This window comes from Mesoplodon mirus (assembly GCF_964341445.2).
Source record: "Mesoplodon mirus genome assembly, contig: HAP1_SCAFFOLD_80, whole genome shotgun sequence".
In the NCBI taxonomy this organism is placed as follows: domain Eukaryota; kingdom Metazoa; phylum Chordata; class Mammalia; order Artiodactyla; family Ziphiidae; genus Mesoplodon; species Mesoplodon mirus.
Window position 1 is genome coordinate 651,474 of NW_028295781.1, and position 72,089 is coordinate 723,562.

Sequence of the window (72,089 nt, forward strand, 5' to 3'; positions counted from 1 at the left end):
AGGTATATTCCCTAGACTGGAAGTGCCCTTGGCTCTGTAGCTCTGTTGTTTACTTGTTTTAGGGAACACAATGCACTCCTCCAGTGAGGCAGTTGGCAACTTACATCCCGCCCATCAGCATAACAAGGCTCCCTGTTCTCCAGGGCCTGTCTTGCCTTTCTGGTTTTTACACATTTTGTGGATGTCCCTTTTTACAGTTGGGAAGTGATACTTCTTTGTAGTGCAGATTTGCATTGCCCGCTTGCTTGCTTGGCCAAAAAGGGCGTATGCGTGTTCTCCTGAATATATTCAGGAGAACACGCATACGCCCTTTTTGGCCAAGTGCATCATTGTCGAAGTTGTGCCCCTCTTCCTGTGCTTTACAGGCGATTCTAACGTACCTCTTGAAATCTGTTTCCTGCTATTCTGCCTCGATTTCAAGTCCGCCTCGTTGCCTTCCCTCAACAGATTTTTGGACGATTGTTGGCCTTGATTACTCTGCCTGTTTGTGAATTGCTGTGCCCCTGAGCTCCATTTTCAAACTCGTTTTTTGTGAGCTGAACGCAAGTCCAAACTTTTGGTTCAGGACCTATACTGGTTCCCGGTGGGTGGCTGAGACTTTGGTTAATTCCTCTTCCTTCCGGGAAATTAGAGTGACATGTGCCCATCCAAAAGCCTAACAGCGACTCTCTCATTGGTTCTCCCTCTTCCCTTTCATCCTCTGCCAAATTGGCAACCTGTGTGAACCAGGAGCTTAAAGGGGCTGTCTCTCCAAGTTGGGAGATTGATAGTAAAACAGTTGGAAAGTCAAACCAGAGCACCAGGAGAGGGACTCTTCATTGAGTTTTAGAAACCTTTCGTATTCACAGTGTGTCCATTCTCTAGGTTTCCCGTACATGTTAAAGCTGTAGTAATATTCCCTTCAACCTGGAGAGTTGGGAATCATGGAATGGGTGCCATGCATTATTGCTATAAAGGGTCTGCCTTTGCTCACCCAATCTCTCCAATCCTCTCAGTCCCAAGTGTCCAGCCTCATGCCGCATCCAGCTGTCATTGTAGATAGGGTCATTCCAGGTTGCATCAGAGACCCTGAAGGAATTTTTAAGAATTTCCTTGTTTCTTTGTTCTGTTTTTGAAATTCCTTTTTAGAGTGGGTTTGAGCTGATTCTCGCTGCCATATTTATGCCAGTCTAGACACACCTGATTCCCTTACGGAGACATATCAATACATAGGTTTTAAGATTCTTACTAGTCAGATCTAATCCTCTGCGGGAAATATGGGGTTTTGAGTCCCTTTCACTGAGGAAGGTGTAGGTCTTGTCTATTCCATAGTTGGTTTTTGGAACAGTACCTGTGCTTATATCAAACTCTGGTTTGATGCATCACCCCACCTCTCCTTCCCCCTTAAGCAGGCATAAGAGTGTTTTCTAAATGTGAGACTCTGTTCTCTTTCCTAACTCAGTTCATGTGTAGCCATGTTTACAGGATCTTCCTAAGTGATATCTTATGATAAGTTTCTTTTTCTGTGTGACTTCTTTCACTTAGAATCATCGTACCTGAATCCACTCATTTTGCTGCTACTGGTCTTATGACATTGATTTCATGGCTGAGGGATATTCCATCGTACGTAAATTCCACAATGTTTTGAACCATTTTTATATTTCTTGGGATATTTCAGGTGTACCCAGGTTGAGGTTCTTGTAAGCAGTGCAGCCCTCAATTTGGGGGTGGCTCTGTCTTATGGATTTTCAGTTTTCCCAAGGTATATTCCCTAGACTGGAAGTGCCCTTGGCTCTGTAGCTCTGTTGTTTACTTGTTTTAGGGAACACAATGCACTCCTCCAGTGAGGCAGTTGGCAACTTACATCCCGCCCATCAGCATAACAAGGCTCCCTGTTCTCCAGGGCCTGTCTTGCCTTTCTGGTTTTTACACATTTTGTGGATGTCCCTTTTGACCGGTGGGAAGTGATACTTCTTTGTAGTGCAGATTTGCATTGCCCGCTTGCTTGCTTGGCCAAAAAGGGCGTATGCGTTTTCTCCTGAATATATTCAGGAGAAAACGCATACGCACTTTTTGGCCAAGTGCATCATTGTCGAAGTTGTGCCCCTCTTCCTGTGCTTTACAGGCGATTCTAACGTACCTCTTGAAATCTGTTTCCTGCTATTCTGCCTCGCATTCAAGTCCGCCTCGTTGCCTTCCCTCAACAGATTTTTGGACGATAGTTGGCCTTGATTACTCTGCCAGTTTGTGAATTGCTGTGCCCCTGAGCTCCATTTTTCAACTCGTTTTTTGTGAGCTGAACGCAAGTCCAAACTTTTGGTTCAGGATCTATACTGATTCCCGGTGGGTGGCTGAGACTTTGGTTAATTCTTCTTCCTGCCGGGAAATTAGAGTGACATGTGCCCATCCAAATGCCTAACAGCTACTCTCTCATTGGTTCTCCCTCTTCCCTTTCATCCTCGGCCAAATTGGCAACCTGTGTGAACCAGGAGCTTAAAGGGGCTGTCTCTCCAAGTTGGGAGATTGATAGGAAAGCAGTTTGAAAATCAAACCGGAGCACCAGGAGAGGGACTCTTCGTTGAGTTTTAGAAACCTTTTTTATTCACAGTGTGTCCATTCTCTAGGTTTCCCGTACATGTTATAGCTTTAGAAATATTCCCTACAACCTGGAGAGTTGGGACCCATGGAATGTGTGCCATGCATTATTGCTTTAAAGGGTCTGCATTTGCTCACCCAATCTCACCAATCCTCTCAGTCCCAAGTGTCCAGCCTCATGCCGAATCCAGCTGTCATCGTAGATAGGGTCATTCCAGGTTGCATCAGAGACCCTGAAGGAATTGTAAAGAATTTCCCTATTTCTTTGTTTTGTTTTTGAAATTCCTTTTTATCGCGGGTTTGAGCTGATTCTCGCTGCCCTGTTTATGCCAGTCTAGACACCATTGATCCCCTTACGGAGACATATCAATACATAGGTTTTAAGATTCTTACTAGTCAGATCTATTCCTCTGTGGGAAATATGGGGTTTTGAGTCCCTTTCACTGAGGAAGGTGTAGGTCTTGTCTATTCCATAGTTGGTTTTTGGAATGGTATCTGTGCTTATATCAAACTCTGGTTTGAGGCATCACCCCACCTCTCCTTCCCCCTTAAGCAGGCATAAGAGTGTTTTCTAAATGTGAGACTCTGTTCTCTTGCCTAACTCAGTTCATGTGTAGCCATGTGTACAGGATCTTCCTAAGTGATATCTTATGATAAGTTTCTTTTTCTGTGTGACTTCTTTCACTTAGAATCATCGTACCTGAATCCACTCATTTTGCTGCTACTGGTCTTATGACATTGATTTCATGGCTGAGGGATATTCCATCGTTCGTAAGTTCCACAATGTTTTGAACCATTTTTATATTTCCTGGGATATTTCAGGTGTACCCAGGTTGAGGTTCTTGTAAGCAGTGCAGCCCTCAATTTGGTGGTGGCTCTGTCTTATAGATTTTCAGTTTTCCCAAGGTATATTCCCTAGACTGGAAGTGCCCTTGGCTCTGTAGCTCTGTTGTTTACTTGTTTTAGGGAGCACAATGCACTCCTCCAGTGAGGCAGTTGGCAACTTACATCCCGCCCATCAGCATAACAAGGCTCCCTGTTCTCCAGGGCCTGTCTTGTTTTTCTGGTTTTTACACATTTTGTGGATATCCCTTTTGACCCGTGGGAAGTGATACTTCTTTGTAGTGCAGATTTGCATTGCCCGCTTGCTTGCTTGGCCAAAAAGGGCGTATGCGTTTTCTCCAAAATATATTTAGGAGAAAACGCATACGCCCTTTTTGGCCAAGTGCATCATTGTCGAAGTTGTGCCCCTCTTACTGTGCTTTACATGCGACGACCACCCTGGCTGGCCTGCAGGCACCAAGTTGGCCTGCGTGCTGTCACTGGTGTGGCTCCACGGTCCTTCCTCTAGGCTTTCAAGCCCTTGTACATATTCAGGTGTTTTACCTGGAAAGGGTGGGAACAGTTCAGCAGCAGCTGGCCTGGGGCTCAGCTCACGTTTACTCACAGATGCCTCGGCACGGTCCCCCAGCTTTGCAATGAGGACGATCCTTGCGTGGGGGGTGGGTTGATGGCTGTATGGGAGATGGTTCTCCACCTCTGACCAATTTCAGAATTGTTTACCACTGTAGCAAGTGCCCTGATAGGGTTTTCCTCTGTATAACTCGTGGGTTCAGGGTTTTTTTTCTTTTATGGTTCAAGTTAGATTTTATTCCTCTTTTATGTATTTATAGATATAAGCATGGAAATAATTCATTCCTATAAATACATCTGTGTGACGGGAAGGATTTTTTCTGTTTTATTTTTAAATTTTATTTTTTAAAATTTTGAAATTTAATTTTATTTATTTTTTTATACAGCACATTATTATTAGTTGTGTATTTTATGCGTATACATGTATACAGGTCAATCCCAAACTCCCAACTCATCCCACCACCACCACCCCATGGCTTCCCACACTTGGTATCCATACGTTTTTTCTCTACCTCTGTGTCTCTATTTCTTCCCTGCAAACCAGTTCATCTGTACCATCTTTAGGCTCCACATATATGCATTAATATACAATATTTGTTTTCCTCTTTCTGACTTACTTCATTCTGTATGACAGTCTCTCGATCCATCGATGTCTCTACAAATGACCCAGTTTCATTCCATTTTATGGCCGAGTAATATTCCATTTCATATATGTACCACATCTTTATCCATTCATCTGTCTGTGGGCATTTAGGTTGCTTCCATTACCTGGCTATTGTAAATAGTGCTGCAATGAACATTGTGGTGAATGTGTCTTTTTGAAATACGGTTTTCTCTGGGTATATGTCCAGAAGTGGGATTGCTGGATCAGATGGTAATTCTATTTCTAGTTTTTTTAAGGAAACTCCATACTGTTCTCCATAGTGACTGTATCAATTTACATTCCCACCAATAGTGGAAGAGGGCTCCTTTTGTCCACACCCTCCCCAGAATTGGTTGTTTGTAGATTTTCTGATGATGCCGATTCTAACAGGTGTGAGGTGATACCTCATTGTAGTTTTGATTTGCATTTCTCTAATAATTAGTGCTGTTGAGCAGCATTTCATGTGCGTCTTGGCCATCTCTGTGGTTTCTTTGAAGAAACGTCTCTTTAGATCCTCTACCCATTTTTGTATTGGGATGTTTGTTTTTTTAATATTAAGCTGCATGTGTTGTTTATATATATTGGAGATTAAACCTGTGTCCATTGATTCGTGTGCAACGATTTTGGCCCATTCTGAGGGATGCCTTTTTCCATTCCCGTGTTTTTTAACAAAAAAGGAAAGAAAGGAAAAGAAGCAGAACACTAATGTGCGTAAAATATGCCTTTTGAAATGGTCGTTTTGAAATATGGACGTGCTTTGCATTTTTTGGTCGATATGTGACCCCAGGAATTGTTTTCAGGGCAGGTGTCATTTACAGGCCTGCAATGATTTTGAATATCAACTGACCATTAGCGTTGGGATTAAACTGCTGTTGTGTGAAACGGCCACAAGGTGGCAGCAGTTCACCCTTACCAAATCTGTTTACTAGGGCAAGAGAGCCTCAGTGGAAGTGCTGTTCTAGTTTGGAGTTTAGAATGGAATGTGCCAGGAGAAAGCCCCTCACGTTTGTCTCACTACTTCTTGTTCGTGTTTTTAATTTAATTTTTTATTTTTTATTACAGCAAGTTTGATTACAATGTTTGGCTTGTTGTAGGTGTGGAAGATGTGGTTCTTTTACACATATACAGATTACTGTTCTTCCTGGGATCCTTTTCCCATGTACGTTATGACAGAATGTTGAGTAGTCCTCTCTTGGTATTCTGTAGGTCTTTGGTGATTATATATGTCACCTGTGTTTGTATATGTCTGTTAACCCCGATATCGTAATGAAACCAATCCTCACACCTTTCCATTGGTGAACGATAAGTTTGTTTAATGAATCTGTGATTGCCCTTCTTCGTGGAAATATCTGCCCTGGTATCCATTTTTAGGTAACACCTATAAGTGATATGATTTGATATGTGTCTTTCACTTTCTGACTTACTACAAGGCACGTGATTACTTCTAGACTCATCTACGGTGCTGCAAATGGCATTGTGTCCTTTTTTCCCTTGACTTCTCTTCTGCCTTAGCGGGGTCCATTTTCAACAATGTGATTCCCTGAGGGTTGAAGATTAGCTGACCTGGGCAGCCTTACCCTGCCGGCCCGCCCTCCCCAGGTGTGCCTCGTTGAGGTCAATATAAACAGAGCTCCAGGCAGCAATAGCCCCTGAAGCTGTGCCTGACTCCATATTCTCTGCCCCGTCAGCAGTCTCGGGGCTGTGCTGGTGGGAGGGAGTGAGGGGCCACAGCTTTGTGGGTGGACCGGTGTGAGTGGGGTTCTGCTGGCCTTTCTGCAGTAGTTGCCAGGCTGCCCCCTGTAAAGAAGAGGTTGTGTCACCCATACCTTCCGCTGGAATTTCTCTCCGGACAGAGGTGAGGAAGGAAAAAAGCAGTGGGGGCCGGGACAGGAGGAGTATCTCAGGCAGGGCAATGGAAAGCTTCTGGAAGAGCGCCCGGGGCCAGGACCACCCTGGCTGGCCTGCAGGCACCAAGTTGGCCTGCGTGCTGTCGCTGGTGTGGCTCCACGGTCCTTCCTCTAGGCTATCAAGCCCTTGTACATATTCAGGTGTTTTACCTGGAAAAGGTGGGAAAAGTTCAGCAGCAGCTGGCCTGGGGCTCAGCTCACGTTTACTCACAGATGCCTCGGCACGGTCCCCCAGCTTTGCAATGAGGACGCTCCTTGCGTGGGGGGTGGGTTGATGGCTGTATGGGAGATGGTTCCCCACCTCTGACCAATTTCAGAATTGTTTACCACTGGAGAAAGTGCCCTGATAGGCTTTTCCTCTGTATAACTCGTGGGTTCAGTTTTTTTTTCTTTTATTGTTCAAGTTAGATTTTATTCCTCTTTTATGTATTTATAGATATAAGCATGGAAATAATTCATTCCTATAAATACATCTGTGTGATGGGAAGAACTTTTTTCTGTTTTATTTTTCAATTTTATTTTTTAAAATTTTGAAATTTAATTTTATTTATTTTTTTTATACAGCACATTATTATTAGTTATGTATTTTATGCATATACATGTACACAGGACAATCCCAAACTCCCAACTCATCCCACCACCACCACCCCATGGCTTCCCACACTTGGTGTCCATACGTTTGTTCTCTACCTCTGTTTCTCTATTTCTTCCCTGCAAACCAGTTCATCTGTACCATCTTTAGGCTCCACATATATGCATTAATATACAATATTTGTTTTCCTCTTTCTGACTTACTTCATTCTGTATGACAGTCTCTCGATCCATCGATGTCTCTACAAATGACCCAGTTTCATTCCTTTTTATGGCCGAGTCATATTCCATTTCATACATGTACCACATCTTTATCCATTCATCTGTCTGTGGGCATTTAGGTTGCTTCCATTACCTGGCTATTGTAAATAGTGCTGCAATGAACATTGTGGTGAATGTGCCCTTTTGAAATTCGGTTTTCTCTGGGTATATGCCCAGAAGTGGGATTGCTGGATCAGATGGTAATTCTATTTCTAGTTTTTATAAGGAAACTCCATAATGTACTCCATAGTCACTGTATCAATTTACATTCCCACCAATAGTGGAAGAGGGCTCCTTTTGTCCACACCCTCCCCAGAATTGGTTGTTTGTAGATTTTCTGATGATGCCGATTCTTACAGGTGTGAGGTGAAACCTCATTGTAGTTTTGATTTGTATTTCTCTAATAATTAGTGCTGTTGAGCAGCTTTTAATGTGCGTCTTAGCCATCTCTGTGTCTCCTTTGAAGAAACGTCTCTTTAGATCTTCTGCCCATTTTTTTGGGTTGTTTTTTTTTTTAATATTAAGCTGCATGAGCTGTTTATATATATTGGAGATTAAACCTCTGTCCATTGATTCGTCTGCAATGATTTTCGCCCATTCTGAGGGATGCTTTTTTCCATTCCAGCTTTTTTTAACAAAAAAAGGAAAGAAAGGATAAAAAGCAGAAAACTAATGTGCGTAAAATATGCCTTTTGAAACGGTCGTTTTGAAATATGGACGTCCTTTGAATATTTTGGTCGATATGTGACCCCAGGATTTGTTTTCAGGGCAGGTGTCATTTACAGGCCTGCAATGATTTTGAATATCAACTGACCATTAGCGTTGGGATTAAAGATGCTGTTGTGTGAAACGGCCACAAGGTTGCAGCAGTTCACCCTTACCAAATCTGGTTACTAGGGCAAGAGAGCTTCAGTGGAAGTGGTGTTCTAGATTGGAGTTTAGAATGGAATGTGCCAGGAGAAAGCCCCTCACTTTTGTCTCACTACTTCTCGTTCGTGTTTTTAATTTAAGTTTTTATTTTTTATTACAGCAAGTTTGATTACAATGTTTGGCTTGTTGTAGGTGTGGAAGATGTGGTTCTTTTACACATATACAGATGTCTGTTCTTCCTGGGATCCTTTTCCCATGTACGTTATGACAGAATGTTGAGTAGTCCTCTCTTGGTATTCTGTAGGTCTTTGGTGATTATATATGTCACCTGTGTTTGTATATGTCTGTTAACCCCGATATCGTAATGAAACCAATCCTCACACCTTTCCATTGGTGAACCATAAGTTTGTTTAATGAATCTGTGATTGCCCTTCTCCATGGAAATATCTGCCCTGGTATCCATTTTTAGATAACACCTATAACTGATATGATATGATATGTGTCTTTCACTTTCTGACTTACTACAAGTCACGTGATTACTTCTAGACTCATCTACGGTGCTGCAAATGGCATTGTGTCCTTTTTTCCCTTGGCTTCTCTTCTGCCTTAGCGAGGTCCATTTTCAACATTGTGATTCCTTGAGGATTGTGGATTAGCTGACCTGGGCAGCCTTACCCTGCCGGCCCGCCCTCCCCAGGTGTGCCTCGTTGAGGTCAATATAAACAGAGCTCCAGGCAGCAATAGCCCCTGAAGCTGTGCCTGACTCCATATTCTCTGCCCCGTCAGCAGTCTCGGGGCTGTGCTGGTTGGAGGGAGTGAGGGGCCACAGCTTTGTGGGTGGCCCGGTGTGAGTGGTGTTCTGCTGGCCTTTCTGCAGGAGTTGCCAGGCTGCCGCCTGTAAAGAAGAGGTTGTGTCACCCATACCTTCCGCTGGAATTTGTCTCCGGACAGAGGTGAGGAAGGAAAAAAGCAGTGGGGTCCGGGACAGGAGGGGTTTCTCAGGCAGGGCAATGGAAATCTTCTGGAAGAGCGCCCGGGGTCAGGACCTCCCTGGCTGGCCTGCAGGCACCAAGTTGGCCTGCGTGCTGTCGATGGTGTGGCTCCACGGTCCTTCCTCTAGGCTTTCAAGCCCTTGTACATATTCAGGTGTTTTACCTGGAAAGGGTGGGAACAGTTGAGCAGCAGCTGGCCTGGGGCTCAGCTCACGTTTACTCACAGATGCCTCGGCACGGTCCCCAGCTTTGCAATGAGGATGCTCCTTGCGTGGGGGTGAGTTGCTGGCTGTATGGGAGATCGTTCCCAACCTCTGACCAATTTCAGAATTGTTTACAGCTTGAGCAAGTGCCGTGATACGGTTTTCCTCTGTGTAACTCGTGGGTTCACTTTTTTTTTTCTTGTATGGTTCAAGTTAGATTTTATTCCTCTTTTATGTATTTATAGATATAAGCATGGAAATAATTCATTCCTATAAATACATCTGTGTGACGGGAAGAACTTTTTTCTGTTTTATTTTTAAATTTTATTTTTTAAAATTTTGAAATTTAATTTTATTTATTTTTTTTATACAGCACGTTATTATTAGTTATATATTTTATGTATATACATGTATACAGGTCAATCCCAAACTCCCAACTCATCCCACCACCACCACCCCATGGCTTCCCACACTTGGTGTCCATACGTTTGTTCTCTACCTCTGTGTCTCTATTTCTTCCCTGCAAACCAGTTCATCTTTATCATTTTTAGGCTTCATATATATGCATTAATATACAATATTTGTTTTCCTCTTTCTGACTTACTTCATTCTGTATGACAGTCTCTCGATCCATCGATGTCTCTACAAATGACCCAGTTTCATTCCTTTTTATGGCCGAGTAATATTCCATTTTATATATGTACCACATCTTTATCCATTCATCTGTCTGTGGGCATTTAGGTTGCTTCCATTACCTGGCTATTGTAAATAGTGCTGCAACGAACATTGTGGTGAATGTGCCTTTGTGAAATACGGTTTTCTCTGGGTATATGCCCAGAAGTGGGATTGCTGGATCAGATGGTAATTCTATTTCTAGTTTTTTTAAGAAAACTCCATACTGTTCTCCATAGTGACTGTATCAATTTACATTCCCACCAATAGTGGAAGAGGGCTCCTTTTGTCCACACCCTCCCCAGAATTGGTTGTTTGTAGATTTTCTGATGATGCCGATTCTAACAGGTGTGAGGTGAAATCTCATTGTAGTTTTGATTTGCATTTCTCTGATAATTAGTGCTGTTGAGCAGCTTTTCATGTGCGTCTTGGCCATCTCTGTGTCTCCTTTGAAGAAACGTCACTTTAGATCTTCTGCCCATTTTTTTGGGTTGTTTGTTTTTTTAATATTAAGCTGCATGAGCTGTTTATATATATTGGAGATTAAACCTCTGTCCATTGATTCGTCTGCAACGATTTTCGCCCATTCTGAGGGATGCCTTTTTCCATTCCCGTGTTTTTTCACAAAAAAGGAAAGAAAGGAAAAGAAGCAGAACACTAATGTGCCTAAAATATGCCTTTTGAAACGGTCGTTTTGACATATGGACGTCCTTTGAATTTTTTGGTCGATATGTGACCCCAGGATTTGTTTTCAGGGCAGGTGTCATTTACAGGCCTGCAATGATTTTGAATATCAACTGACCATTAGCATTGGGATTAAAGCTGCTGTTGTGTGAAAAGGCCACAAGGTGGCAGCAGTTCACCCTTACCAAATCTGGTTACTAGGGCAAGAGAGCATCAGTGGAAGTGGTGTTCTAGATCGGAGTTTAGAATGGAATGTGCCAGGAGAAAGCCCCTCACGTTTGTCTCACTACTTCTTGTTCGTGTTTTTAATTTAAGTTTTTATTTTTTATTACAGCAAGTTTGATTACAATGTTTGGCTTGTTGTAGGTGTGGAAGATGTGGTTCTTTTACACATATACAGATGTCTGGTCTTCCTGGGATCCTTTTCCCATGTATGTTATGACAGAATATTGAGTAGTCCTCTCTTGGTATTCTGTAGGTCTTTGGTGATTATATATGTCACCTGTGTTTGTATATGTCTGTTAACCCCGAGATCGTAATGAAACCAATCCTCACACCTTTCCATTGGTGAACCCTAAGTCTGTTTAATGAATCTGTGATTGCCCTTCTCCGTGGAAATATCTGCCCTGGTATCCATTTTTATGTAACACCTATAAGTGATATGATATGATATGTGTCTTCCATTTTCTGACTTACTACAAGTCACGTGATTACTTCTAGACTCATCTACGGTGCTGCAAATGGCATAGTGTCCTTTTTTCCCTTGGCTTCTCTTCTGCCTTAGCGCGGTCCATTTTCAACAATGTGATTCCCTGAGGGTTGTGGATTAGCTGACCTGGGCAGCCTTACACTGCCGTCCCGCCCTCCCCAGGTGTGCCTCGTTGAGGTCAATATAAACAGCGCTCCAGGCAGCAATAGCCCCTGAAGCTGTGCCTGACTCCATAATCTCTGCCCCGTCAGCAGTCTCGGGGCTGTGCTGGTGGGAGGCAGTGAGGGGCCACAGCTTTGTTGGTGGCCCGGTGTGTGTGGGGTTCTTCTGGCCATTCTGCAGGAGTTGCCAGGCTGCCGCCTGTAAAGAAGAGGATGTGTCACCCATACCTTCCGCTGGAATTTCTCTCCGGACAGAGGTGAGGAAGGAAAAAAGCAGTGGGGGCCGGGACAGGAGGGGTATCTCAGGCAGGGCAATGGAAAGCTTCTGGAAGAGCGCCCGGGGCCAAGACCACCCTGGCTGGCCTGCAGGCACCAAGTTGGCCTGCGTGCTGTCGCTGGTGTGGCTCCACGGTCCTTCCTCTAGGCTTTCAAGCCCTTGTACATATTCAGGTGTTTTACCTGGAAAGGGTGGGAACAGTTCAGCAGCAGCTGGCCAGGGGCTCAGCTCACGTTTACTCACAGATGCCTCGGCACGGTCCCCAAGCTTTGCAATGAGGTCGCTCTTGCGTGGGGGGTGGGTTGATGGCTGTATGGGAGATGCTTCTCCACCTCTGACCAATTTCATAATTGTTTACCACTGGAGCAAGTGCCCTGATAGGGTTTCCTCTGTATAACTCGTGGGTTCAGGTTTTTTTTTCTTTTATGGTTCAAGTTAGATTTTATTCCTCTTTTATGTATTTATAGATATAAGCATGGAAATAATTCATTCCTATAAATACATCTGTGTGACGGGAAGAACTTTTTTCTGTTTTATTTTTAAATTTTATTTTTTAAAATTTTGAAATTTAATTGTATTTATATTTTTAAAGAGCACGTTATTATTAGTTATGTATTTTATGCATATACACGTATATAGGTCAATCCCAATCTCCCATCTCATCCCACAAACACCACCCCATGGCTTCCCACACTTGGTGTCCATACGTTTGTTCTCTACCTCTGTGTCTCTATTTCTTCCCTGCAAACCAGTTCATCTGTACCATTTTTTAGGCTCCACTTATATGCATTAATATACAATATTTGTTTTCCTCTTTCTGACTTACTTCATTCTGTATAACAGTCTTTCCATCCATCGATGTCTCTACAAATGACTCAGTTTCATTCCTTTGAATGGCCGAGTAATATTCCATTTTATATATGTACCACATCTTTATCCATTCATCTGTCTGTGGGCATATTGGTTGCTTCCATTACTTGGCTAATGTAAATAGTGATGCAACGAACATTGTGGTGAATGTGCCTTTTTGATTTACGGGTTTTCTGGGTATATGGCCAGAAGTAGGATTGCTGGATCAGATGGTAATTCTATTTCTAGTTTTTTTAAGGAAACTCCATACTGTTCTCCATAGTGACTGTATCAATTTACATTCCCACCAATAGTGGAAAAGGGCTCCTTTTGTCCACACCCTCCCCGAATTGGTTGTTTGTAGATTTTCTGATGATGCCGATTCTAACAGGTGTGAGGTGATACCTCATTGTAGTTTTGATTTGCATTTCTCTAATAATTATTGCTGTTGAGCAGCTTTTCATGTGCGTCTTGGCCATCTCTGTGTCTCCTTTGAAGAAACGTCTCTTTAGATCTTCTGCCCATTTTTTTTGGGTTGTTTGTTTTTTTAATAATAAGCTGCATGAGCTGTTTATATATATTGGAGATTAAACCTCTGTCCATTGATTCGTCTGCAACGATTTTCGCCCATTCTGAGGGATGCCTTTTTCCATTCCCGTGTTTTTTAACAAAAAAAGGAAAGAAAGGAAAAGAAGCAGAACACTAATGTGCGTAAAATATGCCTTTTGAATCGGTCGTTTTGAAATATGGACGTCCTTTGAATTTTTTGTTCGATATGTGACCCCAGGATTTGTTTTCAGGGCAGGTGTCATTTACAGGCCTGCAATGATTTTGAATATCAACTGACCATTAGCACTGGGATTAAAGCTGCTGTTGTGTGAAACGGCCACAATGTGGCAGCAGTTCTCCCTTACAAAATCTGGTTACTAGGGCAAGAGAGCCTCAGTGGAAGTGGTGTTCTAGATTGGAATTTAGAATGGAATGTGCCAGGAGAAAGCCCCTCAAGTTTGTCTCACTACTTCTTGTTCGTGTTTTTAATTTAATTTTTTATTTTTTATTACAGCAAGTTTGATTAAAATGTTTGGCTTGTTGAAGGTGTGGAAGATGTGGTTCTTTTACACATATACAGATGTCTGTACTTCCTGGGATCCTTTTCCCATGTACGTTATGACAGAATGTTGAGTAGTCCTCTCTTGGTATTCTGTAGGTCTTTGGTGATTATATATGTCACCTGTGTTTGTATATTTCTGTTAACCCCGATATCATAATGAAACCAATCCTCACACCTTTCCATTCGTGAACCATAAGTTTGTTTAATGAATCTGTGATTGCCCTTCTCCGTGGAAATATCTGCCCTGGTATCCATTTTTAGGTAACACCTATAAGTGATATGATATGATATGTGTCTTTCACTTTCTGACTTACTACAAGTCACGTGATTACTTCTAGACTCATCTACGGTGCTGCAAATGGCATTGTGTCCTTTTTTCCCTTGGCTTCTCTTCTGCCTTAGCGGGGTCCATTTTCAACAATGTGATTCCCTGAGGGTTGTGGATTAGCTGACCTGGGCAGCCTTACCCTGCCGGCCCGCCCTCCCCAGGTGTGCCTCGTTGAGGTCAATATAAACAGAGCTCCAGGCAGCAATAGCCCCTGAAGCTGTGCCTGACTCCATATTCTCTGCCCCGTCAGCAGTCTCGGGGCTGTGCTGGTGGGAGGGAGTGAGGGGCCACAGCTTTGTGGGTGGCCCTGTGTGAGTGGGGTTCTGCTGGCCTTTCTGCAGGAGTTGCCAGGCTGCCGCCTGTAAAGAAGAGGATGTGTCACCCATACCTTCCGCTGGAATTTCTCTCCGGACAGAGGTGAGGAAGGAAAAAAGCAGTGGGTTCCGGGACAGGAGGGGTATCTCAGGCAGGGCAATGGAAAGCTTCTGGAAGAGTGCCCGGGGTCAGGACCACGCTGGCTGGCCTGCAGGCACCAAGTTGGCCTGCGTGCTGTCGCTGGTGTGGCTCCACGGACCTTCCTCTAGGCTTTCAAGCCATTGTACATATTCAGGTGTTTTACCTGGAAAGGGTGGGAACAGATCAGCAGCAGCTGGCCTGGGGCTCAGCTCACGTTTACTCACAGATGCCTCGGCACGGTCCCCCAGCTTTTCAATGAGGACGCTCCTTGTGTGGGGGGTGGGTGGCTGGCTGTATGGGAGATGGTTCCCCACCTCTGACCAATTTCAGAATTGTTTACCGCTGGAGCAAGTGCCATGATAGGGTTTTCCTCTGTATAACTCGTGGGTTCAATTTTTTTTTTCTTTTTTGGTTCAAGTTAGATTTTATTCCTGTTTTATGTATTTATAAATATAAGCATGGAAATAATTCATTCCTATAAATACATCTGTGTGACGGGAAGTATTTTTTCTGTTTCATTTTTAAATTTTATTTTTTAAAATTTTGAAATTTAATTTTATTTATGTTTTTATACAGCACGTTATTATTAGTTATGTATTTTATGCATATACATGTATACAGGTCAATCCCAATCTCCCAACTCATCCCTCCACCACCACCCCATGGCTTCCCACACTTGGTGTCCATACGTTTGTTCTCTACCTCTGTGTCTCTATTTCTTCCCTGCAAACCAGTTCATCTGTACCATTTTTAGGCTCCACATATATGCATTAATAGACAATATTTGTTTTCCTCTTTCTGACTTACTTCATTCTGTATGACAGTCTCTCGATCCATCGATGTCTCTACAAATGACCCAGTTTCATTCCTTTTTATGGCCGAGTCATATTCCATTTTATATATGTACCACATCTTTATCCATTCATCTGTCTGTGGGCATTTAGGTTGCTTCCATTACCTGGCTATTGTAAATAGTGCTGCAACGAACATTGTGGTGAATGTGCCTTTTTGAAATACGGTTTTCTCTGGGTATATGCCCAGAAGTGGGATTGCTGGATCAGATGGTAATTCTATTTCTAGTTTTTTTAAGGAAACTCCATACTGTTCTCCATAGTGACTGTATCAATTTACATTCCCACCAATAGTGGAAGAGGGCTCCTTTTGTCCACACCCTCCCCAGAATTGGATGTTTGTAGATTTTCTGATGATGCCGATTCTAACAGGTGTGAGGTGATACCTCATTGTAGTTTTGATTTGCATTTCTCTAATAATTAGTGCTGTTGAGCAGCTTTTCATGTGCGTCTTGGCCATCTCTGTGTCTCCTTTGAAGAAACGTCTCTTTAGATCTTCTGCCCATTTTTTGGGGGGTTGTTTGTTTTTTTAATATTAAGCTGCATGAGCTGTTTATATATATTGGAGATTAAACCTGTGTCCATTGATTCATTTGCAACGATTTTCACGCATCCTGAGGGATGCCTTTTTCCATTCCCGTTTTTTTTAACAAAAAAGGAAAGAAAGGAAAAGAAGCAGAACACTAATGTGCGTAAAATATGCCTTTTGAAACGGTCGTTTTCAAATATGGACATCCTTTGAATTTTTTGGTCGATATGTGACCCCAGGATTTGTTTTCAGGGCAGGTGTCATTTACAGGCCTGCAATGATTTTGAATATCAACTGACCATTAGCGTTGATATTAAAGCTGCTGTTGTGTGAAACGGCCACAAGGTGGAAGCAGTTCACCCTTACCAATTCTGGTTACTAGGGCAAGAGAGCATCAGTGGAAGTGGTGTTCTAGATTGGCGTTTAGAATGGAATGTACCAGGAGAAAGCCCCTCACGTTTGTCTCACTACTTCTTGTTCGTGTTTTTAATTTAAGTTTTTATTTTTTATTACAGCAAGTTTGATTACAATGTTTGGCTTGTTGTAGGTGTGGAAGATGTGGTTCTTTTACACATATAGAGATGACTGTTCTTCTTGGGATCCTTTTCCCATGTACGTTATGACAGAATGTTGAGTAGTCCTCTCTTGGTATTCTGTAGGTCTTTGCTGATTATATATGTCACCTGTGTTTGTATATGTCTGTTAACCCCGATATCGTAATGAAACCAATCCTCACACCTTTCCATTGGTGAACCATAAGTTTGTTTAATGAATCTGTGATTGCCCTTCTCCGTGGAAATATCTGCCCTGGTATCCATTTTTAGGTAACACCTCTAAGTGATATGATATGTGTCTTTCACTTTCTGACTTACTACAAGTCACGTGATTACTTCTAGACTCATCTACGGGGCTGCAAATGGCATTTTGTCCTTTTTTTCCTTGGCTCTTCTTCTGCCTTTGCGGGGTCCATTTTCAACAATGTGATTCCCTGAGGGTTGTGGATTAGCTGACCTGGGCAGCCTTACACTGCCGGCCTGCCCTCCTCAGGTGTGCCTCGTTGAGGTCAATATAAACAGCGCTCCAGGCAGCAGTAGCCTCTGAAGCTGTGCCTGACTCCATATTCTCTGCCCCGTCAGCAGTCTCGGGGCTGTGCTGGTGGGAGGGAGTGAGGGGCCACAACTTTATGGGTGGGCCGGTGTGAGTGGGGTTCTGCTGGCCTTTCTGCAGGAGTTGCCAGGCTGCCGCCTGTAAAGAAGAGGATGTGTCACCCATACCTTCCGCTGGAATTTCTCTCCGGACAGAGGTGAGGAAGGAAAAAAGCAGTGGGGGCCGGGACAGGATGGGTATCTCAGGCAGGGCAATGGAAAGTTTCTGGAAGAGCGCCGGGGCAAGGACCACGCTGGCTGGCCTGCAGGCACCAAGTTGGCCTGTGTGCTGTCGCTGGTGTGGCTCCACGGTCCTTCTTCTAGGCTTTCAAGCCCTTGTACATATTCAGGTGTTTTACCTGGAAAGGGTGGGAACAGTTCAGCAGCAGCTGGCCTGGGGCTCAGCTCACGTTTACTCACAGATGCCTCGGCACGGTCCCCCAGCTTTGCAATGAGGACGCTCCTTGCGTGGGGGGTGGGTTGCTGGCTGTATGGGAGATGGTTCCCCACCTCTGACCAATTTCAGAATTGTTTACCACTGGAGCAAGTGCCCTGATAGGGTTTTCCTCTGTATAACTCCTGGGTTCAGGTTTTTTTTTTCTTTTATGGTTCAAGTTAGATTTTATTCCCCTTTTATGTATTTTTAGACATAAGCATGGAAATAATTCTTTCCTATAAATACATCTGTGTGATGGGAAGAATTTTTTCTGTTTTATTTTTAAATTTTATTTTTTAAAATTTTGAAATTTAATTTTATTTATTTTTTTATACAGCACGTTATTATTAGTTATGTATTTTATGTATATACATGTATACAGGTCAATCCCAAACTCCCAACTCATCCCACCACCACCACCCCATGGCTTCCCACACTTGGTGTCCATACGTTTGTTCTCTACCTCTGTGTCTCTATTTCTTCCCTGCAAACCAGTTCATCTGTACCATTTTTAGGCTCCACATATATGCATTAATAGACAATATTTGTTTTCCTCTTTCTGACTTACTTCATTCTGTATGACAGTCTCTCGATCCATCGATGTCTCTACAAATGACCCAGTTTCATTCCTTTTTATGGCCGAGTCATATTCCATTTTATATATGTACCACATCTTTATCCATTCATCTGTCTGTGGGCATTTAGGTTGCTTCCATTACCTGGCTATAGTAAATAGTGCTGCAACGAACATTGTGGTGAATGTGCCTTTTTGAAATACGGTTTTCTCTGGGTATATGCCCAGAAGTGGGATTGCTGGATCAGATGGTAATTCTATTTCTAGTTTTTTTAAGGAAACTCCATACTGTTCTCCATAGTGACTGTATCAATTTACATTCCCACCAATAGTGGAAGAGGGCTCCTTTTGTCCACACCCTCCCCAGAATTGGTTGTTTGTAGATTTTCTGATGATGCCGATTCTAACAGGTGTGAGGTGATACCTCATTGTAGTTTTGATTTGCATTTCTCTAATAATTAGTGCTGTTGAGCAGCTTTTCATGTGCGTCTTGGCCATCTCTGTGTCTCCTTTGAAGAAACGTCTCTTTAGATCTTCTGCCCATTTTTTTTGGGGTTGTTTGTTTTTTTAATATTAAGCTGCATGAGCTGTTTATATATATTGGAGATTAAACCTGTGTCCATTGATTCGTTTGCAACGATTTTCACCCATCCTGAGGGATGCCTTTTTCCATTCCCGTGTTTTTTAACAAAAAAGGAAAGAAAGGAAAAGAAGCAGAACACTAATGTGCGTAAAATATGCCTTTTGAAACGGTCGTTTTGAAATATGGACATCCTTTGAATTTTTTGGTCGATATGTGACCCCAGGATTTGTTTTCAGGGCAGGTGTCATTTACAGGCCTGCAATGATTTTGAATATCAACTGACCATTACGGTTGGGATTAAAGCTGCTGTTGTGTGAAACGGCCACAAGGTGGCAGCAGTTCACCCTTACCAAATCTGGTTACTAGGGCAAGAGAGCCTCAGTGGAAGTGGTGTTCTAGATTGGAGTTTAGAATGGAATGTGCCAGGAGAAAGCCCCTCACGTTTGTCTCACTACTTCTTGTTCGTGTTTTTAATTTAAGTTTTTATTTTTTATTACAGCAAGTTTGAATACAATGTTTGGCTTGTTGTAGGTGTGGAAGATGTGGTTCTTTTACACATATAGAGATGACTGTTCTTCTTGGGATCCTTTTCCCATGTACGTTATGACAGAATGTTGAGTAGTCCTCTCTTGGTATTCTGTAGGTCTTTGGTGATTATATATGTCACCTGTGTTTGTATATGTCTGTTGACCCCGATATCGTAATGAAACCAATCCTCACACCTTTCCATTGGTGAACCATAAGTTTGTTTAATGAATCTGTGATTGCCCTTCTCCGTGGAAATATCTGCCCTGGTATCCATTTTTAGGTAACACCTATAAGTGATATGATAGGATATGTGTCTTTCACTTTCTGACTTACTACAAGTCACGTGATTACTTCTAGACTCATCTACGGTGCTGCAAATGGCATTGTGTCCTTTTTTCCCTTGGCTTCTCTTCTGCCTTAGCGGGGTCCATTTTCAACAATGTGATTCCCTGAGGGTTGTGGATTAGCTGACCTGGGCAGCCTTACCCTGCTGGCCCGCCCTCCCCAGGTGTGCCTCGTTGAGATCAATATAAACAGCGCTCCAGGCAGCAATAGCCCCTGAAGCTGTGCCTGACTCCATATTCTCTGCCCCGTCAGCAGTCTCGGGGCTGTGCTGGTGGGAGGGAGTGAGGGGCCACAGCTTTGTGGGTGGCCCGGTGTGAGTGGGTTTCTGCTGGCCTTTCTGCAGGAGTTGCCAGGCTGCCGCCTGTAAAGTAGAGGATGTGTCACCCATACCTTCCGCTGGAATTTCTCTCCGGACAGAGGTGAGGAAGGAAAAAAGCAGTGGGGGCCGGGACAGGAGGGGTATCTCAGGCAGGGCGATGGAAAGCTTCTGGAAGAGCGCCAGGGTCCAGGACCACGCTGGCTGGCCTGCAGGCACCAAGTTGGCCTGCGTGCTGTCGCTGGTGTGGCTCCACGGTCCTTCCTCTAGGCTTTCAAGCCCTTGTACATATTCAGGTGTTTTACCTGGAAAGGGTGGGAACAGTTCAGCAGCAGCTGGCCTGGGGCTCAGCTCACGTTTACTCACAGATGCCTCGGCACGGTCCCCCAGCTTTGCAATGAGGACGCTCCTTGCGTGGGGGTTGGGTTGCTGGCTGTATGGGAGATGGTTCCCCACCTCTGACCAATTTCAGAATTTTTTAACACTGGAGCAAGTGCCGTGATAGGGTTTTCCTCTGTATAACTCGTGGGTTCACTTTTTTTTTCTTTTATGTTTCAAGTTAGATGTTATTCCTCTTTTATGTATTCATAGATATAAGCATGGAAATAATTCATTCCTATAAATACATCTGTGTGACGGGAAGAACTTTTTTCTGTTTTATTTTTAAATTTTATTTTTTAAATTTTGAAATTTTATTTTATTTATTTTTTATACAGCACGTTATTATTAGTTATGTATTTTATGCATATACATGTATACAGGTCAATCCCAAACTCCCAACTCATCCCACCACCACCACCCCATGGCTTCCCACACTTGGTGTCCATACGTTTGTTCTCTACTTCTGTGTCTCTATTTCTTCCCTGCAAACCAGTTAATCTGTACCATTTTTAGGCTCCACATATATGCGTTAATAGACAATATTTGTTTTCGTCTTTCTGACTTACTTCATTCTGTATGACAGTCTCTCGATCCATCGATGTCTCTACAAATGACCCAGTTTCATTCCTTTTTATGGCCGAGTAATATTCCATTTTATATATGTACCACATCTTTATCCATTCATCTGTCTGTGGGCATTTAGGTTGCTTCCATTACCTGGCTATTGTAAATAGTGCTGCAACGAACATTGTGGTGAATGTGCCTTTTTGAAATACGGTTTTCTCTGGGTATATGCCCAGAAGTGGGATTGCTGGATCAGATGGTAATTCTATTTCTAGTTTTTTTAAGGAAACTCCATACTGTTCTCCATAGTGACTGTATCAATTTACATTCCCACCAATAGTGGAAGAGGGCTCCTTTTGTCCACACCCTCCCCAGAATTGGTTGTTTGTAGATTTTCTGATGATGCCGATTCTAACAGGTGTGAGGTGATACCTCATTGTAGTTTTGATTTGCATTTCTCTAATAATTAGTGCTGTTGAGCAGCTTTTCATGTGCGTCTTGGCCATCTCTGTGTCTCCTTTGAAGAAACGTCTCTTTAGATCTTCTGCCCATTTTTTTGGGTTGTTTGTTTTTTTAATATTAAGCTGCATGAGCTGTTTATATATATTGGAGATTAAACCTCTGTCCATTGATTCGTTTGCCACGATTTTCACACATTCTGAGGGATGCCTTTTTCCATTCCCGTGTTTTTTAACAAAAAAGGAAAGAAAGGAAAAGAAGCAGAACAGTAATGTGCGTAAAATATGCCTTTTGAAACGGTCGTTTTGAAATATGGACGTCCTTTGAATTTTTTGATCGATATGTGACCCCCGGATTTGTTTTCAGGGCAGGTGTCATTTACAGGCCTGCAATGATTTTGAATATCAACTGACCATTAGCGTTGGGATTAAAGCTGCTGTTGTGTGAAACGGCCACAAGGTGGCAGCAGTTCACCCTTACCAAATCTGGTTACTAGGGCAAGAGATCCTCAGTGGAAGTGGTGTTCTAGATTGGAGTTTAGAATGGAATGTGCCAGGAGAAAGCTCCTCACGTTTGTCTCACTACTTCTTGTTCGTGTTTTTAATTTAATTTTTTATTTTTTATTACAGCAAGTTTGATTACAATGTTTGGCTTGTTGTAGGTGTGGAAGATGTGGTTCTTTTACACATATACAGATGACTGTTCTTCCTGGGATCCTTTTCCCATGTACGTTATGACAGAATGTTGAGTAGTCCTCTCTTGGTATTCTGTAGGTCTTTGGTGATTATATATGTCACCTGTGTTTGTATATGTCTGTTAACCCCGATATCGTAATGAAACCAATCCTCACACCTTTCCATTGGTGAACCATAAGTTTGTTTAATGAATCTGTGATTGCCCTTCTCCGTGGAAATATCTGCCCTGGTATCCATTTTTAGGTAACACCTATAAGTGATATGATATGATATGTGTCTTTCACTTTCTGACTTACTACAAGTCACGTGATTACTTCTAGACTCATCTACGGTGCTGCAAATGGCATTGTGTCCTTTTTTCCCTTGGCTTCTCTTCTGCCTTAGCGGGGTCCATTTTCAACAATGTGATTCCCTGAGGGTTGTGGATTAGCTGACCTGGGCAGCCTTACCCTGCCGGCCCGCCCTCCCCAGGTGTGCCTCGTTGAGGTCAATATAAACAGCGCTCCAGGCAGCAATAGCCCCTGAAGCTGTGCCTGACTCCATATTCTCTGCCCCGTCAGCAGTCTCGGGGCTGTGCTGGTGGGAGGGAGTGAGGGACCACAGCTTTGTGGGTGGCCCGGTGTGAGTGGGGTTCTGCTGGCCTTTCTGCAGGGGTTGCCAGGCTGCCGCCTGTAAAGAAGAGGTTGTGTCACCCATACCTTCTGCTGGAATTTCTCTCCAGACAGAGGTGAGGAAGGTAAAAAAAGCAGTGGGGGCCGGGACAGGAGGGGTTTCTCAGGCAGGGCAATGGAAACCTTCTGGAAGAGCGCCAGGGTCCAGGACCACCCTGGCTGGCCTGCAGGCACCAAGTTGGCCTGCGTGCTGTCGCTGGTGTGGCTCCACTGTCCTTCCTCTAGGCTTTCAAGCCCTTGTACATATTCAGGTGTTTTACCTGGAAAGGGTGGGAACAGTTCAGCAGCAGCTGGACTGGGGCTCAGCTCACGTTTACTCACAGATGCCTCAGCACGGTCCCCCAGCTTTGCAATGAGGACGCTCCTTGCGTGGGGGGTGGGTTGCTGGCTGTATGGGAGATGATTCCCCACCTCTGACCAATTTCAGAATTGTTTACCACTGGAGCAAGTGCCCTGATAGGGTTTTCCTCTGTATAACTCGTGGGTTCAGGATTTTTTTTTCTTTTATGGTTCAAGTTAGATTTTATTCCTCTTTTATGTATTTATAGATAGAAGCATGGAAATAATTCATTCCTATAAATACATCTGTGTGACGGGAAGAACTTTTTTCTGTTTTATTTTTAAATTTTATTTTTTAAATTTTGAAATTTTATTTTATTTATTTTTTATACAGCACGTTATTATTAGTTATGTATTTTATGCATATACATGTATACAGGTCAATCCCAAACTCCCAACTCATCCCACCACCACCACCCCATGGCTTCCCACACTTGGTGTCCATACGTTTGTTCTCTACTTCTGTGTCTCTATTTCTTCCCTGCAAACCAGTTAATCTGTACCATTTTTAGGCTCCACATATATGCGTTAATAGACAATATTTGTTTTCGTCTTTCTGACTTACTTCATTCTGTATGACAGTCTCTCGATCCATCGATGTCTCTACAAATGACCCAGTTTCATTCCTTTTTATGGCCGAGTAATATTCCATTTTATATATGTACCACATCTTTATCCATTCATCTGTCTGTGGGCATTTAGGTTGCTTCCATTACCTGGCTATTGTAAATAGTGCTGCAACGAACATTGTGGTGAATGTGCCTTTTTGAAATACGGTTTTCTCTGGGTATATGCCCAGAAGTGGGATTGCTGGATCAGATGGTAATTCTATTTCTAGTTTTTTTAAGGAAACTCCATACTGTTCTCCATAGTGACTGTATCAATTTACATTCCCACCAATAGTGGAAGAGGGCTCCTTTTGTCCACACCCTCCCCAGAATTGGTTGTTTGTAGATTTTCTGATGATGCCGATTCTAACAGGTGTGAGGTGATACCTCATTGTAGTTTTGATTTGCATTTCTCTAATAATTAGTGCTGTTGAGCAGCTTTTCATGTGCGTCTTGGCCATCTCTGTGTCTCCTTTGAAGAAACGTCTCTTTAGATCTTCTGCCCATTTTTTTGGGTAGTTTGTTTTTTTAATATTAAGCTGCATGAGCTGTTTATATATATTGGAGATTAAACCTCTGTCCATTGATTCGTTTGCCACGATTTTCACACATTCTGAGGGATGCCTTTTTCCATTCCCGTGTTTTTTAACAAAAAAGGAAAGAAAGGAAAAGAAGCAGAACAGTAATGTGCGTAAAATATGCCTTTTGAAACGGTCGTTTTGAAATATGGACGTCCTTTGAATTTTTTGATCGATATGTGACCCCCGGATTTGTTTTCAGGGCAGGTGTCATTTACAGGCCTGCAATGATTTTGAATATCAACTGACCATTAGCGTTGGGATTAAAGCTGCTGTTGTGTGAAACGGCCACAAGGTGGCAGCAGTTCACCCTTACCAAATCTGGTTACTAGGGCAAGAGAGCCTCAGTGGAAGTGGTGTTCTAGATTGGAGTTTAGAATGGAATGTGCCAGGAGAAAGCCCCTCACGTTTGTCTCACTACTTCTTGTTCGTGTTTTTAATTTATTTTTTTATTTTTTATTACAGCAAGTTTGATTACAATGTTTGGCTTGCTGTAGGTGTGGAAGATGTGGTTCTTTTACACATATACAGATGTCTGTACTTCCTGGGATCCTTTTCCCATGTACGTTATGACAGAATGTTGAGTAGTCCTCTCTTGGTATTCTGTAGGACTTTGGTGATTATATATGTCACCTGTGTTTGTATATGTCTGTTAACCCCGATATCGTAATGAAACCAATCCTCACACCTTTCCATTGGTGAACCATAAGTTTGTTTAATGAATCTGTGATTGCCCTTCTCCGTGGAAATATCTGCCCTGGTATCCATTTTTAGGTAACACCTATAAGTGATATGATATGATATGTGTCTTTCACTTTCTGACTTACTACAAGTCACGTGATTACTTCTAGACTCATCTACGGTGCTGCAAATGGCATTGTGTCCTTTTATCCCTTGGCTTCTCTTCTGCCTTAGCGGGGTCCATTTTCAACAGTGTGATTCCCTGAGGGTTGTGGATTAGCTGACCTGGGCAGCCTTACCCTGCCGGCCCGCCCTCCCCAGGTGTGCCTCGTTGAGGTCAATATAAACAGCGCTCCAGGCAGCAATAGCCCCTGAAGCTGTGCCTGACTCCATATTCTCTGCCCCGTCAGCAGTCTCGGGGCTGTGCTGGTGGGAGGGAGTGAGGGGCCACAGCTTTGTGGGTGGCCCGGTGTGAGTGGGGTTCTGCTGGCCTTTCTGCAGGAGTTGCCAGGCTGCCGCCTGTAAAGAAGAGGATGTGTCACCCATACCTTCCGCTGGAATTTCTCTCCGGACAGAGGTGAGGAAGGAAAAAAGCAGTGGGGGCCGGGACAGGAGGGGTATCTCAGGCAGGGCAATGGAAAGCTTCTGGAAGAGCGCCAGGGTCCAGGACCACCCTGGCTGGCCTGCAGGCACAAATTGGCCTGCGTGCTGTTGCTGGTGTGGCTCCACGTTCCTTCCTCTAGGCTTTCAAGCCCTTGTACATATTCAGGTGTTTTACCTGGAAAGGGTGGGAACAGTTCAGCAGCAGCTGGACTGGGGCTCAGCTCACGTTTACTCACAGATGCCTCGGCACGGTCCCCCAGCTTTGCAATGAGGACGCTCCTTGCGTGGAGGGTGGGTTGCTGGCTGTATGGGAGATGATTCACCACCTCTGACCTATTTCAGAATTGTTTACCACTGGAGCAAGTGCCCTGATAGGGTTTTCCTCTGTATAACTCGTGGGTTCAGGATATTTTTTTCTTTTATGTTTCAAGTTAGATTTTATTCCTCTTTTATGTATTTCTAAATATAAGCATGGAAATAATTCATTCCTATAAATACATCTGTGTGACGGGAAGAACTTATTTCTGTTTTATTTTTAATTTTTTTTTTTTTAAATTTTGAAATTTTATTTTATTTATTTTTTTTATACAGCACATTATTATTAGTTATGTATTTTATGCATATACATGTATACAGGTCAATCCCAAACTCCCAACTCATCCCACCACCACCACCCCATGGCTTCCCACACTTGGTGTTCATACGTTTGTTCTCTACTTCTGTGTCTCTATTTCTTCCCTGCAAACCAGTTAATCTGTACCATTTTTAGGCTCCACATATATGCGTTAATAGACAATATTTGTTTTCGTCTTTCTGACTTACTTCATTCTGTATGACAGTCTCTCGATCCATCGATGTCTCTACAAATGACCCAGTTTCATTCCTTTTTATGGCCGAGTAATATTCCATTTTATATATGTACCACATCTTTATCCATTCATCTGTCTGTGGGCATTTAGGTTGCTTCCATTACCTGGCTATTGTAAATAGTGCTGCAACGAACATTGTGGTGAATGTGCCTTTTTGAAATACGGTTTTCTCTGGGTATATGCCCAGAAGTGGGATTGCTGGATCAGATGGTAATTCTATTTCTAGTTTTTTTAAGGAAACTCCATACTGTTCTCCATAGTGACTGTATCAATTTACATTCCCACCAATAGTGGAAGAGGGCTCCTTTTGTCCACACCCTCCCCAGAATTGGTTGTTTGTAGATTTTCTGATGATGCTGATTCTAACAGGTGTGAGGTGATACCTCATTGTAGTTTTGATTTGCATTTCTCCAATAATTAGTGCTGTTGAGCAGCTTTTCATGTGCGTCTTGGCCATCTCTGTGTCTCCTTTGAAGAAACGTCTCTATAGATCTTCTGCCCATTTTTTTGGGTTGTTTGTTTTTTTAATATTAAGCTGCATGAGCTGTTTATATATATTGGAGATTTAGCCTCTGTCCATTGATTCGTTTGCCACGATTTTCACACATTCTGAGGGATGCCTTTTTCCATTCCCGTGTTTTTTAACAAAAAAGGAAAGAAAGGAAAAGAAGCAGAACAGTAATGTGCGTAAAATATGCCTTTTGAAACGGTCGTTTTGAAATATGGACGTCCTTTGAATTTTTTGATCGATATGTGACCCCCGGATTTGTTTTCAGGGCAGGTGTCATTTACAGGCCTGCAATGATTTTGAATATCAACTGACCATTAGCGTTGGGATTAAAGCTGCTGTTGTGTGAAACGGCCACAAGGTGGCAGCAGTTCACCCTTAACAAATCTGGTTACTAGGGCAAGAGAGCCTCAGTGGAAGTGGTGTTCTAGATTGGAGTTTAGAATGGAATGTGCCAGGAGAAAGCCCCTCACGTTTGTCTCACTACTTCTTGTTCGTGTTTTTAATTTAATTTTTTTATTTTTTATTACAGCAAGTTTGATTACAATGTTTGGCTTGCTGTAGGTGTGGAAGATGTGGTTCTTTTACACATATACAGATGTCTGTTCTTCCTGGGAACCTTTTCCCATGTACGTTATGACAGAATGTTGAGTAGTCCTCTCTTGGTATTCTGTAGGTCTTTGGTGATTATATATGTCACTTGTGTTTGTATATGTCTGTTAACCCCGATATCGTAATGAATCCAATCCTCACACCTTTCCATTGGTGAACCATAAGTTTGTTTAATGAATCTGTGATTGCCCTTCTCCGTGGAAATATCTGCCCTGGTATCCATTTTTAGGTAACACCTATAAGTGATATGATATGATATGTGTCTTTCACTTTCTGACTTACTACAAGTCACGTGATTACTTCTAGACTCATCTACGGTGCTGCAAATGGCATTGTGTCCTTTTATCCCTTGGCTTCTCTTCTGCCTTAGCGGGGTCCATTTTCAACAGTGTGATTCCCTGAGGGTTGTGGATTAGCTGACCTGGGCAGCCTTACCCTGCCGGCCCGCCCTCCCCAGGTGTGCCTCGTTGAGGTCAATATAAGCAGCGCTCCAGGCAGCAATAGCCCCTGAAGCTGTGCCTGACTCCATATTCTCTGCCCCGTCAGCAGTCTCGGGGCTGTGCTTGTGGGAGGGAGTGAGGGGCCACAGCTTTGTGGGTGGCCCGGTTTGAGTGGGGTTCTGCTGGCCTTTCTGCAGGAGTTGCCAGGCTGCCGCCTGTAAAGAAGAGGATGTGTCACCCATACCTTCCGCTGGAATTTCTCTCCAGACAGAGGTGAGGAAGGAAAAAAGCAGTGGGGGCCGGGACAGGAGGGGTATCTCAGGCAGGGCAATGGAAAGCTTCTGGAAGAGCGCCAGGGTCCAGGACCACCCTGGCTGGCCTGCAGGCACAAATTGGCCTGCGTGCTGTTGCTAGTGTGGCTCCATGGTCCTTCCTCTAGGCTTTCAAGCCCTTGTACATATTCAGGTGTTTTACCTGGAAAGGGTGGGAACAGTTCAGCAGCAGCTGGCCTGGGGCTCAGCTCACGTTTACTCACAGATGCCTCGGCACGGTCCCCCAGCTTTGCAATGAGGACGCTCCTTGCGTGGGGGGTGGGTTGCTGGCTGTATGGGAGATGATTCACCACCTCTGACCTATTTCAGAATTGTTTACCACTGGAGCAAGTGCCCTGATAGGGTTTTCCTCTGTATAACTCGTGGGTTCATGATTTTTTTTCTTTTATGTTTCAAGTTAGATTTTATTCCTCTTTTATGTATTTATAAATATAAGCATGGAAATAATTCATTCCTATAAATACATCTGTGTGTCGGGAAGATCTTTTTTCTGTTTTATTTTTAAATTTTATTTTTTAAAATTTTGAAATTTAATTTTATTTTTTTTTATACAGCACGTTATTATTAGTTATGTATTTTATGCATATACATGTATACAGGTCAATCCCAAACTCCCAACTCATCCCACCACCACCACCCCATGGCTTCCCACACTTGGTGTCCATACGTTTGTTCTCTACCTCTGTGTCTCTATTTCTTCCCTGCAAACCAGTTCATCTGTACCATTTTTAGGCTCCACATATATGCGTTAATAGACAATATGTGTTTTCGTCTTTCTGACTTACTTCATTCTGTATGACAGTCTCTCGATCCATCGATGTCTCTACAAATGACCCAGTTTCATTCCTTTTTATGGCCGAGTAATATTCCATTTTATATATGTACCACATCTTTATCCATTCATCTGTCTGTGGACATTTAGGTTGCTTCCATTACCTGGCTATTGTAAATAGTGCTGCAACGAACATTGTGGTGAATGTGCCTTTTTGAAATACGGTTTTCTCTGGGTATATGCCCAGAAGTGGGATTGCTGGATCAGATGGTAATTCTATTTCTAGTTTTTTTAAGGAAACTCCATACTGTTCTCCATAGTGACTGTATCAATTTACATTCCCACCAATAGTGGAAGAGGGCTCCTTTTGTCCACACCCTCCCCAGAATTGGTTGTTTGTAGATTTTCTGATGATGCCGATTCTAACAGGTGTGAGGTGATACCTCATTGTAGTTTTGATTTGCATTTCTCTAATAATTAGTGCTGTTGAGCAGCTTTTCATGTGCGTCTTGGCCATCTCTGTGTCTCCTTTGACGAAACGTCTCTTTAGATCTTCTGCCCATTTTTTTTGGGTTGTTTGTTTTTTTAATATTAAGCTGCATGAGCTGTTTATATATATTGGAGATTAAACCTCTGTCCGTTGATTCGTCTGCAACGATTTTAGCCCATTCTGAGGGATGCCTTTTTCCATTCCCGTGTTTTTTAACAAAAAAGGAAAGAAAGGAAAGGTGCAGAACACTAATGTGCGTAAAATATGCCTTTTGAAATGGTCGTTTTGAAATATGGACGTCCTTTGAATTTTTTGGTCGATATGTGACCCCAGGATTTGTTTTCAGGGCAGGTGTCATTTACAGGCCTGCAATGATTTTGAATATCAACTGACCATTAGCGTTGGGATTAAAGCTGCTGTTGTGTGAAACAGCCAAAAGGTGGCAGCAGTTCACCCTTACCATATCTGGTTACTAGGGCAAGAGATCCTCAGTGGAAGTGGTGTTCTAGATTGGAGTTTAGAATGGAATGTGCCAGGAGAAAGCCCCTCACGTTTGTCTCACTACTTCTTGTTCGTGTTTTTAATTTAATTTTTTATTTTTTATTACAGCAAGTTTGATTACAATGTTTGGCTTGTTGTAGGTGTGGAAGATGTGGTTCTTTTACACATATACAGATGTCTGTTCTTCCTGGGATCCTTTTCCCATGTACGTTATGGCAGAATGTTGAGTATTCCTCTCTTGGTATTCTGTAGGTCTTTGGTGATTATATATGTCACCTGTGTTTGTATATGTCTGTTAACCCCGATATCGTAATGAAACCAATCCTCACACCTTTCCATTGGTGAACCATAAGTTTGTTTAATGAATCTGTGATTGCCCTTCTCCGTGGAAATATCTGCCCTGGTATCCATTTTTAGGTAACACCTATAAGTGATATGATATGATATGTGTCTTTCACTTTCTGACTTACTACAAGTCACGTGATTACTTCTAGACTCATCTACGGTGCTGCAAATGGCATTGTGTCATTTTTTCCCTTGGCTTCTCTTCTGCCTTAGCGGGGTCCATTTTCAACAATGTGATTCCCTGAGGGTTGTGGATTAGCTGACCTGGGCAGCCTTACCCTTCCGGCCCGCCCTCCCCAGGTGTGCCTCGTTGAGGTCAATATAAACAGCGCTCCAGGCAGCAATAGCCCCTGAAGCTGTGCCTGACTCCATATTTTCTGCCCCGTCAGCAGTCTCGGGGCTGTGCTGGTGGGAGGGAGTGAGGGGCCACAGCTTTGTGGGTGGCCCGGTGTGAGTGGGGTTCTGCTGGCCTTTCTGCAGGGGTTGCCAGGCTGCCGCCTGTAAAGAAGAGGTTGTGTCACCCATACCTTCTGCTGGAATTTCTCTCCAGACAGAGTTGAGGAAGGTAAAAAAAGCAGTGGGGGCCGGGACAGGAGGGGTTTCTCAGGCAGGGCAATGGAAACCTTCTGGAAGAGCGCCAGGGTCCAGGACCACCCTGGATGGCCTGCAGGCACCAAGTTGACCTGCGTGCTGTCGCTGGTGTGGCTCCACGGTCCTTCCTCTAGGCTTTCAAACCCTTGTACATATTCAGGTGTTTTACCTGGAAAGGGTGGGAACAGTTCAGCAGCAGCTGGACTGGGGCTCAGCTCACGTTTACTCACAGATGCCTCGGCACGGTCCCCCAGCTTTGCAATGAGGACGCTCCTTGCGTGGGGGGTGGGTTGCTGGCTGTATGGGAGATGATTCCCCACCTCTGACCAATTTCAGAATTGTTTACCACTGGAGCAAGTGCCCTGATAGGGTTTTCCTCTGTATAACTCGTGGGTTCAGGATTTTTTTTTCTTTTATGGTTCAAGTTAGATTTTATTCCTCTTTTATGTATTTATAGATAGAAGCATGGAAATAATTCATTCCTATAAATACATCTGTGTGACGGGAAGAACTTTTTTCTGTTTTATTTTTAAATTTTATTTTTTAAAATTTTGAAATTTTATTTTATTTATTTTTTATACAGCACTTTATTATTAGTTATGTATTTTATGCATATACATGTATACAGGTCAATCCCAAACTCCCAACTCATCCCACCACCACCACCCCATGGCTTCCCACACTTGGTGTCCATACGTTTGTTCTCTACTTCTGTGTCTCTATTTCTTCCCTGCAAACCAGTTAATCTGTACCATTTTTAGGCTCCACATATATGCGTTAATAGACAATATTTGTTTTCGTCTTTCTGACTTACTTCATTCTGTATGACAGTCTCTCGATCCATCGATGTCTCTACAAATGACCCAGTTTCATTCCTTTTTATGGCCGAGTAATATTCCATTTTATATATGTACCACATCTTTATCCATTCATCTGTCTGTGGGCATTTAGGTTGCTTCCATTACCTGGCTATTGTAAATAGTGCTGCAACGAACATTGTGGTGAATGTGCCTTTTTGAAATACGGTTTTCTCTGGGTATATGCCCAGAAGTGGGATTGCTGGATCAGATGGTAATTCTATTTCTAGTTTTTTTAAGGAAACTCCATACTGTTCTCCATAGTGACTGTATCAATTTACATTCCCACCAATAGTGGAAGAGGGCTCCTTTTGTCCACCCCCTCCCCAGAATTGGTTGTTTGTAGATTTTCTGATGATGCTGATTCTAACAGGTGTGAGGTGATACCTCATTGTAGTTTTGATTTGCATTTCTCCAATAATTAGTGCTGTTGAGCAGCTTTTCATGTGCGTCTTGGCCATCTCTGTGTCTCCTTTGAAGAAACGTCTCTTTAGATCTTCTGCCCATTTTTTTGGGTTGTTTGTTTTTTTTAATATTAAGCTGCATGAGCTGTTTATATATATTGGAGATTAAACCTCTGTCCATTGATTCGTTTGCCACGATTTTCACACATTCTGAGGGATGCCTTTTTCCATTCCCGTGTTTTTTAACAAAAAAGGAAAGAAAGGGAAAGAAACAGAACAGTAATGTGCGTAAAATATGCCTTTTGAAACGGTCGTTTTGAAATATGGACGTCCTTTGAATTTTTTGATCGATATGTGACCCCCGGATTTGTTTTCAGGGCAGGTGTCATTTACAGGCCTGCAATGATTTTGAATATCAACTGACCATTAGCGTTGGGATTAAAGCTGCTGTTGTGTGAAACGGCCACAAGGTGGCAGCAGTTCACCCTTAACAAATCTGGTTACTAGGGCAAGAGAGCCTCAGTGGAAGTGGTGTTCTAGATTGGAGTTTAGAATGGAATGTGCCAGGAGAAAGCCCCTCACGTTTGTCTCACTACTTCTTGTTCGTGTTTTTAATTTAATTTTTTTATTTTTTATTACAGCAAGTTTGATTACAATGTTTGGCTTGCTGTAGGTGTGGAAGATGTGGTTCTTTTACACATATACAGATGTCTGTTCTTCCTGGGATCCTTTTCCCATGTACGTTATGACAGAATGTTGAGTAGTCCTCTCTTGGTATTCTGTAGGTCTTTGGTGATTATATATGTCACTTGTGTTTGTATATGTCTGTTAACCCCGATATCGTAATGAAACCAATCCTCACACCTTTCCATTGGTGAACCATAAGTTTGTTTAATGAATCTGTGATTGCCGTTCTCCGTGGAAATATCTGCCCTGGTATCCATTTTTAGGTAACACCTATAAGTGATATGATATGATATGTGTCTTTCACTTTCTGACTTACTACAAGTCACGTGATTACTTCTAGACTCATCTACGGTGCTGCAAATGGCATTGTGTCCTTTTATCCCTTGGCTTCTCTTCTGCCTTAGCGGGGTCCATTTTCAACAGTGTGATTCCCTGAGGGTTGTGGATTAGCTGACCTGGGCAGCCTTACCCTGCCGGCCCGCCCTCCCCAGGTGTGCCTCGTTGAGGTCAATATAAGCAGCGCTCCAGGCAGCAATAGCCCCTGAAGCTGTGCCTGACTCCATATTCTCTGCCCCGTCAACAGTCTCGGGGCTGTGCTGGTGGGAGGGAGTGAGGGGCCACAGCTTTGTGGGTGGCCCGGTTTGAGTGGGGTTCTGCTGGCCTTTCTGCAGGAGTTGCCAGGCTGCCGCCTGTAAAGAAGCGGATGTGTCACCCATACCTTCCGCTGGAATTTCTCTCCGGACAGAGGTGAGGAAGGAAAAAAGCAGTGGGGGCCGGGACAGGAGGGGTATCTCAGGCAGGGCAATGCAAAGCTTCTGGAAGAGCGCCAGGGTCCAGGACCACCCTGGCTGGCCTGCAGGCACAAATTGGCCTGCGTGCTGTTGCTGGTGTGGCTCCACGGTCCTTCCTCTAGGCTTTCAAGCCCTTGTACATATTCAGGTGTTTTACCTGGAAAGGGTGGGAACAGTTCAGCAGCAGCTGGCCTGGGGCTCAGCTCACGTTTACTCACAGATGCCTCGGCACGGGCCCCCAGCTTTGCAATGAGGACGCTCCTTGCGTGGGGGGTGGGTTGCTGGCTGTATGGGAGATGATTCACCACCTCTGACCTATTTCAGAATTGTTTACCACTGGAGCAAGTGCCCTGATAGGGTTTTCCTCTGTATAACTCGTGGGTTCATGATTTTTTTTCTTTTATGTTTCAAGTTAGATTTTATTCCTCTTTTATGTATTTATAAATATAAGCATGGAAATAATTCATTCCTATAAATACATCTGTGTGTCGGGAAGAACTTTTTTCTGTTTTATTTTTAAATTTTATTTTTTAAAATTTTGAAATTTAATTTTATTTTTTTTATACAGCACGTTATTATTAGTTATGTATTTTATGCATATACATGTATACAGGTCAATCCCAAACTCCCAACTCATCCCACCACCACCACCCCATGGCTTCCCACACTTGGTGTCCATACGTTTGTTCTCTATCTCTGTGTCTCTATTTCTTCCCTGCAAACGAGTTCATCTGTACCATTTTTAGGCTCCACATATATGTGTTAATAGACAATATTTGTTTTCGTCTTTCTGACTTACTTCATTCTGTATGACAGTCTCTCGATCCATCGATGTCTCTACAAATGACCCAGTTTCATTCCTTTTTATGGCCGAGTAATATTCCATTTTATATATGTACCACATCTTTATCCATTCATCTGTCTGTGGGCATTTAGGTTGCTTCCATTACCTGGCTATTGTAAATAGTGCTGCAACGAACATTGTGGCGAATGTGCCTTTTTGAAATCCGGTTTTCTCTGGGTATATGCCCAGAAGTGGGATTGCTGGATCAGATGGTAATTCTATTTCTAGTTTTTTTAAGGAAACTCCATACTGTTCTCCATAGTGACTGTATCAATTTACATTCCCACCAATAGTGGAAGAGGGCTGCTTTTGTCCACACCCTCCCCAGAATTGGTTGTTTGTAGATTTTCTGATGATGCCGATTCTAACAGGTGTGAGGTGATACCTCATTGTAGTTTTGATTTGCATTTCTCTAATAATTAGTGCTGTTGAGCAGCTTTTCATGTGCGTCTTGGCCATCTCTGTGTCTCCTTTGACGAAACGACTTTTAAGATCTTCTGCCCATTTTTTTTGGGTTGTTTGTTTTTTTAATATTAAGCTGCATGAGCTGTTTATATATATTGGAGATTAATCCTCTGTCCGTTGATTCGTCTGCAACGATTTTAGCCCATTCTGAGGGATGCCTTTTTCCATTCCCGTGTTTTTTAACAAAAAAGGAAAGAAAGGAAAGGAGCAGAACACTAATGTGCGTAAAATATGCCTTTTGAAATGGTCGTTTTGAAATATGGACGTCCTTTGAATTTTTTGGTCGATATGTGACCCCAGGATTTGTTTTCAGGGCAGGTGTCATTTACAGGCCTGCAATGATTTTGAATATCAACTGACCATTAGCGTTGGGATTAAAGCTGCTGTTGTGTGAAATGGCCACAAGGTGGCAGCAGTTCACCCTTACCAAATCTGGTTACTAGGGCAAGAGATCCTCAGTGGAAGTGGTGTTCTAGATTGGAGTTTAGAATGGAATGTGCCAGGAGAAAGCCCCTCACGTTTGTCTCACTACTTCTTGTTCGTGTTTTTAATTTAAGTTTTTATTTTTTATTACAGCAAGTTTGATTACAATGTTTGGCTTGTTGTAGGTGTGGAAGATGTGGTTCTTTTACACATATACAGATGTCTGTTCTTCCTGGGATCCTTTTCCCATGTACGTTATGACAGAATGTTGAGTAGTCCTCTCTTGGTATTCTGTAGGTCTTTGGTGATTATATATGTCACCTGTGTTTGTATATGTCTGTTAACCCCGATATCGTAATGAAACCAATCCTCACACCTTTCCATTGGTGAACCATAAGTTTGTTTAATGAATCTGTGATTGCCCTTCTCCGTGGAAATATCTGCCCTGGTATCCATTTTTAGGTAACACCTATAAGTGATATGATATGATATGTGTCTTTCACTTTCTGACTTACTACAAGTCACGTGATTACTTCTAGACTCATCTACGGTGCTGCAAATGGCATTGTGTCCTTTTTTCCCTTGGCTTCTCTTCTGCCTTAGCGGTGTTCATTTTCAACAGTGTGATTCCCTGAGTGTTGTGGATTAGCTGACCTGGGCAGCCTTACACTGCCGGCCCGCCCTCCCCAGGTGTGCCTCGTTGAGGTCAATATAAACAGCGCTCCAGGCAGCAATAGCCCCTGAAGCTGTGCCTGACTCCATATTCTCTGCCCCGTCAGCATTCTAGGGGCTGTGCTGGTGGGAGGGATTGAGGGGCCACAGCTTTGTGGGTGGCCCGGTGTGAGTGGGGTTCTGCTGGCCTTTTTGCAGGAGTTGCCATGCTGCCGCCTGTAAAGAAGAGGTTGTGTCACCCATACCTTCCGCTGGAATTTCTCTCCGGACAGAGGTGAGGAAGGAAAAAAAGCAGTGGCGGCCGGGACAGGAGTGGTATCTCAGGCAGGGCAATGGAAAGCTTCTGGAAGAGCGCCCGGGGCAAGGACCACCCTGGCTGGCCTGCAGGCACCAAGTTGTCCTGCGTGCTGTCGCTGGTGTGGCTCCACTCTCCTTCCTCTAGTCTTTCAAGCCCTTGTACATATTCAGGTGTTTTACCTGGAAAGGGTGGGAACAGTTCAGCAGCAGCTGGCCTGGGGCTCAGCTCACGTTTACTCACAGATGCCTCGGCACGGTCCCCCAGCTTTTCAATGAGGACGCTCCTTGCGTGGGGGGTGGGTGGCTGGCTGTATGGGAGATGATTCCCCACCTCTGACCAATTTCATAATTGTTTACCGCTGGAGCAAGTGCCCTGATAGGGTTTTTCTCTGTATAACTCGTGGGTTCAATTTTTTTTCTTTTATGGTTCAAGTTAGATTTTATTCCTCTTTTATGTATTTATAAATATAAGCATGGAAATAATTCATTCCTATAAATACATCTGTGTGACGGGAAGAATTTTTTCTGTTTTATTTTTAAATTTTATTTTTTAAAATTTTGAAATTTAATTTTATTTATGTTTTTATACAGCAGGTTATTATTAGTTATGTATTTTATTCATATACATGTATACAGGTCAATCCCAATCTCCCAACTCATCCCACCACCACCACCCCATGGCTTCCCACACTTGGTGTCCATACGTTTGTTCTCTACCTCTGTGTCTCTATTTCTTCCCTGCAAACCAGTTCATCTGTACCATTTTTAGGCTCCACATATATGCATTAATATACAATATTTGTTTTCCTCTTTCTGACTTACTTCATTCTGTATGACAGTCTCTCGATCCATCGATGTCTCTACAAATGACCCAGTTTCATTCCTTTTTATGGCCGAGTAATATTCCATTTTATATATGTACCACATCTTTATCCATTCATCTGTCTGTGGGCATTTAGGTGGCTTCCATTACCTGGCTATTGTAAATAGTGCTGCAACGAACATTGTGGTGAATGTGCCTTTTTGAAATACGGTTTTCTCTGGGTATATGCCCAGAAGTGGGATTGCTGGATCAGATGGTAATTCTATTTCTAGTTTTTATAAGGAAACTCCATACTGTTCTCCATAGTGACTGTATCAATTTACATTCCCACCAATAGTGGAAGAGGGCTCCTTTTGTCCACACCCTCCCCAGAATTGGTTGTTTGTAGATTTTCTGATGATGCCGATTCTAACAGGTGTGAGGTGATACCTCATTGTAGTTTTGATTTGCATTTCTCCAATAATTAGTGCTGTTGAGCAGCTTTTCATGTGTGTCTTGGCCATCTCTGTGTCTCCTTTGAAGAAACGTCTCTTTAGATCTTCTGCCCATTTTCTTTTGGGTTGTTTGTTTTTTTAATATTAAGCTGCATGAGCTGTTTATATATATTGGAGATTAAACCTCTGTCCATTGATTCGTCTGCAACGATTTTCGCCCATTCTGAGGGATGCCTTTTTCCATTCCCGTGTTTTTTAACAAAAAAGGAAAGAAAGGAAAAGAAGCAGAACACTAATGTGCGTAAAATATGCCTTTTGAAACGGTCGTTTTCAAATATGGACGTCCTTTGAATTTTTTGGTCGATATGTGACCCCCGGATTTGTTTTCAGGGCAGGTGTCATTTACAGGCCTGCAATGATTTTGAATATCAACTGATCATTAGCATTGGGATTAAAGCTGCTGTTGTGTGAAACGGCCACAAGGTGGAAGCAGTTCACCCTTACCAAATCTGGTTACTAGGGCAAGAGAGCTTCAGTGGAAGTGGTGTTCTAGATAGGAGTTTAGAATGGAATGTGCCAGGAGAAAGCCCCTCACGTTTGTCTCACTACTTCTTGTTCGTGTTTTTAATTTAATTTTTATTTTTTATTACAGCAAGTTTGATTACAATGTTTGGCTTGTTGTAGGTGTGGAAGATGTGGTTCTTTTACACATATACAGATGTCTGTTTTCCTGGGATCTTTTTCCCATGTACGTTATGACAGAATGTTGAGTAGTCCTCTCTTGGTATTCTGTAGGTCTTTGGTGATTATATATGTCACCTGTGTTTGTATATGTCTGTTAACCCCGATATCGTAATGAAACCAATCCTCACAACTTTCCATTGGTGAACCATAAGTTTGTTTAATGAATCTGTGATTGCCCTTCTCCGTGGAAATATCTGCCCTGGTATCCATTTTTAGGTAACACCTATAAGTGATATGATATGATATGTGTCTTTCACTTTCTGACTTACTACAAGTCACGTGATTACTTCTAGACTCATCTATGGTGCTGCAAATGGCATTGTGTCCTTTTTTCCCTTGGCTTCTCTTCTGAATTAGCGGGGTCCATTTTCAACAATGTGATTCCCTGAGGGTTGTGGATTAGCTGACCTGGGCAGCCTTACCCTGCCGGCCCGCCCTCCCCAGGTGTGCCTCGTTGAGGTCAATATAAACAGCTCTCCAGGCAGCAATAGCCCCTGAAGCTGTGCCTGACTCCATATTCTCTGCCCCGTCAGCAGTCTCTGGGCTGTGCTGGTGGGAGGGAGTGAGGGGCCACAGTTTTGTGGGTGGCCCGGTGTGAGTGGGGTTCTGCTGGCCTTTCTGCAGGAGTTGCCAGGCTGCCGCCTGTAAAGAAGAGGATGTGTCACCCATACCTTCCGCTGGAATTTCTCTCTGGACAGAGGTGAGGAAGGAAAAAAGCAGTGGGGTCCGGGACAGGAGGGGTATATCAGGCAGGGCAATGGAAAGCTTCTGGAAGAGCGCCCGGGGCCAGGACCACGCTGGCTGGCCTGCAGGCACCAAGTTGGCCTGCGTGCTGTCGCTGGTGTGGCTCCACGGTCCTTCCTCTAGGCTTTCAAGCCCTTGTACATATTCAGGTGTTTTACCTGGAAAGGGTGGGAACAGATCAGCAGCAGCTGGCCTGGGGCTCAGCTCACGTTTACTCACAGATGCCTAGGCACAGTCCCCCAGCTTTTCAATGAGGACGCTCCTTGTGTGGGGGGGGGTGGCTGGCTGTATGGGAGATGGTTCCCCACCTCTGACCAATTTCAGAATTGTTTACCGCTGGAGCAAGTGCCTTGATAGGGTTTTCCTCTGTATAACTCGTGGGTTCAATTTTTTTTTCTTTTATGGTTCAAGTTAGATTTTATTCCTCTTTTGTGTATTTATAAATATAAGCATGGAAATAATTCATTCCTATAAATACATCTGTGTGACGGGAAGAATTTTTTCTGTTTTATTTTTAAATTTTATTTTTTAAAATTTTGAAATTTAATTTTATTTATGTTTTTATACAGCAGGTTATTATTAGTTATGTACTTTATTCATATACATGTATACAGGTCAATCCCAATCTCCCAACTCATCCAACCACCACCACCCCATGGCTTCCCACACTTGGTGTCCATACGTTTGTTCTCTACCTCTGTGTCTCTATTTCTTCCCTGCAAACCAGTTCATCTGTACCATTTTTAGGCTCCACATATATGCATTAATATACAATATTTGTTTTCCTCTTTCTGACTTACTTTATTCTGTATGACAGTCTCTCGATCCATCGATGTCTCTACAAATGACCCAGTTTCATTCCTTTTTATGGCCGAGTAATATTCCATTTTATATATGTACCACATCTTTATCCATTCATCTGTCTGTGGGCATTTACGTGGCTTCCATTACCTGGCTATTGTAAATAGTGCTGCAACGAACATTGTGGTGAATGTGCCTTTTTGAAATACGGTTTTCTCTGGGTATATGCCCAGAAGTGGGATTGCTGGATCAGATGGTAATTCTATTTCTAGTTTTTTTAAGGAAACTCCATACTGTTCTCCATAGTGACTGTATCAATTTACATTCCCACCAATAGTGGAAGAGGGCTCCTTTTGTCCACACCCTCCCCAGAATTGGTTGTTTGTAGATTTTCTGATGATGCCGATTCTAACAGGTGTGAGGTGATACCTCATTGTAGTTTTGATTTGCATTTCTCCAATAATTAGTGCTGTTGAGCAGCTTTTCATGTGCGTCTTGGCCATCTCTGTGTCTCCTTTGAAGAAACGTCTCTTTAGATCTTCTGCCCATTTTCTTTTGGGTTGTTTGTTTTTTTAATATTAAGCTGCATGAGCTGTTTATATATATTGGAGATTAAACCTCTGTCCATTGATTCGTCTGCAACGATTTTCGCCCATTCTGAGGGATGCCTTTTTCCATTCCCGTGTTTTTTAACAAAAAAGGAAAGAAAGGAAAAGAAGCAGAACACTAATGTGCGTAAAATATGCCTTTTGAAACGGTCGTTTTCAAATATGGACGTCCTTTGAATTTTTTGGTCGATATGTGACCCCAGGATTTGTTTTCAGGGCAGGTGTCATTTACAGGCCTGCAATGATTTTGAATATCAACTGATCATTAGCATTGGGATTAAAGCTGCTGTTGTGTGAAACGGCCACAAGGTGGAAGCAGTTCACCCTTACCAAATCTGGTTACTAGGGCAAGAGAGCCTCAGTGGAAGTGGTGTTCTAGATTGGAGTTTAGAATGGAATGTGCCAGGAGAAAGCCCCTCACGTTTGTCTCACTACTTCTTGTTCGTGTTTTTAATTTAATTTTTTATTTTTTTATTACAGCAAGTTTGATTACAATGTTTGGCTTGTTGTAGGTGTGGAAGATGTGGTTCTTTTACACATATATAGATGTCTGTTCTTCCTGGGATCTTTTTCCCATGTACGTTATGACAGATTGTTGAGTAGTCCTCTCTTGGTATTCTGTAGGTCTTTGGTGATTATATATGTCACCTGTGTTTGTATATGTCTGTTAACCCCGATATCGTAATGAAACCAATCCTCACACCTTTCCATTGGTGAACCATAAGTTTGTTTAATGAATCTGTGATTGCCCTTCTCCGTGGAAATATCTGCCCTGGTATCCATTTTTAGGTAACACCTATAAGTGATATGATATGATATGTGTCTTTCACTTTCTGACTTACTACAAGTCACGTGATTACTTCTAGACTCATCTACGGTGCTGCAAATGGCATTGTGTCCTTTTTTCCCTTGGCTTCTCTTCTGCCTTAGCGGGGTCCATTTTCAACAATGTGATTCCCTGAGGGTTGTGGATTAGCTGACCTGGGCAGCCTTACCCTGCCGGCCCGCCCTCCCCAGGTGTGCCTCGTTGAGGTCAATATAAACAGCTCTCCAGGCAGCAATAGCCCCTGAAGCTGTGCCTGACTCCATATTCTCTGCCCCGTCAGCAGTCTCTGGGCTGTGCTGGTGGGAGGGAGTGAGGGGCCACAGTTTTGTGGGTGGCCCGGTGTGAGTGGGGTTCTGCTGGCCTTTCTGCAGGAGTTGCCAGGCTGCCGCCTGTAAAGAAGAGGATGTGTCACCCATACCTTCCGCTGGAATTTCTCTCCGGACAGAGGTGAGGAAGGAAAAAAGCAGTGGGGTCCGGGACAGGAGGGGTATCTCAGGCAGGGCAATGGAAAGCTTCTGGAAGAGCGCCCGGGGCCAGGACCACGCTGGCTGGCCTGCAGGCACCAAGTTGGCCTGCGTGCTGTCGCTGGTGTGGCTCCACGGTCCTTCCTCTAGGCTTTCAAGCCCTTGTACATATTCAGGTGTTTTACCTGGAAAGGGTGGGAACAGATCAGCAGCAGCTGTCCTGGGGCTCAGCTCACGTTTACTAACAGATGCCTAGGCACAGTCCCCCAGCTTTTCAATGAGGACGCTCCTTGTGTGGGGGGTGGGTGGCTGGCTGTATGGGAGATGGTTCCCCACCTCTGACCAATTTCAGAATTGTTTACCAGTGGAGCAAGTGCCTTGATAGGGTTATCCTCTGTATAACTCGTGGGTTCAATTTTTTTTTCTTTTATGGTTCAAGTTAGATTTTATTCCTCTTTTATGTATTTATAAATATAAGCATGGAAATAATTCATTCCTATAAATACATCTGTGTGACGGGAAGAATTTTTTCTGTTTTATTTTTAAATTTTATTTTTTAAAATTTTGAAATTTAATTTTATTTATGTTTTTATACAGCAGGTTATTATTAGTTATGTATTTTATTCATATACATGTATACAGGTCAATCCCAATCTCCCAACTCATCCCACCACCACCACCCCATGGCTTCCCACACTTGGTGTCCATACGTTTGTTCTCTACCTCTGTGTCTCTATTTCTTCCCTGCAAACCAGTTCATCTGTACCATTTTTAGGCTCCACATATATGCATTAATATACAATATTTGTTTTCCTCTTTCTGACTTACTTCATTCTGTATGACAGTCTCTCGATCCATCGATGTCTCTACAAATGACCCAGTTTCATTCCTTTTTATGGCCGAGTAATATTCCATTTTATATATGTACCACATCTTTATCCATTCATCTGTCTGTGGGCATTTAGGTTGCTTCCATTACCTGGCTATTGTAAATAGTGCTGCAACGAACATTGTGGTGAATGTGCCTTTTTGAAATACGGTTTTCTCTGGGTATATGCCCAGAAGTGGGATTGCTGGATCAGATGGTAATTCTATTTCTAGTTTTTTTAAGGAAACTCCATACTGTTCTCCATAGTGACTGTATCAATTTACATTCCCACCAATAGTGGAAGAGGGCTCCTTTTGTCCACACCCTCCACAGAATTTGTTGTTTGTAGATTTTCTGATGATGCCGATTCTAACAGGTGTGAGGTGATACCTCATTGTAGTTTTGATTTGCATTTCTCCAATAATTAGTGCTGTTGAGCAGCTTTTCATGTGCGTCTTGGCCATCTCTGTGTCTCCTTTGAAGAAACGTCTCTTTAGATCTTCTGCCCATTTTCTTTTGGGTTGTTTGTTTTTTTAATATTAAGCTGCATGAGCTGTTTATATATATTGGAGATTAAACCTCTGTCCATTGATTCGTCTGCAACGATTTTCGCCCATTCTGAGGGATGCCTTTTTCCATTCCCGTGTTTTTTAACAAAAAAGGAAAGAAAGGAAAAGAAGCAGAACACTAATGTGCGTAAAATATGCCTTTTGAAACGGTCGTTTTGAAATATGGACGTCCTTTGAATTTTTTGGTCGATATGTGACCCCAGGATTTGTTTTCAGGGCAGGTGTCATTTACAGGCCTGCAATGATTTTGAATATCAACTGACCATTAGCATTGGGATTAAAGCTGCTGTTGTGTGAAACGGCCACAAGGTGGAAGCAGTTCACCCTTACCAAATCTGGTTACTAGGGCAAGAGAGCCTCAGTGGAAGTGGTGTTCTAGATTGGAGTTTAGAATGGAATGTGCCAGGAGAAAGCCCCTCACGTTTGTCTCACTACTTCTTGTTCGTGTTTTTAATTTAATTTTTTATTTTTTTATTACAGCAAGTTTGATTACAATGTTTGGCTTGTTGTAGGTGTGGAAGATGTGGTTCTTTTACACATATACAGATGTCTGTTCTTCCTGGGATCTTTTTCCCATGTACGTTATGACAGAATGTTGAGTAGTCCTCTCTTGGTATTCTGTAGGTCTTTGGTGATTATATATGTCACCTGTGTTTGTATATGTCTGTTAACCCCGATATCGTAATGAAACCAATCCTCACACCTTTCCATTGGTGAACCATAAGTTTGTTTAATGAATCTGTGATTGCCCTTCTCCGTGGAAATTTCTGCCCTGGTATCCATTTTTAGGTAACACCTATAAGTGATATGATATGATATGTGTCTTTCACTTTCTGACTTACTACAAGTCACGTGATTACTTCTAGACTCATCTACGGTGCTGCAAATGGCATTGTGTCCTTTTTTCCCTTGGCTTCTCTTCTGCCTTAGCGGGGTCCATTTTCAACAATGTGATTCCCTGAGGGTTGTGGATTAGCTGACCTGGGCAGCCTTACCCTGCCGGCCCGCCCTCCCCAGGTGTGCCTCGTTGTGGTCAATATAAACAGCTCTCCAGGCAGCAATAGCCCCTGAAGCTGTGCCTGACTCCATATTCTCTGCCCCGTCAGCAGTCTCTGGGCTGTGCTGGTGGGAGGGAGTGAGGGGCCACAGTTTTGTGGGTGGCCCGGTGTGAGTGGGGTTCTGCTGGCCTTTCTGCAGGAGTTGCCAGGCTGCCGCCTGTAAAGAAGAGGATGTGTCACCCATACCTTCCGCTGGAATTTCTCTCCGGACAGAGGTGAGGAAGGAAAAAAGCAGTGGGGGCCGGGACAGGAGGGGTATCTCAGGCAGGGCAATGGAAAGCTTCTGGAAGAGCGCCCGGGGCCAGGACCACGCTGGCTGGCCTGCAGGCACCAAGTTGGCCTGCGTGCTGTCGCTGGTGTGGCTCCACGGTCCTTCCTCTAGGCTTTCAAGCCCTTGTACATATTCAGGTGTTTTACCTGGAAAGGGTGGGAACAGATCAGCAGCAGCTGGCCTGGGGCTCAGCTCACGTTTACTCACAGATGCCTAGGCACAGTCCCCCAGCTTTTCAATGAGGACGCTCCTTGTGTGGGGGGTGGGTGGCTGGCTGTATGGGAGATGGTTCCCCACCTCTGACCAATTTCAGAATTGTTTACCGCTGGAGCAAGTGCCTTGATAGGGTTTTCCTCTGTATAACTCGTGGGTTCAATTTTTTTTTCTTTTATGGTTCAAGTTAGATTTTATTCCTCTTTTGTGTATTTATAAATATAAGCATGGAAATAATTCATTCCTATAAATACATCTGTGTGACGGGAAGAATTTTTTCTGTTTTATTTTTAAATTTTATTTTTTAAAATTTTGAAATTTAATTTTATTTATGTTTTTATACAGCAGGTTATTATTATTTATGTATTTTATTCATATACATGTATACAGGTCAATCCCAATCTCCCAACTCATCCCACCACCACCACCCCATGGCTTCCCACACTTGGTGTCCATACGTTTGTTCTCTACCTCTGTGTCTCTATTTCTTCCCTGCAAACCAGTTCATCTGTACCATTTTTAGGCTCCACATATATGCATTAATATACAATATTTGTTTTCCTCTTTCTGACTTACTTCATTCTGTATGACAGTCTCTCGATCCATCGATGTCTCTACAAATGACCCAGTTTCATTCCTTTTTATGGCCGAGTAATATTCCATTTTATATATGTACCACATCTTTATCCATTCATCTGTCTGTGGGCATTTAGGTGGCTTCCATTACCTGGCTATTGTAAATAGTGCTGCAACGAACATTGTGGTGAATGTGCCTTTTTGAAATACGGTTTTCTCTGGGTATATGCCCAGAAGTGGGATTGCTGGATCAGATGGTAATTCTATTTCTAGTTTTTTTAAGGAAACTCCATACTGTTCTCCATAGTGACTGTATCAATTTACATTCCCACCAATAGTGGAAGAGGGCTCCTTTTGTCCACACCCTCCCCAGAATTGGTTGTTTGTAGATTTTCTGATGATGCCGATTCTAACAGGTGTGAGGTGATACCTCATTGTAGTTTTGATTTGCATTTCTCCAATAATTAGTGCTGTTGAGCAGCTTTTCATGTGCGTCTTGGCCATCTCTGTGTCTCCTTTGAAGAAACGTCTCTTTAGATCTTCTGCCCATTTTCTTTTGGGTTTTTTTTTTAATATTAAGCTGCATGAGCTGTTTATATATATTGGAGATTAAACCTCTGTCCATTGATTCGTCTGCAACGATTTTCGCCCATTCTGAGGGATGCCTTTTTCCATTCCCGTGTTTTTTAACAAAAAAGGAAAGAAAGGAAAAGAAGCAGAACACTAATGTGCGTAAAATATGCCTTTTGAAACGGTCGTTTTCAAATATGGACGTCCTTTGAATTTTTTGGTCGATATGTGACCCCAGGATTTGTTTTCAGGGCAGGTGTCATTTACAGGCCTGCAATGATTTTGAATATCAACTGATCATTAGCATTGGGATTAAAGCTGCTGTTGTGTGAAACGGCCACAAGGTGGCAGCAGTTCACCCTTACCAAATCTGGTTACTAGGGCAAGAGAGCCTCAGTGGAAGTGGTGTTCTAGATTGGAGTTTAGAATGGAATGTGCCAGGAGAAAGCCCCTCACGTTTGTCTCACTACTTCTTGTTCGTGTTTTTAATTTAATTTTTTATTTTTTTATTACAGCAAGTTTGATTACAATGTTTGGCTTGTTGTAGGTGTGGAAGATGTGGTTCTTTTACACATATACAGATGTCTGTTCTTCCTGGGATCTTTTTCCCATGTACGTTATGACAGATTGTTGAGTAGTCCTCTCTTGGTATTCTGTAGGTCTTTGGTGATTATATATGTCACCTGTGTTTGTATATGTCTGTTAACCCCGATATCGTAATGAAACCAATCCTCACACCTTTCCATTGGTGAACCATAAGTTTGTTTAATGAATCTGTGATTGCCCTTCTCCGTGGAAATATCTGCCCTGGTATCCATTTTTAGGTAACACCTATAAGTGATATGATATGATATGTGTCTTTCACTTTCTGACTTACTACAAGTCACGTGATTACTTCTAGACTCATCTACGGTGCTGCAAATGGCATTGTGTCCTTTTTTCCCTTGGCTTCTCTTCTGCCTTAGCGGGGTCCATTTTCAACAATGTGATTCCCTGAGGGTTGTGGATTAGCTGACCTGGGCAGCCTTACCCTGCCGGCCCGCCCTCCCCAGGTGTGCCTCGTTGAGGTCAATATAAACAGCTCTCCAGGCAGCAATAGCCCCTGAAGCTGTGCCTGACTCCATATTCTCTGCCCCGTCAACAGTCTCTGGGCTGTGCTGGTGGGAGGGAGTGAGGGGCCACAGTTTTGTGGGTGGCCCGGTGTGAGTGGGGTTCTGCTGGCCTTTCTGCAGGAGTTGCCAGGCTGCCGCCTGTAAAGAAGAGGATGTGTCACCCATACCTTCCGCTGGAATTTCTCTCCGGACAGAGGTGAGGAAGGAAAAAAGCAGTGGGGTCCGGGACAGGAGGGGTATCTCAGGCAGGGCAATGGAAAGCTTCTGGAAGAGCGCCCGGGGCCAGGACCACGCTGGCTGGCCTGCAGGCACCAAGTTGGCCTGCGTGCTGTCGCTGGTGTGGCTCCACGGTCCTTCCTCTAGGCTTTCAAGCCCTTGTACATATTCAGGTGTTTTACCTGGAAAGGGTGGGAACAGATCAGCAGCAGCTGGCCTGGGGCTCAGCTCACGTTTACTCACAGATGCCTAGGCACAGTCCCCCAGCTTTTCAATGAGGACGCTCCTTGTGTGGGGGGTGGGTGGCTGGCTGTATGGGAGATGGTTCCCCACCTCTGACCAATTTCAGAATTGTTTACTGCTGGAGCAAGTGCCTTGATAGGGTTTTCCTCTGTATAACTCGTGGGTTCAATTTTTTTTTCTTTTATGGTTCAAGTTAGATTTTATTCCTCTTTTGTGTATTTATAAATATAAGCATGGAAATAATTCATTCCTATAAATACATCTGTGTGACGGGAAGAATTTTTTCTGTTTTATTTTTAAATTTTATTTTTTAAAATTTTGAAATTTAATTTTATTTATGTTTTTATACAGCAGGTTATTATTAGTTATGTATTTTATTCATATACATGTATACAGGTCAATCCCAATCTCCCAACTCATCCCACCACCACCACCCCATGGCTTCCCACACTTGGTGTCCATACGTTTGTTCTCTACCTCTGTGTCTCTATTTCTTCCCTGCAAACCAGTTCATCTGTACCATTTTTAGGCTCCACATATATGCATTAATATACAATATTTGTTTTCCTCTTTCTGACTTACTTCATTCTGTATGACAGTCTCTCGATCCATCGATGTCTCTACAAATGACCCAGTTTCATTCCTTTTTATGGCCGAGTAATATTCCATTTTATATATGTACCACATCTTTATCCATTCATCTGTCTGTGGGCATTTAGGTTGCTTCCATTACCTGGCTATTGTAAATAGTGCTGCAACGAACATTGTGGTGAATGTGCCTTTTTGAAATACGGTTTTCTCTGGGTATATGCCCAGAAGTGGGATTGCTGGATCAGATGGTAATTCTATTTCTAGTTTTTTTAAGGAAACTCCATACTGTTCTCCATAGTGACTGTATCAATTTACATTCCCACCAATAGTGGAAGAGGGCTCCTTTTGTCCACACCCTCCACAGAATTTGTTGTTTGTAGATTTTCTGATGATGCCGATTCTAACAGGTGTGAGGTGATACCTCATTGTAGTTTTGATTTGCATTTCTCCAATAATTAGTGCTGTTGAGCAGCTTTTCATGTGCGTCTTGGCCATCTCTGTGTCTCCTTTGAAGAAACGTCTCTTTAGATCTTCTGCCCATTTTCTTTTGGGTTGTTTGTTTTTTTAATATTAAGCTGCATGAGCTGTTTATATATATTGGAGATTAAACCTCTGTCCATTGATTCGTCTGCAACGATTTTCGCCCATTCTGAGGGATGCCTTTTTCCATTCCCGTGTTTTTTAACAAAAAAGGAAAGAAAGGAAAAGAAGCAGAACACTAATGTGCGTAAAATATGCCTTTTGAAACGGTCGTTTTGAAATATGGACGTCCTTTGAATTTTTTGGTCGATATGTGACCCCAGGATTTGTTTTCAGGGCAGGTGTCATTTACAGGCCTGCAATGATTTTGAATATCAACTGACCATTAGCATTGGGATTAAAGCTGCTGTTGTGTGAAACGGCCACAAGGTGGAAGCAGTTCACCCTTACCAAATCTGGTTACTAGGGCAAGAGAGCCTCAGTGGAAGTGGTGTTCTAGATTGGAGTTTAGAATGGAATGTGCCAGGAGAAAGCCCCTCACGTTTGTCTCACTACTTCTTGTTCGTGTTTTTAATTTAATTTTTTATTTTTTTATTACAGCAAGTTTGATTACAATGTTTGGCTTGTTGTAGGTGTGGAAGATGTGGTTCTTTTACACATATACAGATGTCTGTTCTTCCTGGGATCTTTTTCCCATGTACGTTATGACAGAATGTTGAGTAGTCCTCTCTTGGTATTCTGTAGGTCTTTGGTGATTATATATGTCACCTGTGTTTGTATATGTCTGTTAACCCCGATATCGTAATGAAACCAATCCTCACACCTTTCCATTGGTGAACCATAAGTTTGTTTAATGAATCTGTGATTGCCCTTCTCCGTGGAAATTTCTGCCCTGGTATCCATTTTTAGGTAACACCTATAAGTGATATGATATGATATGTGTCTTTCACTTTCTGACTTACTACAAGTCACGTGATTACTTCTAGACTCATCTACGGTGCTGCAAATGGCATTGTGTCCTTTTTTCCCTTGGCTTCTCTTCTGCCTTAGCGGGGTCCATTTTCAACAATGTGATTCCCTGAGGGTTGTGGATTAGCTGACCTGGGCAGCCTTACCCTGCCGGCCCGCCCTCCCCAGGTGTGCCTCGTTGTGGTCAATATAAACAGCTCTCCAGGCAGCAATAGCCCCTGAAGCTGTGCCTGACTCCATATTCTCTGCCCCGTCAGCAGTCTCTGGGCTGTGCTGGTGGGAGGGAGTGAGGGGCCACAGTTTTGTGGGTGGCCCGGTGTGAGTGGGGTTCTGCTGGCCTTTCTGCAGGAGTTGCCAGGCTGCCGCCTGTAAAGAAGAGGATGTGTCACCCATACCTTCCGCTGGAATTTCTCTCCGGACAGAGGTGAGGAAGGAAAAAAGCAGTGGGGGCCGGGACAGGAGGGGTATCTCAGGCAGGGCAATGGAAAGCTTCTGGAAGAGCGCCCGGGGCCAGGACCACGCTGGCTGGCCTGCAGGCACCAAGTTGGCCTGCGTGCTGTCGCTGGTGTGGCTCCACGGTCCTTCCTCTAGGCTTTCAAGCCCTTGTACATATTCAGGTGTTTTACCTGGAAAGGGTGGGAACAGATCAGCAGCAGCTGGCCTGGGGCTCAGCTCACGTTTACTCACAGATGCCTAGGCACAGTCCCCCAGCTTTTCAATGAGGACGCTCCTTGTGTGGGGGGTGGGTGGCTGGCTGTATGGGAGATGGTTCCCCACCTCTGACCAATTTCAGAATTGTTTACCGCTGGAGCAAGTGCCTTGATAGGGTTTTCCTCTGTATAACTCGTGGGTTCAATTTTTTTTTCTTTTATGGTTCAAGTTAGATTTTATTCCTCTTTTGTGTATTTATAAATATAAGCATGGAAATAATTCATTCCTATAAATACATCTGTGTGACGGGAAGAATTTTTTCTGTTTTATTTTTAAATTTTATTTTTTAAAATTTTGAAATTTAATTTTATTTATGTTTTTATACAGCAGGTTATTATTAGTTATGTATTTTATTCATATACATGTATACAGGTCAATCCCAATCTCCCAACTCATCCCACCACCACCACCCCATGGCTTCCCACACTTGGTGTCCATACGTTTGTTCTCTACCTCTGTGTCTCTATTTCTTCCCTGCAAACCAGTTCATCTGTACCATTTTTAGGCTCCACATATATGCATTAATATACAATATTTGTTTTCCTCTTTCTGACTTACTTCATTCTGTATGACAGTCTCTCGATCCATCGATGTCTCTACAAATGACCCAGTTTCATTCCTTTTTATGGCCGAGTAATATTCCATTTTATATATGTACCACATCTTTATCCATTCATCTGTCTGTGGGCATTTAGGTGGCTTCCATTACCTGGCTATTGTAAATAGTGCTGCAACGAACATTGTGGTGAATGTGCCTTTTTGAAATACGGTTTTCTCTGGGTATATGCCCAGAAGTGGGATTGCTGGATCAGATGGTAATTCTATTTCTAGTTTTTTTAAGGAAACTCCATACTGTTCTCCATAGTGACTGTATCAATTTACATTCCCACCAATAGTGGAAGAGGGCTCCTTTTGTCCACACCCTCCCCAGAATTGGTTGTTTGTAGATTTTCTGATGATGCCGATTCTAACAGGTGTGAGGTGATACCTCATTGTAGTTTTGATTTGCATTTCTCCAATAATTAGTGCTGTTGAGCAGCTTTTCATGTGCGTCTTGGCCATCTCTGTGTCTCCTTTGAAGAAACGTCTCTTTAGATCTTCTGCCCATTTTCTTTTGGGTTTTTTTTTTAATATTAAGCTGCATGAGCTGTTTATATATATTGGAGATTAAACCTCTGTCCATTGATTCGTCTGCAACGATTTTCGCCCATTCTGAGGGATGCCTTTTTCCATTCCCGTGTTTTTTAACAAAAAAGGAAAGAAAGGAAAAGAAGCAGAACACTAATGTGCGTAAAATATGCCTTTTGAAACGGTCGTTTTCAAATATGGACGTCCTTTGAATTTTTTGGTCGATATGTGACCCCAGGATTTGTTTTCAGGGCAGGTGTCATTTACAGGCCTGCAATGATTTTGAATATCAACTGATCATTAGCATTGGGATTAAAGCTGCTGTTGTGTGAAACGGCCACAAGGTGGCAGCAGTTCACCCTTACCAAATCTGGTTACTAGGGCAAGAGAGCCTCAGTGGAAGTGGTGTTCTAGATTGGAGTTTAGAATGGAATGTGCCAGGAGAAAGCCCCTCACGTTTGTCTCACTACTTCTTGTTCGTGTTTTTAATTTAATTTTTTATTTTTTTATTACAGCAAGTTTGATTACAATGTTTGGCTTGTTGTAGGTGTGGAAGATGTGGTTCTTTTACACATATACAGATGTCTGTTCTTCCTGGGATCTTTTTCCCATGTACGTTATGACAGATTGTTGAGTAGTCCTCTCTTGGTATTCTGTAGGTCTTTGGTGATTATATATGTCACCTGTGTTTGTATATGTCTGTTAACCCCGATATCGTAATGAAACCAATCCTCACACCTTTCCATTGGTGAACCATAAGTTTGTTTAATGAATCTGTGATTGCCCTTCTCCGTGGAAATATCTGCCCTGGTATCCATTTTTAGGTAACACCTATAAGTGATATGATATGATATGTGTCTTTCACTTTCTGACTTACTACAAGTCACGTGATTACTTCTAGACTCATCTACGGTGCTGCAAATGGCATTGTGTCCTTTTTTCCCTTGGCTTCTCTTCTGCCTTAGCGGGGTCCATTTTCAACAATGTGATTCCCTGAGGGTTGTGGATTAGCTGACCTGGGCAGCCTTACCCTGCCGGCCCGCCCTCCCCAGGTGTGCCTCGTTGAGGTCAATATAAACAGCTCTCCAGGCAGCAATAGCCCCTGAAGCTGTGCCTGACTCCATATTCTCTGCCCCGTCAACAGTCTCTGGGCTGTGCTGGTGGGAGGGAGTGAGGGGCCACAGTTTTGTGGGTGGCCCGGTGTGAGTGGGGTTCTGCTGGCCTTTCTGCAGGAGTTGCCAGGCTGCCGCCTGTAAAGAAGAGGATGTGTCACCCATACCTTCCGCTGGAATTTCTCTCCGGACAGAGGTGAGGAAGGAAAAAAGCAGTGGGGTCCGGGACAGGAGGGGTATCTCAGGCAGGGCAATGGAAAGCTTCTGGAAGAGCGCCCGGGGCCAGGACCACGCTGGCTGGCCTGCAGGCACCAAGTTGGCCTGCGTGCTGTCGCTGGTGTGGCTCCACGGTCCTTCCTCTAGGCTTTCAAGCCCTTGTACATATTCAGGTGTTTTACCTGGAAAGGGTGGGAACAGATCAGCAGCAGCTGGCCTGGGGCTCAGCTCACGTTTACTCACAGATGCCTAGGCACAGTCCCCCAGCTTTTCAATGAGGACGCTCCTTGTGTGGGGGGTGGGTGGCTGGCTGTATGGGAGATGGTTCCCCACCTCTGACCAATTTCAGAATTGTTTACTGCTGGAGCAAGTGCCTTGATAGGGTTTTCCTCTGTATAACTCGTGGGTTCAATTTTTTTTTCTTTTATGGTTCAAGTTAGATTTTATTCCTCTTTTGTGTATTTATAAATATAAGCATGGAAATAATTCATTCCTATAAATACATCTGTGTGACGGGAAGAATTTTTTCTGTTTTATTTTTAAATTTTATTTTTTAAAATTTTGAAATTTAATTTTATTTATGTTTTTATACAGCAGGTTATTATTAGTTATGTATTTTATTCATATACATGTATACAGGTCAATCCCAATCTCCCAACTCATCCCACCACCACCACCCCATGGCTTCCCACACTTGGTGTCCATACGTTTGTTCTCTACCTCTGTGTCTCTATTTCTTCCCTGCAAACCAGTTCATCTGTACCATTTTTAGGCTCCACATATATGCATTAATATACAATATTTGTTTTCCTCTTTCTGACTTACTTCATTCTGTATGACAGTCTCTCGATCCATCGATGTCTCTACAAATGACCCAGTTTCATTCCTTTTTATGGCCGAGTAATATTCCATTTTATATATGTACCACATCTTTATCCATTCATCTGTCTGTGGGCATTTAGGTGGCTTCCATTACCTGGCTATTGTAAATAGTGCTGCAACGAACATTGTGGTGAATGTGCCTTTTTGAAATACGGTTTTCTCTGGGTATATGCCCAGAAGTGGGATTGCTGGATCGGATGGTAATTCTATTTCTAGTTTTTTTAAGGAAACTCCATACTGTTCTCCATAGTGACTGTATCAATTTACATTCCCACCAATAGTGGAAGAGGGCTCCTTTTGTCCACACCCTCCCCAGAATTGGTTGTTTGTAGATTTTCTGATGATGCCGATTCTAACAGGTGTGAGGTGATACCTCATTGTAGTTTTGATTTGCATTTCTCCAATAATTAGTGCTGTTGAGCAGCTTTTCATGTGCGTCTTGGCCATCTCTGTGTCTCCTTTGAAGAAACGTCTCTTTAGATCTTCTGCCCATTTTCTTTTGGGTGGTTTGTTTTTTTAATATTAAGCTGCATGAGCTGTTTATATATATTGGAGATTAAACCTCTGTCCATTGATTCGTCTGCAACGATTTTCGCCCATTCTGAGGGATGCCTTTTTCCATTCCCGTGTTTTTTAACAAAAAAGGAAAGAAAGGAAAAGAAGCAGAACACTAATGTGCGTAAAATATGCCTTTTGAAACGGTCGTTTTGAAATATGGACGTCCTTTGAATTTTTTGGTCGATATGTGACCCCAGGATTTGTTTTCAGGGCAGGTGTCATTTACAGGCCTGCAATGATTTTGAATATCAACTGATCATTAGCATTGGGATTAAAGCTGCTGTTGTGTGAAACGGCCACAAGGTGGCAGCAGTTCACCCTTACCAAATCTGGTTACTAGGGCAAGAGAGCCTCAGTGGAAGTGGTGTTCTAGATTGGAGTTTAGAATGGAATGTGCCAGGAGAAAGCCCCTCACGTTTGTCTCACTACTTCTTGTTCGTGTTTTTAATTTAATTTTTTATTTTTTTATTACAGCAAGTTTGATTACAATGTTTGGCTTGTTGTAGGTGTGGAAGATGTGGTTCTTTTACACATATACAGATGTCTGTTCTTCCTGGGATCTTTTTCCCATGTACGTTATGACAGAATGTTGAGTTGTCCTCTCTTGGTATTCTGTAGGTCTTTGGTGATTATATATGTCACCTGTGTTTGTATATGTCTGTTAACCCCGATATCGTAATGAAACCAATCCTCACACCTTTCCATTGGTGAACCATAAGTTTGTTTAATGAATCTGTGATTGCCCTTCTCCGTGGAAATATCTGCCCTGGTATCCATTTTTAGGTAACACCTATAAGTTATATGATATGATATGTGTCTTTCACTTTCTGACTTACTACAAGTCACGTGATTACTTCTAGACTTATCTACGGTGCTGCAAATGGCATTGTGTCCTTTTTTCCCTTGGCTTCTCTTCTGCCTTAGCAGGGTCCATTTTCAACAATGTGATTCCCTGAGGGTTGTGGATTAGCTGACCTGGGCAGCCTTACCCTGCCGGCCCCCCCTCCCCAGGTGTGCCTCGTTGAGGTCAATATAAACAGCTCTCCAGGCAGCAATAGCCCCTGAAGCTGTGCCTGACTCCATATTCTCTGCCCCGTCAGCAGTCTCTGGGCTGTGCTGGTGGGAGGGAGTGAGGGGCCACAGTTTTGTGGGTGGCCCGGTGTGAGTGGGGTTCTGCTGGCCTTTCTGCAGGAGTTGCCAGGCTGCCGCCTGTAAAGAAGAGGATGTGTCACCCATACCTTCCGCTGGAATTTCTCTCCGGACAGAGGTGAGGAAGGAAAAAAGCAGTGGGGTCCGGGACAGGAGGGGTATCTCAGGCAGGGCAATGGAAAGCTTCTGGAAGAGCGCCCGGGGCCAGGACCACGCTGGCTGGCCTGCAGGCACCAAGTTGGCCTGCGTGCTGTCGCTGGTGTGGCTCCACGGTCCTTCCTCTAGGCTTTCAAGCCCTTGTACATATTCAGGTGTTTTACCTGGAAAGGGTGGGAACAGATCAGCAGCAGCTGGCCTGGGGCTCAGCTCACGTTTACTCACAGATGCCTAGGCACGGTCCCCCAGCTTTTCAATGAGGACGCTCCTTGTGTGGGGGGTGGGTGGCTGGCTGTATGGGAGATGGTTCCCCACCTCTGACCAATTACAGAATTGTTTACCGCTGGAGCAAGTGCCTTGATAGGGTTTTCCTCTGTATAACTCGTGGGTTCAATTTTTTTTTCTTTTATGGTTCAAGTTAGATTTTATTCCTCTTTTGTGTATTTATAAATATAAGCATGGAAATAATTCATTCCTATAAATACATCTGTGTGACGGGAAGAATTTTTTCTGTTTTATTTTTAAATTTTATTTTTTAAAATTTTGAAATTTAATTTTATTTATGTTTTTATACAGCAGGTTATTATTAGTTATGTATTTTATTCATATACATGTATACAGGTCAATCCCAATCTCCCAACTCATCCCACCACCACCACCCCATGGCTTCCCACACTTGGTGTCCATACGTTTGTTCTCTACCTCTGTGTCTCTATTTCTTCCCTGCAAACCAGTTCATCTGTACCATTTTTAGGCTCCACATATATGCATTAATATACAATATTTGTTTTCCTCTTTCTGACTTACTTCATTCTGTATGACAGTCTCTCGATCCATCGATGTCTCTACAAATGACGCAGTTTCATTCCTTTTTATGGCCGAGTAATATTCCATTTTATATATGTACCACATCTTTATCCATTCATCTGTCTGTGGGCATTTAGGTGGCTTCCATTACCTGGCTATTGTAAATAGTGCTGCAACGAACATTGTGGTGAATGTGCCTTTTTGAAATACGGTTTTCTCTGGGTATATGCCCAGAAGTGGGATTGCTGGATCAGATGGTAATTCTATTTCTAGTTTTTTTAAGGAAACTCCATACTGTTCTCCATAGTGACTGTATCAATTTACATTCCCACCAATAGTGGAAGAGGGCTCCTTTTGTCCACACCCTCCCCAGAATTGGTTGTTTGTAGATTTTCTGATGATGCCGATTCTAACAGGTGTGAGGTGATACCTCATTGTAGTTTTGATTTGCATTTCTCCAATAATTAGTGCTGTTGAGCAGCTTTTCATGTGCGTCTTGGCCATCTCTGTGTCTCCTTTGAAGAAACGTCTCTTTAGATCTTCTGCCCATTTTCTTTTGGGTTGTTTGTTTTTTTAATATTAAGCTGCATGAGCTGTTTATATATATTGGAGATTAAACCTCTGTCCATTGATTCGTCTGCAACGATTTTCGCCCATTCTGAGGGATGCCTTTTTCCATTCCCGTGTTTTTTAACAAAAAAGGAAAGAAAGGAAAAGAAGCAGAACACTAATGTGCGTAAAATATGCCTTTTGAAACGGTCGTTTTGTAATATGGACGTCCTTTGAATTTTTTGGTCGATATGTGACCCCAGGATTTGTTTTCAGGGCAGGTGTCATTTACTGGCCTGCAATGATTTTGAATATCAACTGACCATTAGCGTTGGGATTAAAGCTGCTGTTGTGTGAAACGGCCACAAGGTGGCAGCAGTTCACCCTTACCAAATCTGGTTACTAGGGCAAGAGAGCCTCAGTGGAAGTGGTGTTCTAGATTGGAGTTTAGAATGGAATGTGCCAGGAGAAAGCCCCTCACGTTTGTCTCACTACTTCTTGTTCGTGTTTTTAATTTAATTTTTTATTTTTTTATTACAGCAAGTTTGATTACAATGTTTGGCTTGTTGTAGGTGTGGAAGATGTGGTTCTTTTACACATATACAGATGTCTGTTCTTCCTGGGATCTTTTTCCCATGTACGTTATGACAGAATGTTGAGTAGTCCTCTCTTGGTATTCTGTAGGTCTTTGGTGATTATATATGTCACCTGTGTTTGTATATGTCTGTTAACCCCGATATCGTAATGAAACCAATCCTCACACCTTTCCATTGGTGAACCATAAGTTTGTTTAATGAATCTGTGATTGCCCTTCTCCGTGGAAATATCTGCCCTGGTATCCATTTTTAGGTAACACCTATAAGTTATATGATATGATATGTGTCTTTCACTTTCTGACTTACTACAAGTCACGTGATTACTTCTAGACTCATCTACGGTGCTGCAAATGGCATTGTGTCCTTTTTTCCCTTGGCTTCTCTTCTGCCTTAGCGGGGTCCATTTTCAACAATGTGATTCCCTGAGGGTTGTGGATTAGCTGACCTGGGCAGCCTTACCCTGCCGGCCCGCCCTCCCCAGGTGTGCCTCGTTGAGGTCAATATAAACAGCGCTCCAGGCAGCAATAGCCCCTGAAGCTGTGCCTGACACCATATTCTCTGCCCCGTCAGCAGTCTCGGGGCTGTGCTGGTGGGAGGGAGTGAGGGGCCACAGTTTTGTGGGTGGCCCGGTGTGAGTGGGGTTCTGCTGGCCTTTCTGCAGGAGTTGCCAGGCTGCCGCCTGTAAAGAAGAGGATGTGTCACCCATACCTTCCGCTGGAATTTCTCTCCGGACAGAGGTGAGGAAGGAAAAAAGCAGTGGGGGCCGGGACAGGAGGGGTATCTCAGGCAGGGCAATGGAAAGCTTCTGGAAGAGCGCCCGGGGCCAGGACCACGCTGGCTGGCCTGCAGGCACCAAGTTGGCCTGCGTGCTGTCGCTGGTGTGGCTCCACGGTCCTTCCTCTAGGCTTTCAAGCCCTTGTACATATTCAGGTGTTTTACCTGGAAAGGGTGGGAACAGATCAGCAGCAGCTGGCCTGGGGCTCAGCTCACGTTTACTCACAGATGCCTAGGCACAGTCCCCCAGCTTTTCAATGAGGACGCTCCTTGTGTGGGGGGTGGGTGGCTGGCTGTATGGGAGATGGTTCCCCACCTCTGACCAATTTCAGAATTGTTTACCGCTGGAGCAAGTGCCTTGATAGGGTTTTCCTCTGTATAACTCGTGGGTTCAATTTTTTTTTCTTTTATGGTTCAAGTTAGATTTTATTCCTCTTTTATGTATTTATAAATATAAGCATGGAAATAATTCATTCCTATAAATACATCTGTGTGACGGGAAGAATTTTTTCTGTTTTATTTTTAAATTTTATTTTTTAAAATTTTGAAATTTAATTTTATTTATGTTTTTATACAGCAGGTTATTATTAGTTATGTATTTTATTCATATACATGTATACAGGTCAATCCCAATCTCCCAACTCATCCCACCACCACCACCCCATGGCTTCCCACACTTGGTGTCCATACGTTTGTTCTCTACCTCTGTGTCTCTATTTCTTCCCTGCAAACCCGTTCATCTGTACCATTTTTAGGCTCCACATATATGCATTAATATACAATATTTGTTTTCCTCTTTCTGACTTACTTCATTCTGTATGACAGTCTCTCGATCCATCGATGTCTCTACAAATGACCCAGTTTCATTCCTTTTTATGGCCGAGTAATATTCCAATTTATATATGTACCACATCTTTATCCATTCATCTGTCTGTGGGCATTTAGGTGGCTTCCATTACCTGGCTATTGTAAATAGTGCTGCAACGAACATTGTGGTGAATGTGCCTTTTTGAAATACGGTTTTCTCTGGGTATATGCCCAGAAGTGGGATTGCTGGATCAGATGGTAATTCTATTTCTAATTTTTTTAAGGAAACTCCATACTGTTCTCCATAGTGACTGTATCAATTTACATTCCCACCAATAGTGGAAGAGGGCTCCTTTTGTCCACACCCCCCCCAGAATTGGTTGTTTGTAGATTTTCTGATGATGCCGATTCTAACAGGTGTGAGGTGATACCTCATTGTAGTTTTGATTTGCATTTCTCCAATAATTAGTGCTGTTGAGCAGCTTTTCATGTGCGTCTTGGCCATCTCTGTGTCTCCTTTGAAGAAACGTCTCTTTAGATCTTCTGCCCATTTTCTTTTGGGTTGTTTGTTTTTTTTAATATTAAGCTGCATGAGCTGTTTATATATATTGGAGATTAAACCTCTGTCCATTGATTCGTCTGCAACGATTTTCGCCCATCCTGAGGGATTCCTTTTTCCATTCCCGTGTTTTTTAACAAAAAAGGAAAGAAAGGAAAAGAAGCAGAACACTAATGTGCGTAAAATATGCCTTTTGAAACGGTCGTTTTCAAATATGGACGTCCTTTGAATTTTTTGGTCGATATGTGACCCCAGGATTTGTTTTCAGGGCAGGTGTCATTTACAGGCCTGCAATGATTTTGAATATCAACAGATCATTAGCATTGGGATTAAAGCTGCTGTTGTGTGAAACGGCCACAAGGTGGCAGCAGTTCACCCTTACCAAATCTGGTTACTAGGGCAAGAGAGCCTCAGTGGAAGTGGTGTTCTAGATTGGAGTTTAGAATGGAATGTGCCAGGAGAAAGCCCCTCACGTTTGTCTCACTACTTCTTGTTCGTGTTTTTAATTTAATTTTTTATTTTTTTATTACAGCAAGTTTGATTACAATGTTTGGCTTGTTGTAGGTGTGGAAGATGTGGTTCTTTTACACATATAAAGATGTCTGTTCTTCCTGGGATCTTTTTCCCATGTACGTTATGACAGAATGTTGAGTAGTCCTCTCTTGGTATTCTGTAGGTCTTTGGTGATTATATATGTCATCTGTGTTTGTATATGTCTGTTAACCCCGATATCGTAATGAAACCAATCCTCACACCTTTCCATTGGTGAACCATAAGTTTGTTTAATGAATCTGTGATTGCCCTTCTCCGTGGAAATATCTGCCCTGGTATCCATTTTTAGGTAACACCTATAAGTGATATGATATGATATGTGTCTTTCACTTTCTGACTTACTACAAGTCACGTGATTACTTCTAGACTCATCTACGGTGCTGCAAATGGCATTGTGTCCTTTTTTCCCTTGGCTTCTCTTCTGCCTTAGCAGGGTCCATTTTCAACAATGTGATTCCCTGAGGGTTGTGGATTAGCTGACCTGGGCAGCCTTACCCTGCCGGCCCGCCCTCCCCAGGTGTGCCTCGTTGAGGTCAATATAAACAGCTCTCCAGGCAGCAATAGCCCCTGAAGCTGTGCCTGACTCCATATTCTCTGCCCCGTCAGCAGTCTCGGGGCTGTGCTGGTGGGAGGGAGTGAGGGGCCACAGTTTTGTGGGTGGCCCGGTGTGAGTGGGGTTCTGCTGGCCTTTCTGCAGGAGTTGCCAGGCTGCCGCCTGTAAAGAAGAGGATGTGTCACCCATACCTTCCGCTGGAATTTCTCTCTGGACAGAGGTGAGGAAGGAAAAAAGCAGTGGGGGCCGGGACAGGAGGGGTATCTCAGGCAGGGCAATGGAAAGCTTCTGGTAGAGCACCCGGGGCCAGGACCACGCTGGCTGGCCTGCAGGCACCAAGTTGGCCTGCGTGCTGTCGCTGGTGTGGCTCCACGGTCCTTCCTCTAGGCTTTCAAGCCCTTGTACATATTCAGGTGTTTTACCTGGAAAGGGTGGGAACAGATCAGCAGCAGCTGGCCTGGGGCTCAGCTCACGTTTACTCACAGATGCCTAGGCACAGTCCCCCAGCTTTTCAATGAGGACGCTCCTTGTGTGGGGAGTGGGTGGCTGGCTGTATGGGAGATGGTTCCCCACCTCTGACCAATTTCAGAATTGTTTACCGCTGGAGCAAGTGCCTTGATAGGGTTTTCCTCTGTATAACTCGTGGGTTCAATTTTTTTTTCTTTTATGGTTCAAGTTAGATTTTATTCCTCTTTTATGTATTTATAAATATAAGCATGGAAATAATTCATTCCTATAAATACATCTGTGTGACGGGAAGAATTTTTTCTGTTTTATTTTTAAATTTTATTTTTTAAAATTTTGAAATTTAATTTTATTTATGTTTTTATACAGCAGGTTATTATTAGTTATGTATTTTATTCATATACATGTATACAGGTCAATCCCAATCTCCCAACTCATCCCACCACCACCACCCCATGGCTTCCCACACTTGGTGTCCATACGTTTGTTCTCTACCTCTGTGTCTCTATTTCTTCCCTGCAAACCAGTTCATCTGTACCATTTTTAGGCTCCACATATATGCATTAATATACAATATTTGTTTTCCTCTTTCTGACTTACTTCATTCTGTATGACAGTCTCTCGATCCATCGATGTCTCTACAAATGACCCAGTTTCATTCCTTTTTATGGCCGAGTAATATTCCATTTTATATATGTACCACATCTTTATCCATTCATCTGTCTGTGGGCATTTAGGTGGCTTCCATTACCTGGCTATTGTAAATAGTGCTGCAACGAACATTGTGGTGAATGTGCCTTTTTGAAATACGGTTTTCTCTGGGTATATGCCCAGAAGTGGGATTGCTGGATCAGATGGTAATTCTATTTCTAGTTTTTTTAAGGAAACTCCATACTGTTCTCCATAGTGACTGTATCAATTTACATTCCCACCAATAGTGGAAGAGGGCTCCTTTTGTCCACACCCTCCCCAGAATTGGTTGTTTGTAGATTTTCTGATGATGCCGATTCTAACAGGTGTGAGGTGATACCTCATTGTAGTTTTGATTTGCATTTCTCCAATAATTAGTGCTGTTGAGCAGCTTTTCATGTGCGTCTTGGCCATCTCTGTGTCTCCTTTGAAGAAACGTCTCTTTAGTTCTTCTGCCCATTTGCTTTTGGGTTGTTTGTTTTTTTAATATTAAGCTGCATGAGCTGTTTATATATATTGGAGATTAAACCTCTGTCCATTGATTCGTCTGCAACGATTTTCGCCCATTCTGAGGGATTCCTTTTTCCATTCCCGTGTTTTTTAACAAAAAAGGAAAGAAAGGAAAAGAAGCAGAACACTAATGTGCGTAAAATATGCCTTTTGAAACGGTCGTTTTGTAATATGGACGTCCTTTGAATTTTTTGGTCGATATGTGACCCCAGGATTTGTTTTCAGGGCAGGTGTCATTTACAGGCCTGCAATGATTTTGAATATCAACTGACCATTAGCGTTGGGATTAAAGCTGCTGTTGTGTGAAACGGCCACAAGGTGGCAGCAGTTCACCCTTACCAAATCTGGTTACTAGGGCAAGAGAGCCTCAGTGGAAGTGGTGTTCTAGATTGGAGTTTAGAATGGAATGTGCCAGGAGAAAGCCCCTCACGTTTGTCTCACTACTTCTTGTTCGTGTTTTTAATTTAATTTTTTATTTTTTTATTACAGCAAGTTTGATTACAATGTTTGGCTTGTTGTAGGTGTGGAAGATATGGTTCTTTTACACATATACAGATGTCTGTTCTTCCTGGGATCTTTTTCCCATGTACGTTATGACAGAATGTTGAGTAGTCCTCTCTTGGTATTCTGTAGGTCTTTGGTGATTATATATGTCACCTGTGTTTGTATATGTCTGTTAACCCCGATATCGTAATGAAACCAATCCTCACACCTTTCCATTGGTGAACCATAAGTTTGTTTAATGAATCTGTGATTGCCCTTCTCCGTGGAAATATCTGCCGTGGTATCCATTTTTAGGTAACACCTATAAGTGATATGATATGATATGTGTCTTTCACTTTCTGACTTACTACAAGTCACGTGATTACTTCTAGACTCATCTACGGTGCTGCAAATGGCATTGTGTCCTTTTTTCCCTTGGCTTCTCTTCTGCCTTAGCGGGGTCCATTTTCAACAATGTGATTCCCTGAGGGTTGTGGATTAGCTGACCTGGGCAGCCTTACCCTGCCGGCCCGCCCTCCCCAGGTGTGCCTCGTTGAGGTCAATATAAACAGAGCTCCAGGCAGCAATAGCCCCTGAAGCTGTGCCTGACTCCATATTCTCTGCCCCGTCAGCAGTCTCGGGGCTGTGCTGGTGGGAGGGAGTGAGGGGCCACAGTTTTGTGGGTGGCCCGGTGTGAGTGGGGTTCTGCTGGCCTTTCTGCAGGAGTTGCCAGGCTGCCGCCTGTAAAGAAGAGGATGTGTCACCCATACCTTCCGCTGGAATTTCTCTCCGGACAGAGGTGAGGAAGGAAAAAAGCAGTGGGGTCCGGGACAGGAGGGGTATCTCAGGCAGGGCAATGGAAAGCTTCTGGAAGAGCGCCCGGGGCCAGGACCACGCTGGCTGGCCTGCAGGCACCAAGTTGGCCTGCGTGCTGTCGCTGGTGTGGCTCCACGGTCCTTCCTCTAGGCTTTCAAGCCCTTGTACATATTCAGGTGTTTTACCTGGAAAGGGTGGGAACAGATCAGCAGCAGCTGGCCTGGGGCTCAGCTCACGTTTACTCACAGATGCCTAGGCACAGTCCCCCAGCTTTTCAATGAGGACGCTCCTTGTGTGGGGGGTGGGTGGCTGGCTGTATGGGAGATGGTTCCCCACCTCTGAGAATTTCAGAATTGTTTACCAGTGGAGCAAGTGCCTTGATAGGGTTATCCTCTGTATAACTCGTGGGTTCAATTTTTTTTTCTTTTATGGTTCAAGTTAGATTTTATTCCTCTTTTATGTATTTATAAATATAAGCATGGAAATAATTCATTCCTATAAATACATCTGTGTGACGGGAAGAATTTTTTCTGTTTTATTTTTAAATTTTATTTTTTAAAATTTTGAAATTTAATTTTATTTATGTTTTTATACAGCAGGTTATTATTAGTTATGTATTTTATTCATATACATGTATACAGGTCAATCCCAATCTCCCAACTCATCCCACCACCACCACCCCATGGCTTCCCACACTTGGTGTCCATACGTTTGTTCTCTACCTCTGTGTCTCTATTTCTTCCCTGCAAACCCGTTCATCTGTACCATTTTTAGGCTCCACATATATGCATTAATATACAATATTTGTTTTCCTCTTTCTGACTTACTTCATTCTGTATGACAGTCTCTCGATCCATCGATGTCTCTACAAATGACCCAGTTTCATTCCTTTTTATGGCCGAGTAATATTCCAATTTATATATGTACCACATCTTTATCCATTCATCTGTCTGTGGGCATTTAGGTTGCTTCCATTACCTGGCTATTGTAAATAGTGCTGCAACGAACATTGTGGTGAATGTGCCTTTTTGAAATACGGTTTTCTCTGGGTATATGCCCAGAAGTGGGATTGCTGGATCAGATGGTAATTCTATTTCTAGTTTTTTTAAGGAAACTCCATACTGTTCTCCATAGTGACTGTATCAATTTACATTCCCACCAATAGTGGAAGAGGGCTCCTTTTGTCCACACCCCCCCCAGAATTGGTTGTTTGTAGATTTTCTGATGATGCCGATTCTAACAGGTGTGAGGTGATACCTCATTGTAGTTTTGATTTGCATTTCTCCAATAATTAGTGCTGTTGAGCAGCTTTTCATGTGCGTCTTGGCCATCTCTGTGTCTCCTTTGAAGAAACGTCTATTTAGATCTTCTGCCCATTTTCTTTTGGGTTGTTTGTTTTTTTAATATTAAGCTGCATGAGCTGTTTATATATATTGGAGATTAAACCTCTGTCCATTGATTCGTCTGCAACGATTTTCGCCCATTCTGAGGGATGCCTTTTTCCATTCCCGTGTTTTTTAACAAAAAAGGAAAGAAAGGAAAAGAAGCAGAACACTAATGTGCGTAAAATATGCCTTTTGAAACGGTCGTTTTGAAATATGGACGTCCTTTGAATTTTTTGGTCGATATGTGACCCCAGGATTTGTTTTCAGGGCAGGTGTCATTTACAGGCCTGCAATGATTTTGAATATCAACTGACCATTAGCGTTGGGATTAAAGCTGCTGTTGTGTGAAACGGCCACAAGGTGGCAGCAGTTCACCCTTACCAAATCTGGTTACTAGGGCAAGAGAGCCTCAGTGGAAGTGGTGTTCTAGATTGGAGTTTAGAATGGAATGTGCCAGGAGAAAGCCCCTCACGTTTGTCTCACTACTTCTTGTTCGTGTTTTTAATTTAATTTTTTATTTTTTTATTACAGCAAGTTTGATTACAATGTTTGGCTTGTTGTAGGTGTGGAAGATGTGGTTCTTTTACACATATACAGATGTCTGTTCTTCCTGGGATCTTTTTCCCATGTACGTTATGACAGAATGTTGAGTAGTCCTCTCTTGGTATTCTGTAGGTCTTTGCTGATTATATATGTCACCTGTGTTTGTATATGTCTGTTAACCCCGATATCGTAATGAAACCAATCCTCACACCTTTCCATTGGTGAACCATAAGTTTGTTTAATGAATCTGTGATTGCCCTTCTCCGTGGAAATATCTGCCCTGGTATCCATTTTTAGGTAACACCTATAAGTGATATGATATGATATGTGTCTTTCACTTTCTGACTTACTACAAGTCACGTGATTACTTCTAGACTCATCTACGGTGCTGCAAATGACATTGTGTCCTTTTTTCCCTTGGCTTCTCTTCTGCCTTAGCGGGGTCCATTTTCAACAATGTGATTCCCTGAGGGTTGTGGATTAGCTGACCTGGGCAGCCTTACCCTGCCGGCCCGCCCTCCCCAGGTGTGCCTCGTTGAGGTCAATATAAACAGCTCTCCAGGCAGCAATAGCCCCTGAAGCTGTGCCTGACTCCATATTCTCTGCCCCGTCAGCAGTCTCTGGGCTGTGCCGGTGGGAGGGTGTGAGGGGCCAAAGTTTTGTGGGTGGCCCGGTGTGAGTGGGGTTCTGCTGGCCTTTCTGCAGGAGTTGCCAGGCTGCCGCCTGTAAAGAAGAGGATGTGTCACCCATACCTTCCGCTGGAATTTCTCTCCGGACCGAGGTGAGGAAGGAAAAAAGCAGTGGGGGCCGGGACAGGAGGGGTATCTCAGGCAGGGCAATGGAAAGCTTCTGGAAGAGCGCCCGGGGCCAGGACCACGCTGGCTGGCCTGCAGGCACCAAGTTGGCCTGCGTGCTGTCGCTGGTGTGGCTCCACGGTCCTTCCTCTAGGCTTTCAAGCCCTTGTACATATTCAGGTGTTTTACCTGGAAAGGGTGGGAACAGATCAGCAGCAGCTTGCCTGGTGCTCAGCTCACGTTTACTCACAGATGCCTAGGCACAGTCCCCCAGCTTTTCAATGAGGACGCTCCTTGTGTGGGGGGTGGGTGGCTGGCTGTATGGGAGATGGTTCCCCACCTCTGACCAATTTCAGAATTGTTTACCGCTGGAGCAAGTGCCTTGATAGGGTTTTCCTCTGTATAACTCGTGGGTTCAATTTTTTTTTCTTTTATGGTTCAAGTTAGATTTTATTCCTCTTTTATGTATTTATAAATATAAGCATGGAAATAATTCATTCCTATAAATACATCTGTGTGACGGGAAGAATTTTTTCTGTTTTATTTTTAAGTTTTATTTTTTAAAATTTTGAAATTTAATTTTATTTATGTTTTTATACAGCAGGTTATTATTAGTTATGTATTTTATTCATATACATGTATACAGGTCAATCCCAATCTCCCAACTCATCCCACCACCACCACCCCATGGCTTCCCACACTTGGTGTCCATACGTTTGTTCTCTACCTCTGTGTCTCTATTTCTTCCCTGCAAACCAGTTCATCTGTACCATTTTTAGGCTCCACATATATGCATTAATATACAATATTTGTTTTCCTCTTTCTGACTTACTTCATTCTGTATGACAGTCTCTCGATCCATCGATGTCTCTACAAATGACGCAGTTTCATTCCTTTTTATGGCCGAGTAATATTCCATTTTATATATGTACCACATCTTTATCCATTCATCTGTCTGTGGGCATTTAGGTGGCTTCCATTACCTGGCTATTGTAAATAGTGCTGCAACGAACATTGTGGTGAATGTGCCTTTTTGAAATACGGATTTCTCTGGGTATATGCCCAGAAGTGGGATTGCTGGATCAGATGGTAATTCTATTTCTAGTTTTTTTAAGGAAACTCCATACTGTTCTCCATAGTGACTGTATCAATTTACATTCCCACCAATAGTGGAAGAGGGCTCCTTTTGTCCACACCCCCCCCAGAATTGGTTGTTTGTAGATTTTCTGATGATGCCGATTCTAACAGGTGTGAGGTGATACCTCATTGTAGTTTTGATTTGCATTTCTCCAATAATTAGTGCTGTTGAGCAGCTTTTCATGTGCGTCTTGGCCATCTCTGTGTCTCCTTTGAAGAAACGTCTCTTTAGATCTTCTGCCCATTTTCTTTTGGGTTGTTTGTTTTTTTTAATATTAAGCTGCATGAGCTGTTTATATATATTGGAGATTAAACCTCTGTCCATTGATTCGTCTGCAACGATTTTCGCCCATTCTGAGGGATTCCTTTTTCCATTCCCGTGTTTTTTAACAAAAAAGGAAAGAAAGGAAAAGAAGCAGAACACTAATGTGCGTAAAATATGCCTTTTGAAACGGTCGTTTTCAAATATGGACGTCCTTTGAATTTTTTGGTCGATATGTGACCCCAGGATTTGTTTTCAGGGCAGGTGTCATTTACAGGCCTGCAATGATTTTGAATATCAACTGATCATTAGCATTGGGATTAAAGCTGCTGTTGTGTGAAACGGCCACAAGGTGGCAGCAGTTCACCCTTACCAAATCTGGTTACTAGGGCAAGAGAGCCTCAGTGGAAGTGGTGTTCTAGATTGGAGTTTAGAATGGAATGTGCCAGGAGAAAGCCCCTCACGTTTGTCTCACTACTTCTTGTTCGTGTTTTTAATTTAATTTTTTATTTTTTTATTACAGCAAGTTTGATTACAATGTTTGGCTTGTTGTAGGTGTGGAAGATGTGGTTCTTTTACACATATACAGATGTCTGTTCTTCCTGGGATCTTTTTCCCATGTACGTTATGACAGAATGTTGAGTAGTCCTCTCTTGGTATTCTGTAGGTCTTTGGTGATTATATATGTCATCTGTGTTTGTATATGTCTGTTAACCCCGATATCGTAATGAAACCAATCCTCACACCTTTCCATTGGTGAACCATAAGTTTGTTTAATGAATCTGTGATTGCCCTTCTCCGTGGAAATATCTGCCCTGGTATCCATTTTTAGGTAACACCTATAAGTGATATGATATGATATGTGTCTTTCACTTTCTGACTTACTACAAGTCACGTGATTACTTCTAGACTCATCTACGGTGCTGCAAATGGCATTGTGTCCTTTTTTCCCTTGGCTTCTCTTCTGCCTTAGCAGGGTCCATTTTCAACAATGTGATTCCCTGAGGGTTGTGGATTAGCTGACCTGGGCAGCCTTACCCTGCCGGCCCGCCCTCCCAAGGTGTGCCTCGTTGAGGTCAATATAAAGAGCTCTCCAGGCAGCAATAGCCCCTGAAGCTGTGCCTGACTCCATATTCTCTGCCCCGTCAGCAGTCTCTGGGCTGTGCTGGTGGGAGGGAGTGAGGGGCCACAGTTTTGTGGGTGGCCCGGTGTGAGTGGGGTTCTGCTGGCCTTTCTGCAGGAGTTGCCAGGCTGCCGCCTGTAAAGAAGAGGATGTGTCACCCATACCTTCCGCTGGAATTTCTCTCTGGACAGAGGTGAGGAAGGAAAAAAGCAGTGGGGGCCGGGACAGGAGGGGTATCTCAGGCAGGGCAATGGAAAGCTTCTGGAAGAGCACCCGGGGCCAGGACCACGCTGGCTGGCCTGCAGGCACCAAGTTGGCCTGCGTGCTGTCGCTGGTGTGGCTCCACGGTCCTTCCTCTAGGCTTTCAAGCCCTTGTACATATTCAGGTGTTTTACCTGGAAAGGGTGGGAACAGATCAGAAGCAGCTGGCCTGGGGCTCAGCTCACGTTTACTCACAGATGCCTAGGCACAGTCCCCCAGCTTTTCAATGAGGACGCTCCTTGTGTGGGGAGTGGGTGGCTGGCTGTATGGGAGATGGTTCCCCACCTCTGACCAATTTCAGAATTGTTTACCGCTGGAGCAAGTGCCTTGATAGGGTTTTCCTCTGTATAACTCGTGGGTTCAATTTTTTTTTCTTTTATGGTTCAAGTTAGATTTTATTCCTCTTTTATGTATTTATAAATATAAGCATGGAAATAATTCATTCCTATAAATACATCTGTGTGACGGGAAGAATTTTTTCTGTTTTATTTTTAAATTTTATTTTTTAAAATTTTGAAATTTAATTTTATTTATGTTTTTATACAGCAGGTTATTATTAGTTATGTATTTTATTCATATACATGTATACAGGTCAATCCCAATCTCCCAACTCATCCCACCACCACCACCCCATGGCTTCCCACACTTGGTGTCCATACGTTTGTTCTCTACCTCTGTGTCTCTATTTCTTCCCTGCAAACCAGTTCATCTGTACCATTTTTAGGCTCCACATATATGCATTAATATACAATATTTGTTTTCCTCTTTCTGACTTACTTCATTCTGTATGACAGTCTCTCGATCCATCGATGTCTCTACAAATGACGCAGTTTCATTCCTTTTTATGGCCGAGTAATATTCCATTTTATATATGTACCACATCTTTATCCATTCATCTGTCTGTGGGCATTTAGGTGGCTTCCATTACCTGGCTATTGTAAATAGTGCTGCAACGAACATTGTGGTGAATGTGCCTTTTTGAAATACGGATTTCTCTGGGTATATGCCCAGAAGTGGGATTGCTGGATCAGATGGTAATTCTATTTCTAGTTTTTTTAAGGAAACTCCATACTGTTCTCCATAGTGACTGTATCAATTTACATTCCCACCAATAGTGGAAGAGGGCTCCTTTTGTCCACACCCCCCCCAGAATTGGTTGTTTGTAGATTTTCTGATGATGCCGATTCTAACAGGTGTGAGGTGATACCTCATTGTAGTTTTGATTTGCATTTCTCCAATAATTAGTGCTGTTGAGCAGCTTTTCATGTGCGTCTTGGCCATCTCTGTGTCTCCTTTGAAGAAACGTCTCTTTAGATCTTCTGCCCATTTTCTTTTGGGTTGTTTGTTTTTTTTAATATTAAGCTGCATGAGCTGTTTATATATATTGGAGATTAAACCTCTGTCCATTGATTCGTCTGCAACGATTTTCGCCCATTCTGAGGGATTCCTTTTTCCATTCCCGTGTTTTTTAACAAAAAAGGAAAGAAAGGAAAAGAAGCAGAACACTAATGTGCGTAAAATATGCCTTTTGAAACGGTCGTTTTGAAATATGGACGTCCTTTGAATTTTTTGGTCGATATGTGACCCCAGGATTTGTTTTCAGGGCAGGTGTCATTTACAGGCCTGCAATGATTTTGAATATCAACTGATCATTAGCATTGGGATTAAAGCTGCTGTTGTGTGAAACGGCCACAAGGTGGCAGCAGTTCACCCTTACCAAATCTGGTTACTAGGGCAAGAGAGCCTCAGTGGAAGTGGTGTTCTAGATTGGAGTTTAGAATGGAATGTGCCAGGAGAAAGCCCCTCACGTTTGTCTCACTACTTCTTGTTCGTGTTTTTAATTTAATTTTTTATTTTTTTATTACAGCAAGTTTGATTACAATGTTTGGCTTGTTGTAGGTGTGGAAGATGTGGTTCTTTTACACATATACAGATGTCTGTTCTTCCTGGGATCTTTTTCCCATGTACGTTATGACAGAATGTTGAGTAGTCCTCTCTTGGTATTCTGTAGGTCTTTGCTGATTATATATGTCACCTGTGTTTGTATATGTCTGTTAACCCCGATATCGTAATGAAACCAATCCTCACACCTTTCCATTGGTGAACCATAAGTTTGTTTAATGAATCTGTGATTGCCCTTCTCCGTGGAAATATCTGCCCTGGTATCCATTTTTAGGTAACACCTATAAGTGATATGATATGATATGTGTCTTTCACTTTCTGACTTACTACAAGTCACGTGATTACTTCTAGACTCATCTACGGTGCTGCAAATGACATTGTGTCCTTTTTTCCCTTGGCTTCTCTTCTGCCTTAGCGGGGTCCATTTTCAACAATGTGATTCCCTGAGGGTTGTGGATTAGCTGACCTGGGCAGCCTTACCCTGCCGGCCCGCCCTCCCCAGGTGTGCCTCGTTGAGGTCAATATAAAGAGCTCTCCAGGCAGCAATAGCCCCTGAAGCTGTGCCTGACTCCATATTCTCTGCCCCGTCAGCAGTCTCTGGGCTGTGCTGGTGGGAGGGAGTGAGGGGCCAAAGTTTTGTGGGTGGCCCGGTGTGAGTGGGGTTCTGCTGGCCTTTCTGCAGGAGTTGCCAGGCTGCCGCCTGTAAAGAAGAGGATGTGTCACCCATACCTTCCGCTGGAATTTCTCTCCGGACAGAGGTGAGGAAGGAAAAAAGCAGTGGGGGCCGGGACAGGAGGGGTATCTCAGGCAGGGCAATGGAAAGCTTCTGGAAGAGCGCCCGGGGCCAGGACCACGCTGGCTGGCCTGCAGGCACCAAGTTGGCCTGCGTGCTGTCGCTGGTGTGGCTCCACGGTCCTTCCTCTAGGCTTTCAAGCCCTTGTA